The sequence below is a fragment of the Panicum hallii genome, chromosome 6 (assembly GCF_002211085.1).
Source record: "Panicum hallii strain FIL2 chromosome 6, PHallii_v3.1, whole genome shotgun sequence".
Taxonomy (NCBI): Eukaryota; Viridiplantae; Streptophyta; class Magnoliopsida; order Poales; family Poaceae; genus Panicum; species Panicum hallii.
This window is the reverse complement of record NC_038047.1, coordinates 12,959,857-13,031,945: the sequence shown is the minus strand read 5'-3', so window position 1 is coordinate 13,031,945 and position 72,089 is coordinate 12,959,857. Positions and strand designations below refer to the sequence as shown.

The 72,089-nt window shown below is 42.4% G+C and overlaps 1 protein-coding gene across 2 annotated transcripts; it reads left to right on the top strand.

The window, feature by feature from the left end:
* The first annotated feature begins 48,914 nt into the window (after positions 1 to 48,914).
* LOC112896701 (myosin-9-like) lies at positions 48,915 to 58,387 on the top strand. 2 transcript variants are annotated; one of them, XM_025964799.1, is made up of 38 exons: positions 48,915 to 48,932; positions 49,049 to 49,192; positions 49,323 to 49,468; positions 49,680 to 49,836; positions 49,918 to 49,976; positions 50,062 to 50,221; positions 50,367 to 50,516; positions 50,615 to 50,751; positions 50,839 to 50,985; positions 51,095 to 51,196; positions 51,277 to 51,334; positions 51,441 to 51,542; positions 51,947 to 51,984; positions 52,099 to 52,225; positions 52,315 to 52,485; positions 52,580 to 52,711; positions 52,794 to 52,903; positions 52,992 to 53,052; positions 53,323 to 53,500; positions 53,583 to 53,788; positions 53,884 to 54,003; positions 54,218 to 54,316; positions 54,480 to 54,698; positions 54,855 to 54,994; positions 55,294 to 55,405; positions 55,480 to 55,530; positions 55,620 to 55,697; positions 55,799 to 55,969; positions 56,053 to 56,208; positions 56,306 to 56,512; positions 56,653 to 56,796; positions 56,945 to 57,015; positions 57,123 to 57,222; positions 57,509 to 57,565; positions 57,776 to 57,832; positions 57,935 to 58,015; positions 58,094 to 58,176; positions 58,264 to 58,387. In XM_025964799.1, the coding sequence occupies exons 1-38, from the start codon at positions 48,930 to 48,932 to the stop codon at positions 58,385 to 58,387; spliced, it is 4,458 nt and encodes a 1,485-aa protein (XP_025820584.1). In that variant the 5' UTR covers positions 48,915 to 48,929. The 2 variants fall into 2 exon arrangements, with proteins under 2 accessions (XP_025820584.1, XP_025820583.1); XM_025964798.1 differs by having other exon boundaries at positions 55,617 to 55,697.
* The last annotated feature ends 13,702 nt before the right edge of the window (positions 58,388 to 72,089 follow it).

Below are 72,089 nucleotides of genomic sequence, written 5' to 3'. Positions count from 1 at the left end.
CCCGGGTAAGTCTTGCTGAGTATTAGAATACTCAGCCTTGCTAGTTTTATGTTTTTCAGGTATAGTCCTTGAAGACCCTACTCTTTCCCTGCCTTGGCCCTGTGCTTTTCCAGAAGATTGGTCCGAGGAATGGGATCTGTCCCCGGCCAATACCGATGATCTCGAGTGATGTCGTGCCTGGGCTTAACATGACATTCATTTTGACGATGTGCTGTAGATCATCGCGTATGTTTCCGCTGCCAAAAACCATAGTTTTAACAGTTTGTAATCATTTCTCTAAATTTGAATCTTCGTACTTCTTTTGGAAACTCTTGTAATGTAAATCCCTGTAATGTAAAAATGTGATGGTGATTGTATCTCTGGACTCACCTTCGTGTGAGGTAACCTTATTTGATCCTATGTATCGGTGGTTTATCGGGACGTTACCCGACAGGCCAAGGGATTATACCGTTTGAAGCACGTTGGAGCCTTTTGGAGTGGACTCGCGTACTTGAGCCGGTATAATTCAGGTTGGTTCTGCCACATCTCGTACCGAGATTTCAGGAATGATATGATGAGAGGTTAGATACCTAAGAATTTTTCCTATTTGCTTGCTCTATTTGACACCTAGGGTGTCACAACCTTCCCCCCTAAAAGGAATCTCGTCCTGAGATTACAGGAATGATATGATGAGAGGTTAGATACCTAAGAATTCTTGAGGAAGTCCGGGAAGTTCTTTTGAAGATAGTCTTCGGTTTCCCAGGTAGCCTCTTCTTCTGTATGATGATTCCAGTGGATCTTAAACATTTTGACTGTTGCTTTTCTAGTACTTCTTAGCTTGGTATCTAAGATTCTGATTGGAAGTTCCTTATAAGAAAGATCGGGTTCGATGTCGATACCTTGTGTATTCACGATTTCGGTAGGAACACTGATACATTTCTTCAGCTGAGATACATACAAAACATTGTGAATAGCTGCTAGCGGAGGAGGAAGTTGAAGTCGATAAGATACGGGTCCACAAATTTCAAGGATTTCAAAAGGACCAACGTAGCGAGGAGCAAGTTTGCCCTTGATACCAAATCGTTGAACACCTCGAGTAGGAGACACTCGCAGGTATACAAAATCACCTACTTCAAACTGTATTGGTTTCCTCCTTTTGTCTGCGTAGCTCTTTTGTCTTGATTGAGCTGCTTTAAGATTATTCCGAATGATCTTTACCTTTTCCTCTCCCTCGTTGACGAGATCAAGTCCAAAGATTTCGCGTTCACCAGTCTGAGACCAATTCAAAGGAGTTTGCATTGGTGACCATATAAGGCTTCAAAAGGAGCCATTTTGATACTTGACTGATAACTGTTATTGTAGGAAAATTCCGCTAAAGCTAAGCATTTGTCCCAATGCTTGTTATACTGGATCACGCAAGCTCGAAGCATATCTTCTAAGATTTGGTTTATCCTTTCTGTTTGCCCATCGGTCTGCGGATGATATGCGGAGCTTCGGATTAACTTGGTTCCAAGAGTTTGTTGAAATTGCTCCCAGAAACGAGCAACAAATTATGCTCCACGATCAGAGATGATCGTTTTAGGTATCCCATGGAGACGAATGAACTGGTCTAGATATATTTCCGCATAATTCCTAGTAGTGTAAGTGGTATGTACTGGAAGAAAATGAGCAGTTTTAGTTAATCTATCCATAATCACCCAAATAGAATCATGCCTCCGCGAAGTATTAGGTAAACCTACAATAAAATCCATACTGATATCTTCCCATTTCCAATAAGGAATAGGTAGAGGTTGTAGCGTACCAGAAGTCCTTAAGTGACTGGCTTTAACTCTCTGGCAAATATCACACTCGGAGACGTACTTTGCTATTTCTCTTCTCATACGAATCCACCAGAAATTCTGTTTCAAATCCTGGTACATCTTCGTACTGCCAGGATGCGTAGCAAACTTAGATAAATGTGCTTCATCCATCATTTGCTTGCGAAGCTGATGGTTATTGGGTACAACTATACGTCCCTTAAACCGTAGAATTCCCTTAGAATCCTCTTGGAAACATTTATACTTCTCTTCTCCTTGGGCTAATTGTTGCTTGATAATTTTAACTCCTTTATCATGTTGTTGTGCCATAACGATACTATCTTGAAGTATAGGCTCAACTCTTATATGATTCAGACTGCCTTGAGGAATGATTTCCAAATTAAGTTTCCTCATTTCCTAGCAAAGAGTGTCGTTAAAGACTTCAACTGATAAACAGTGACAATGTGACTTGCGGCTAAGTGCATCCGCAACCACATTGGCTTTGCCGGGATGGTAGTGTACTTCAAGATCATAATCTTTTATAAGTTCTAACCAACGTCTCTGCCTCATGTTCAATCTGCTTGTGTAAAGATGTACTTTAGACTCTTATGATCCATATAAATATTGCACTTGGTACCCATAAGATGGTGTCTCCAAAGTTTAAGTGCATGTATAACGGCTGCAAGCTCAAGGTCATGTGTAGGATAATTCTGCTCATGTATCCGAAGTGCTCTAGAGGCATATGCAATTATGCGGTTATCCTGCATTAGTACACATCCCAGTCCGGTGCCTGATGCATCACAATAGACATCAAAAGGTCTGGATGTGTTTGGCTGAGCCAAAACTGGAGCAGTGGTAAGATATGCTCTTAGAGTGTGAAAAGCTTCTTCACATTTCTCATTCCAGGAGAATTTCACTCCTTTCTTCAACAGCTCAGTCATGGGCTTAGCTATACGGGAGAAATCTGGAATGAAAAGACGGTAGTAACCAGCAAGACCAAGAAAACTGCGAATTTGATGGACCGAAGTAGGAGGTTTCCAATCCATTACTTCCTGAACTTTGCTTGGGTCAACGGATATACCATCCTTGGAAATGGTATGACCCAAAAATTTGATGGTATCGAGCTAAAATTCACATTTAGAGAATTTGGCATACAGATAGTGATCTTGCAAATGTTGAAGAGCAACATGAAGATGTTTAACGTGATCTTCAAGATTTTTGGAATAGATCAAAATATCATCGATAAAAACCACGATGAATTTATCGAGTTCCGGCATGAAGACAGAGTTCATGAGATACATGAAGTATGCCGGTGCATTGGTAAGATCAAAGGACATAATCAGATATTCATAGAGTCCATATCTGGTGGAGAAAGCTGTTTTTGGAATATCGCTTGGTCTAATTTTATCTGATGATACCCAGAGCGAAGGTCAATTTTGGAGAATACCTTGGCTCTGGCTAACTGATCAAACAGGATATCAATGCGTGGAAGAGGATACTTATTTTTCATAGTAACCGCATTGAGAGGACGCTAGTCAACACATAGTCTAAGACTATTATCCTTTTTCTTAACGAACAAGGCAGGGCATCCCCAAGGTGAAGCACTTGGGCGAATATAACCCTTATCTAGGAGTTCTTGAAGTTGAAGTTTTAACTCTGCTAGTTCATTGGGCGGCATACGATAAGCTCTCCTAGAAATGGGGTTGTGCCAGGTTGTAGCTCTATAACAAATTCAACATCCCTATCTGGGGGCATTCCAGGTAACTCGTCCGGAAAAACATCTGGATATTCACACACAACAGGGATGTCCTCTAACTTGATCCCTTTTATGGCATACACACAAGAGCTGATATACTCCTGTTGTGGAAGATGAAGGATGGTATGTCCATATTCTGGAGAATTTATCTCAACTATTCGAGAAAAGATGTCTAAAGATATCCGATGTCTGGTCATCCAATCCATACCTAGGAGAATATCCATTCCTTCTAGGTTTAATGAAATTAAGGCCGTTGTTATTAAAGTGCTACCCATCTGGATTGGTACATCTCTACAAATTTGATTTGATGCAATTCGACCTCCAGGGGTTGTTATCATATATGTTCCATTAGTGGGGTAGAAATCCAAACCTATTTTGGTCCAAATCTTGTACTGATAAAACTATGGGTTGCACCGGAATCAAAAAGTATAATAGCAGGGTGATGGTGTAGAGTGAATGTACCCGTCATCACTGGTGCACCTTCCGGAAGTTCCGATAGAGTAGTGAAATTTACTTTTCCTTGACGGACTTGCATAACCTGCCTCTTGCCCTTGTTCTTGGGGTTGGAGTTGGAAGCTTGTCCAGGGAATGTTTTCCTTGGTTGTGCGCAGTCTTTAACAAAATGTGCCGGACTGCCGCAGTTGAAACATCGATTGATGTTATTTCCTTGATTAAACTGCGGGGGGTTCGGCCTTGGACCGACTGGTCGTTGCTGCTGCTGAGGTTGAGGCACTGGTGGCCTGTTGAATCGGGTCTGCTGTGGAGGTCTAGCCACCCATCTGCCTGTTGGGACATTTCTGGGCGGAGCTCGGGGAGCTGGGTTCTGAATTACTCGATACCTCGAAGGTTGTGCATTCGAGGGTCCGGTCGACACTTTCTGCCTTTTCTCAGCACGATGGGCTGAGATACAATCCTCTTGCGTAATGGCCATGTTGACCAATTTGTTGAAGTTATCAGCCCTGACTAGATTCAAGCGCTCCTGCAGCTTGCTGTTTAGTCCACGACGGAACCTATCTCTTTTCGTGGCGTCCGTGTCAATATGATAGCTTGCGTACTGGCATAGGTGATTGAAAGCTTGTGCGTATTGAAGTACAGTGCGATTTCCTTGAGTAAGCGCTAAAAATTCATTGAGCTTCTGCTCAATGAGTCCTTCCGGGATATGGTGTGCTCTAAAGGCGGCCCTGAATTCTTCCCAAGTAACAACATGTCCATCCGGTTGCATTGCATAGTAGTTGTCCCACCAAATGCGAGCGTTACCACGGAGCTGTTGGGCTGCGAAGTGAGTTTTGTTGGCCTCGCAGCATGGGACAGAAAGTAGTGCAAATTTGGATTTGATGGTACAAAGCCATGCATCTGCGTCAAGGGGTTCTTAAGTCTTATGGAAGAGCGGGGGCTGCGTACTGAAGAAATCCTGATAACCAGCTGATGGATGATCTTCACGTCCACGTTGAGGAGAATGGAACTGATGCTGCTGTGCTTGCACTAACATGTCCAGGAGTTCGGTCTGATGGGCCATTACTTCCGCTAGATTTGGCAGTGGCGGAGGTGGTTGTTGTGAACCACTAGCCTGGTCTGGTCTGAATCCCTCTGTGGTTCCGCGTGTAGCGCCAACCATCTGAAATATAGAAGTTGTCCATTAGCATTCACCAATACTTGCTTCTATTTTCAGAAATCACATAGTACCAGCATAACATATACTAAAACAGTGCCAAGGAATAAATCCAATTCACAAAGTATTAACTTCACCATTCAAACCGCATTCAGATTTACATTACCAACTAAAACTTATTCCATATTACGTCACATTGTTCCTCAATACAAACCAATCCGTACATAGGTTTGCCACATATATTACAGCAAGTGGCTCGCAGGTCACGTGACTACTCACTCTCATGTCACACTATGTCACACTATCTACATCTAGGATGCCGTTAACTCAAATGAGACTAGAAGTCATCGAGGTTGCCCACGGATGACTGACTACCGGAAGAAGAATGATTGGGACTAAGAACAGGATCTCCATGTTCAGAGTCAATTTCGGAGATTCCTTCAACTTCTTCGGGGTCTTCTTCTTCATCCTCACTCTCAAACTCATCAACATCAGGCTGCACTGGTTGCTCATGAAGCATGTTGATATGGTCAATAGCTTGGCCAAGATTAAGGTTGAGCTCATGAACTTGTTCCTGGAGGAAGTCAATGACAGTGTCGCGCTGGACAATGAGAGCATCACTCTCAACAATCTGTTCCTCTCGATGCTGAATGGTTTCTTCCCGCTGAGTAATAACCTCTTCTTTGGCCGTGACAGTGGCTTGAAGTCCCTCAATCTGCGTATTCTGTCGGCCAACCTGATTATGATACCCTTGGGCTATGTTGGTCAAGCGATAGATACCGTGCTGCTGAAGTGTCTGGTAACGATACTGTGCATTCAAGAATCTAACCGCAGTGCGTAGGGTTTCTCCGGCCAGATTTCCGAATAAATGGTCACAGTATGTCACTCTAAAAGTCTATTCTGGGTCACGAGAATCCACTGCAGGAAATAAATCGATAGGATATCCTGCAACTTCCTCAGGATATTGATCACAGAAGATGTGAATAGCTTCCATAGCTGCTGCTTCAAAAGTATCGGCGAGGCGATGACCAATTACATTAACTTCAATAGGCTTCCACAGAGATAAGGTAGGATGGGGAGGAACAGTCATCTTCACCCGACAACGGGGAACACCTTCTTCTTCATACTCTACTCCATCATAAGGTGGAGGCTCGGTGTAGCCAAACACTTGGAGAGATTCCCACAAAAGACGAGAAAAATCCTCCCAATGCAAAGCATTGGTATGAGCGTGTCCTGCGGAATCCCAAAAGAACCTTGGAAGCTCTGCCATCTGAAATAAGGATTCAAATGGTGAGATTATAAGTTTTCATCCATACACCTCGAGAAGATTGTGGAAAATTGTGAGTTAGACTTTATGAATTGACTGGATTGCAACTATCTGGCTAAAAACTCACAAGATAAAAGAAACAAGATAACCTATTCTGATAACAGCAGAATCTGAAAATCAGACGATTATTCTAGATATTGAGAATGAAATGATAAAGGATGGATCTCTTTAACCCAAGACTATTGGTAAGACTGTTGGTATGACTATAACAAGGCGGCTCTATTGATTAACAACACTCTTAGTCATCCATAACGCAACAAACCATGCCACTCATTCAATCAAATCAAGGAATATGTATGCACGCGCTACGCGTCCTTACAACTCAGAATAATTGCCAAATATATTTGGACTTTACGTGATTAGTTTCGGTGGCACAATATAGTCGTCTCTCCCTATAATAACTAGTCGGATATCCTTATTCATCTTAACCTATTTAACCGTGGTTAGCGTACCTGCAGAAAACCACAATATATATGAACCTTTCATGCCAGCACTCATGAAAGTGTCCTCAAACATTACTGTTCACTATAGAAACAGCATCTGCACAATTACCGCCGTACAGACAACGTTAGCATATGTTATCGAAACAACGTGTTCACGGGGATACGGCAAAATGTGAGGATATGAACAGCAATCACCATACCCTGCGCCGAACCATATACTCCCAATATAATCAACCGAAGTTGATATATTGGCAGCATCTCAAGTAGGCCACTGCTTGAGAAACAATGTTCGGTTCGCATCACCGACGGGAAGGCTAACTCGCCAGTTAGCTGAGGATCCTTATCTTCTTACCTCATCGTCGAAGGCATCGTTTCAAAATGTAAAGTTAACTGTGCATAAATTTAAGGTTTAACAGAAAGTAGTGCTGGAAGTTAGAGTTATGTACATATACTATTGCCACCTATAATTCCCATATTAACATTACCCTTGGGCTTTACGTACTAAGCACAATCCTTAACGAAATCAACGTAGTTTTGCAAAATACTTTGTTGGTTTAATTTTATACTAAAAACATTTTTAAGGTCAGCCATATCTCCAGGGTACACTTGTTAGCTCTGATACCAGCTGTGGCAGAACCAACCTGAATTACACCAGCTCAAGTACGCAAGTCCTCTCTCTCAAGGGCTCCAACGTGCTTCAAATGGTGTAATCCCTTGGCCTGTCGGGTAACGTCCCGATAAACCACCAAAAGCAGGATCCAACAAGGTACCTCGCATGAAGGCGAGTTTAGAGATACAATTGCCATCATATTTTACATCACAAGCACTTATATTACAAGAGTTTATAGAATAGCATAAGTTTTAGACTGATAAAAGTTATTACAAACCAGATTAAACTTTAAGTTCACAACAGCGGAATTCAAAGTACGATAACTGTACACGTCGCCAGTATGGACATCATGCTAAGCCATGGCATGACCTCACTCGTTACGGTCGGTGTTGGCCGGGGACGGGTCCCACTCCACAGACCAACCATCAGGCAAAGCATAGGGCCAAGGCATGGGAAGAGTAGGGTCTTCAGAGACATTACCTAAAATAAAATCATAAAGCAAGGCTGAGTACTCTATTACTCAGCAAGGCTTACCCGGTATTGGGTATACTTAGCCCATAACTGTGGCAGAACCGCTCGAATTATTCCGGCTCAAGTGCGCTATTGATCGCCGTACAACTGCAATCAACCCAACGCACTTCAAACGGAACAATCCTTTGGTCTGTCGGGTCTCCGCCTGATGCAACCACGGTTTAGCAGGATCGAAGCAGGTTTACCTCGCACGAAGGCGAGTTCACATCACAGAATAGCTCATCAACTTTTAATTTACAGTCATACATACATTATTACAAACCGAGTTCAAAGATAAGTAAACTTATACAAACCATGTTCAACTGACAAGCATAACAGCTTGTCCAAACTCACAGCGGAAGAAAAAGTTTTTACGTGACTACACACGTCGCGAAGGCGAACACCAAGCTTAGCCCAGGGCCTGGTGTCACTCCGGAGGGTCAGTGCCGGCCGGGGACGGATCCCACTCCACGGACCAGCCATAAGGAACGGACGTTGGCCACACAAGGTTGTCCGTTGGAGTTTCGTAGGTTACACCTGAAACAGATATTGGCAAGGCTGAGTATTCTAATACTCAGCAAGGCTTACCCGGGATTGGGTATACTTTAGCCCGTAACTAGACTCATGAAGGAATTGTAAAGGCTCTGGGTTTATTTTCAGCTGAAAAGCAACAAAGAGTATAACTACTTTCAAGTTTTAGCTTTCAGATTCTAGTTGAGTATTTATTCTAGATTAGCACCTACACTAAGCAAGTAAGGTAGTGATTATCATCCATCAGGATTATCCATCATTTGTTACACTTTTTACTCAATGTGGTAAAAGGGATAAGTAGTCTCAATCCTCGTGAGAGGCGGACGATTCGAATCGAATTTAACCTTGCAAGGTAAACCTAACACACACGCTTGGAATACCAACAAGGCGTTCCAAAGCAACCGTTTGCCTTTCATTCCGGGTCGTGGATCAGGTCCACCACAAGCGACTGTAGGACCGTACGCACACCCAATGTGTGCAGGACATACGTCTGTAGCACGACTACAAAACCCGTATTCCTGTCTGCCTTGCAGAACGTACTCCCACACGTCGGTGCGTGTGAACATAACATAAAATCGAGTGGTGGGAGGTATGTCCACTTGCCAGGCCGATTGGTTACTAGGCTTACCGCTTACCATATTTCGCGGCATGTGGCTAGTACTTTCAAAAACTTAGCCACCACTACCACACATTTCGACCTTAAAGCTTTTATCAAAACAGACAGGGTAAACTTCCAGGTCATGATACAACACATGACCCTATCCATCATCCTTATAGTGGTTGCAGGAATGTAAACATGCAACTCCTATATCGCGCGAGTGACAGGAAATCACTCGACTTCTAATGGTCCTATTAGCGGAGCAACTATCCGATAAGGACTCGGGAGCATCACATTGGATTCCTAGGATTCATGCATCTAGGGTTGCACCTCAATTCCTAGACTTAGTGCAAGATATAATATAGGTAGACATAGATTGCAGTGTAAATAAAGTAGTGGGATATGTCCGGGGCTTGCCTTCTAGAGTGGGGTTGAGGGTAGGAGTGTCAGAGGTTTCCGATCTCGGGTTCGGAGCTTCAGTTAGTCCCTCGACGACTTGCGCTGGGTCTTCTGAAAAACCTTGGTCTTGTCCTAAGACCAATTCGTAGTCCCCGTCGTCGAGCATTGTTGATTCTATATGAGATGCAACAAATTAAATAAGGTGAAATTTAAATTTAAGATTTCACATTTCAAATGTTATAACTCATCCAATTAACACACAAGAATTCATAAAAACATTGCTGATTTTGTTGCAAACAAGTACTAAACATTTAAATTTGAATTTGAGATGAACCAAAACAAATTCAAAACTTTAAATAAAGGATCATAGGTTATGGAAACTTGATTATACATTAACATCAAATAATATCACATTGGAGAGTGACACTAGATTTTAATTAGAAAAGGTTATACAATAAGTTTAGTTAATATTTCAAATTTGAAAGTTCAAACTAAGAGAAGTTAAGTTTAAATCAAATTTGGGTTTGAAACTTGCACAAAGCTACCTAGAGTTTATAAAATATTTATGTCAAATATCATAATTAACCAAGCATGAAATATTAAAGTTAAGCATAAACTACCCCTTAATCTTAAGTCTAAGATAAAGGCAAAAGTATTTTGTTTCAAACTAAACTCTATTAACAAAAGTCATAGACTTTGAAATCTAGTTTCTAACAAAACTAGTTTTGCTATTTTTGGATTTTTCTGTGAATTGTTATGAATTTTACAAGGCAGAAATCACACACACATGAAATAACAGATTCACTAGGGGGGGGGGGTTTGGATATTTTGCACTTGGGTCCCTAAAAGAAGTTTTCTTCTCATGAACAGGCCCCTGCCCGTCTGGATATCACCGGCTGCTCAACCTCCGGCGCGTTCTCGCCGGCGGGGAGGTCGCCGGCGGGGAAGAGCCGGTCGAGCAGGATCTATGTGACTCGAGGGAAGCTGTGAGGGTGCACACGCACAGTGGACAACAGGGGAAACGAGAGACCGACAGAGAGATGCGGCGGCCGTGGCAACACGCCGTCGTTCCCGGCGAAGGGCCGGCGAACGCGGGGAAATAGCGCGCGCACGAGCACCAACAAGGTGTAGGGAGTCGATTTCCGTACGTGGCTCGGCCGGAGAGGTGGCGATACGGGCTGACGACGGTGAAGCTGAGCTTGGCGGCACCAATGGAGGGGCGGCTCGGGGTGAAGCAAATCCGGCGAGGGGGATGGCCGGGGCTGGACTGGATCGGGTTGCGGGGCAAGGGGAGGTGGTGGGGAGGCTCTAGGCCAGTGGAATCGGAGTGGGATTGTGTGGGCGGGGAGAATTCCTGGCGGCAACAGAGCGGCGGCACTTCGGTGCTATGGATCGGCGGGAGGAGGAAAGGGAAAATCAACAGAGGGAGGAGCACGGCTGGGTCTTGAAGGGCAAGCACGGCTCCACTGGAAGGAGGATAAGGAAGAGCGCACGGCCGGGCACGGAATGGGGAGGCGGCACCGGCGGGTCGGCCAGAGCGGCGTGGCGGCCGTTCGGGGCCTCTGCCCGACATGGAGGGAGGGGAGATGGCCAGCGCGGGTACTGCAAGCGGTGGGAGGAAGCACAGCGTGACGCGTGGAGCGGGGCGCAGAAGGGCGCAGTGCGGCGGCCGGGGGAGCTGCACCAGCGGCGGAGCAGAGGGGAAACAGAGCAGAGGAGGCAGTGGCGCCAGGAGGAAGAAAGGGGAAGGAACTGAACTGAGGACTGATTTGCAATATCAGGGAAAAGCAGGGACTTGATTGTAAAGAGCTTGCAACTTTTAAACCAGTGCTCAAATGGAGATGGTCCAAAAAGCAAAAGTGCATGGTTTTTCAAACTCTACAACTTCTCTTTAAGGTTCATCTGCATTTGAGCAATAGTTTTGGAGATATTATAAACTTAGTAATAATTTCACATTTTATGTAAGTCCTATGGATAAAAATACTTTTACATATATACCCAAGGGTAATTTCACATATTTTGCAAAGTTAACCACAGTTACCCTTTTTTGCAAAATAATCCTCATGCTTTTAAACTTTTCCCGCTATCTCCACCCATTTTGCATAAAAGGACCTCTAGTAAAAATTAATTACACAAACATCACTTTTTCCATAACATTGCATACATAAAACACACATTGCCATACTTTGGACATAAAAGCATACCAAAACTCTAAGGTGTGACCAAGCTAATTACCTGAGTGTCACAGCCTTCCCCCCTAAAAAGAATCTCGTCCCGAGATTCCGAAGCAGGATGGAATAGAAAGATCAAGCTCGGAGATTGGTTTGGAAGAAATTGGGAAAGTTACGTTGAAGATAAGATTCAGTTTCCCATGTTGCTTCTTCTTCCGTATGATGGTTCCACTGAATCTTGTACATTCTGATGGTTTCTCTTCTGGTGCTTCTCTCTTTATTGTCTAGGATTCTGATCGGATACTCTACGTAGGTCAGATCTGGTTCGATTTCGATAGTTTGGGAATCGATGATTTTGGTGGGGATCTTAACACACTTTCTGAGTTGGGATATATGAAAGATGTTATGGATGGCCGCTAATTGAGGAGGAAGTTGGAGACGGTAAGCTACAGGTCCACAGATTTCAAGGATTTCAAAGGGTCCGATGTATCGAGGAGCAAGTTTCCCTTTTACACCGAATCTTTGAACACCTCGGGTGGGAGATACTCGAAGATATACGAAGTCTCCGACTTGAAACTGTAATGGTCTTCTTCATATATCAGCGTAGCTTTTCTGTCGAGATTGGGCGACCTTTAGATTGTTCTGAATAAGCCTGACTTTATCCTCTGCTTCCATAACTAGATCGGGTCCAAAAATTTTACGCTCGCCGGTTTGTGAACAACTCAAAGGAGTTCGGCATCGGCAACCGTATAATGCTTCAAATGGGGCCATCTTAATACTTGTCTGATAGCTGTTATTGTAAGAGAATTCTGCTAGTGACAAGTATTTATCCCAGTTTTTGTCAAATTGAAGTACACAAGCTCTGAGCATATCTTCCAGAATCTGGTTTACTCGCTCAGTTTGCCCATCTGTCTGAGGATGATAGGCAGAGCTTCGAATTAATTTAGTTCCAAGAGCATCATGAAGCTGCTCCCAGAACCTAGCAACAAATTGTGCTCCACGATCAGAAATGATCGTTTTAGGTACTCCATGAAGATGAACAATTTGATCTAAATAGATCTCGGCATACTTCTTGGCAATATACGTAGTATGCACGGGAAGGAAATGTGCAGCCTTGGTTAATCGATCAACGATTACCCAAATAGAGTCATGCCTCCGAGAAGTGTTGGGCAGGCCAACAATAAAGTCCATACTGATATCCTCCCACTTCCACGAGGGAATGGGTAGAGGTTGAAGGATACCAGCAGTCTTCAAATGACTGGCTTTGACTCTTTGGCAAATATCACATTCCGACACATATTTGGTGATCTCTCGTCTCATACGGGTCCACCAAAAGTTCTGTTTCAGATCCTGATACTTCTTTGTACTACCAGGATGTATAGAGAATTTGGACAAGTGGGCCTCATCCATTATTTGTTTACGGAGTTTATGGTCCTTCGGTACAACAATACGCTCATTGAACCATAATACTCCTTCAGGATCTATTCGGAAGCATTTATACTTCCCTTCTCCTTGCATTAACTTCTGTTTAATGATCCTGACTCCTTTATTACACTGTTGCGCTAGAACAATGTTATCTCTGAGTGTGGCTTTAACCAAAAGATGGTTTAAGTCACCTTGGGAAATGATCTCTAGGTTGAGCTTATTCATTTCCCAACAGAGAGTTTTGTCGAATGCTTCAATGGATAGGCAAGAACAATGCGCTTTGCGACTAAGGGCATCTGCAACGACATTGGCCTTGCCTGGATGATAATGCACTTCCAAATCATAATCCTTGATAAGTTCTAGCCAGCGCCTTTGCCTCATATTCAGATCTGCCTGGGTAAAGATATACTTGAGGCTTTTATGATCAGTGTAAATATGACATTTTGTACCCATCAGATGGTGTCTCCAGATCTTTAGGGCATGAATAACAGCTGCAAGTTCAAGATCATGAGTAGGGTAGTTCTATTCATGAACCCTAAGTGCTCGTGATGCATATGCAATTACTCGGTTGTCTTGCATAAGTACACAACCAAGTCCAGTTCCCGATGCATCACAGTAGATGTCAAAAGGTTTTAAGACATCTGGTTGGGCTAAGACTGGTGCAGTTGTAAGACGGTCTCTGAGAATATAAAATGCATCTTCGCATTTTTGATCCTAGAAAAATTTCACATCTTTCTTTAGTAGTTCGGTCATAGGTTTGGCTATTCTGGAAAAGTCAGGAATGAAACGGCGATAATAGCCAGCTAGACCAAGAAAACTACGAATTTGATGGACAGAGGTCGGAGGTTTCCAATCCATCACTTCTTGTACTTTATTGGGATCGACGGATATTCCGTCACCAGAAATGGTATGGCCCAGGAATTTGACTGTATCTAGCCAAAACTCACATTTAGAGAATTTGGCATACAGGTGGTGGTTTCTTAATCGTTGAAGGATGACATGAAGATGCTTGGCATGATCTTCTGGAGTTTTAGAATAGATCAAAATGTCATCAATGAAGACCACAACAAACTTGTCGAGTTCTTGCATGAACACGGAATTCATGAGGTACATGAAATAGGCTGGAGCATTAGTGAGACCAAACGACATGACAAGATACTCGTATAGACCATACCGAGTGGAGAAAGCTGTTTTTGGAATATCACTGGGCCGAATCTTAATTTGGTGGTAGCCGGAACGAAGATCAATCTTGGAGAATACCTTGGCTCCGGCGAGTTGATCAAACAGAATATCAATGCGGGGTAAAGGATACTTATTTTTGATGGTCACCGCATTGAGAGGACGGTAATCGACACACAGCCTTAAGCTATTGTCTTTCTTTTTCACAAATAAGGCTGGACAACCCCACGGTGATGCACTTGGACGAATGAAGCCTTTGTCTAAGAGGTCTTGGAGTTGGGTTTTTAATTCAGCTAACTCATTAGGAGGCATACGGTAAGGTCTCTTAGAAATAGGGGCTGTACCAGGTTGGAGTTCTATGATGAACTTGATATCCCTGTCTGGAGGCATTCCAGGTAAGTCATCCGGAAAAACATCTGGATATTCACAAACAACTGGAATATCCCCAAGCTTGACCTTAGATGCAGCATAGGTGCAAGAGTTAAAGGACTTTGGTTATGGAAGATAAAGGATGGTAGGTTCGTATTCAAGTGAATCTATCTCCACAGTGCAAGAAGAGATATCCAAAGACACATGGTGCTGCACCATCCAGTTCATTCCTAAAAGGACATCCATTCCCTTTAGGTCTAGCAGAAGTAAGTCTGCTTTTATCACCTGACTACCCAAGAGAAGTGGTACTTTCATACAGATTTGATTTGATAGAGTTTTCCCACCAGGAGTGATTATCTTATAATCTTCTTTAGTAGGGTAAATATCCAAACCTACTTTACTTCCACATTCTTTACTGATAAAACTATGGGTAGCACCGGAATCAAATAGAACAATAACGGGATGATGGTTGATAGAAAATGTACCCGTCATTATCGGTGCCCCTTCAGGGAGTTCGGAGAGTGTGGTGAGGTTCACCCTCCCTTGACGGACCTGCACCACTTGCCTCTTACCCTTGCCCTCGTAGTTTGGATTAGATGTTTGCCCTTGGAATGATTTCCTAGGTTGAGGGCAATCCTTAATGAAGTGGGATGGGCTTCCGCAATTGAAACAACGATAATTGTTATTTCCTGGAGCAGCTGGCGGAAAGCTCGGCCGCAGACCTTGTTGAGGTTGTTGCTGATTTTGTGGCAGTGGTGGTCGGTTGAATTGGGCTTGTTGGGGAGGTCGAGCTACCCATCTGCCAGGTAAATTGCCTCGAGGCGAAGCTCGAGGGGCGTTGCTCGGGACCAACCGATACCTTGGCGGCTGTGAAGTTGTAGGCCCTGTAGGTGCCTTCCGTTTCTTCTCTGCTCGATGGGCGGTAATGCAATCCTCCTGAGTAATGGCCATATTGACCAACTCATTAAAATTTTCAGCCTTCACCAAATTCAGCCATTCCTTAAGTTTGGTGTTTAGGCCTCGGCGAAAGCGATCACATTTGCGGGCATCAGTGTCCGCATGTGGTCCCGCATACTGGCACAGATGATTGAAAACCTGTGCATACTGCGTAACAGTGCGGGTACCTTGGGTCAAACTCAAAAATTCATTGAGCTTCCGCTCAATGAGTCCCGCTGGTATATGATGTGCTCGGAACGTAGTCCGGAACTCGTCCCAGGTAACAACGTGATCAGCAGGTTGCATAGCATAAAACTGGTCCCACCAAAGACGAGCAGAGCTTCGGAGTTGCTGAGCTACGAAAAGCACCTTGGTTTCCTCTGAACATGGGGCTAGTAGTAAGGCGAACTTAGACTCAATAGTTCGCAACCAGGCGTCTGCATCCAAAGGCTCATCGGCCTTATGGAATAATGGCGGTTGAGTGCTGAGGAAATCCTGGTAACTGGCTGACAGGGGTTCACCTCGGCCTCGAGGTTGCTGCTGATAGTGGCCCATTTGAGCTTGCACGAGTTGATTAAGAAGCTCAGTTTGCCGGGCCATAACCTCGGCCAGATTTGGAGGTGGCGGTGGTGGTTGCTGAAAACTACCAGGCTGATCTGCCCGGAATCCTTCCGGGGTTCCTCGGGTAGCTCCAACCATCTGAAATAAAGGAGACATCCATTATCAACCATAATCTTGCTCCAATTTTAGATAATATGTAATTATCAGACGGAAATGTAATGCATATGTTCCATTCAAACCACTTATAGCAGATACAAGGATATCGAACCGGGTAACCAAACACAGGATTTAGATTACTATACAGATACTGATATCCTTACATCACACATTAACACACTCAAGCTACCACAAACCTTTACCTATGCCACGCATACCACAAGTGGCTCTATAACTAGGTAAACTACACACCACCTAGGTTACATCCAGTTACAGCAAGGAGAGCGATGGGCTAAAAGTCGTCGAGGTTTCCCACTGACGATACTCTTCCGGAAGAAGGGTGGTTAGATTGGAGATTTTGGGGCAGGATCACCGTGTTCGGAGTCAAGACCCGATTCTCCTTCTATTTCTTCTGACTCTTCTTCTTCTTCTTCCTCACTCTCACTTTCTTCTGCGGCCTGCTCATGGAGGTCGTTGATATGGTTGACAGCATCATCAAGCTCAATGGTAAGATCTTGAACCTGATCCTGGAGGAACTCAATAATGATATTGCGCTGGGCAATAACTGTCTCCCTCTCGTGGATTTGGTTTTCTTGATTGTTGATGATCACATCGCGCTGGGCTAACAGGTCAACTTGGGCGTTTGTGATAGCGTGAAGCTCATTCAGCTCGTCAAGCTGCTGGGTGATAGTTCCATGGTGAGCTTGAGCTAAGTTAGACAACTGGTTCATGCTCCGACGTTGCAGCAGCTGATATTGATGCTGCACGTTCATGAACCGGATTAGAGCTTGCAGTGTCTCAAGAGACAGATCTCCCAATAGATGACTGCAGTAGGAGATCTTGAAGGTCCACTCGGAGTCACGAGGGTCTGTGGTTGGAAATAAACCAATCAGATAGGCAGCCACTTCTTCGGGGTGCTTGTCACAGAAAATGTGAATAGCTTCAAGTGCCGCAGATTCAAAGGTATCCACAAGGCGGTGGCCACTTATGCAAATTGTGATAGGTTGCCACAAGTAGCGAGAAGAATGCTGCGGAATGGTCATCTTCACCCTACACCGAGGGACACCTGCTTCAACAAACTCATGTCCGTCATAGAGTGGGGGTACATCATAGCCAAAAATCTGAAGTGACTCCCACAAGAGACGGGGAAAGCCCTCCCAATGCAAGGCATTGGTATGAGCGTGTCCTTGACGATCCCAACAAACATTTGGAGTCTCAGCCATCTGAAGCAAGATTTCAAATGGTGAGATACAGAAATACAGCATCACAGAACAGGAACCAAATGGATTGATGACACAATTGCATTGAATGGCTGAAATGCAATTATTTTACAGAGGACTCACAAGATAACTGTACTTGAGATAACCGATTCTGATAACAGCAAAGACTGGAAAACAGATGGAAAACTAAGATTTCACATAAGATACCCAACCCTAAGCTACCCTTAAAACTCCATTAGCCCATTCCTAAAGCAAACAACATATTCTTCATATATGAAAATCCTTTTGTTAGCAAATAATGCATGCACGCACTACTCGTCCTCACAACCAAAACAACTGCCGAATATGTTCGGACTTACGTAGTTAATTCCGGTGGCATAACCATACGTCTCTCACTATATATACTAATCGATAAATCCTACGCATCCTATTAGCGTAAGCGTGGTCAGTGTACCTGCAGAAAAATACACAGATATATATATATATTTCATGAACCTCTCATGGCAGCACGACATGGAAGTATCCCCAAACATTACTGTTCACTATAGAAACAGCATCTGTACAATTACCGCCGTACAGACAACGTTAACATACGTCATCAAAACAACGTATTCACGGGGGGTACCGCAAAATGCGAGGGTATGAACAGCGATCGCCATACCCTGCGCCGAACCATATACTCCCAATATAATCAACCTAAGTTGGTATATTGGCAGCATCTCAAGTAGGCCACTGCTTGAGAAACAGCGTTCGGTTCGCATCACCGACGGGAAGGCCAAGCTCCCTCAGTTGGCTGAGGATCCTTACCTTCTTACCTCACGATCGTAGATGTCGTTACAAAAAGTAAGGTTGAATTGTACAGGAATTTAAGTTTTAATGGAAAGTAGTGCTGCAAGTCAGATTTATATATATACTCTAATTGCCACCTGATATTTTCCCATATAAACCCCTAGGGCTTTACGTTCTAATCACCAACCTTAACGGATCCAACGTACTTTGCAAACTTTTATCCAGAAAACACTTTTTAAGAGCTTTTCCGGATGTAAAAGTAAACCTACAGCTCTGATACCAGCTGTGGCAGAACCGCTCGAATTATTCCGGCTCAAGTGCGCTATTGATCGCCGTACAACTGCAATCAGCCCAACGCACTTCAAACGGAACAATCCTTTGGTCTGTCGGGTCTCCGCCCGATGCAACCACGGTTCAGCAGGATCGAAGCAGGTTTACCTCGTACGAAGGCGAGTTCACATCACAGAATAGCTCATCAACTTTTAATTTACAGTCATACATACATTATTACAAACCGAGTTCAAAGATAAGTAAACTTATACAAACCATGTTCAACTGACAAGCATAACAGCTTGTCCAAACTCACAGCAGAAGAAAAAGTTTTTACGTGACTACACATGTCGCGAAGGCGAACACCAAGCTTAGCCCAGGGCCTGGTGTCACTCCGGAGGGTCAGTGCCGGCCGGGGACGGATCCCACTCCATGGACCAGCCATAAGGAACGGACGTTGGCCACACAAGGTTGTCCGTGGGAGTTTCGTAGGTTACACCTGAAACAGATATTGGCAAGGCTGAGTATTCTAATACTCAGCAAGGCTTACCCGGGATTGGGTATACTTTAGCCCGTAACTAGACTCATGAAGGAATTGTAAAGGCTCTGGGTTTATTTTCAGCTGAAAAGCAACAAAGAGTATAACTACTTTCAAGTTTTAGCTTTCAGATTCTAGTTGAGTATTTATTCTAGATTAGCACCTACACTAAGCAAGTAAGGTAGTGATTATCATCCATCAGGATTATCCATCATTTGTTACACTTTTTACTCAATGTGGTAAAAGGGATAAGTAGTCTCAATCCTCGTGAGAGGCGGACGATTCGAATCGAATTTAACCTTGCAAGGTAAACCTAACACACACGCTTGGAATACCAACAGGGCGTTCCAAAGCAACCGTTTGCCTTTCATTCCGGGTCGTGGATCAGGTCCACCACAAGCGACTGTAGGACCGTACACGCACCCCAATGTGTGCAGGACATACGTCTGTAGCGCGACTACAAAACCCGTATTCCTGTCTGCCTTGCAGAACGTACTCCCACACGTCGATGCGTGTGAACATAACATAAAATCGAGTGGTGGGAGGTATGTCCACTTGCCGGGCCGATTGGTTACTAAGCTTACCGCTTACCATATTTCGCGGCATGTGGCTAGTACTTTCAAAAACTTAGCCACCACTACCACACATTTCGACCTTAAAGCTTTTATCAAAACAGATAGGGTAAACTTCCAGGTCATGATACAACACATGACCCTGTCCGTCATCCTTATAGTGGTTGCAGGAATGTAAACATGCAACTCCTATATCGCGCGAGTGACAGGAAATCACTCGACTTCTACCGGTCCTATTAGCGGAGCAACTATCCGATAAGGACTCGGGAGCATCACATTGGATTTCTAGGATTCATGCATCTAGGGTTGCACCTCAATTCCTAGACTTAATGCAAGATATAATATAGGTAGACATAGATTGCAGTGTAAATAAAGTAGCGGGATATGTCCGGGGCTTGCCTTCTAGAGTGGGGTTGAGGGTAGGAGTGTCAGAGGTTTCCGAACTCGGGTTCGGAGCTTCAGTTAGTCCCTCGACGACTTGCGCTGGGTCTTCTGAAAAACCTTGGTCTTGTCCTAAGACCAATTCGTAGTCCCCGTCGTCGAGCGTTGTTGATTCTATATGAGATGCAACAAATTAAATAAGGTGAAATTTAAATTTAAGATTTCACATTTCAAATGTTATAACTCATCCAATTAACACACAAGAATTCATAAAAACATTGCTGATTTTGTTGCAAACAAGTACTAAACATTTAAATTTGAATTTGAGATGAACCAAAACAAATTCAAAACTTTAAATAAAGGATCATAGGTTATGGAAACTTGATTATACATTAACATCAAATAATATCACATTGGAGAGTGACACTAGATTTTAATTAGAAAAGGTTATACAATAAGTTTAGTTAATATTTCAAATTTGAAAGTTCAAACTAAGAGAAGTTAAGTTTAAATCAAATTTGGGTTTGAAACTTGCACAAAGCTACCTAGAGTTTATAAAATATTTATGTCAAATATCATAATTAACCAAGCATGAAATATTAAAGTTAAGCATAAACTACCCCTTAATCTTAAGTCTGAGATAAAGGCAAAAGTATTTTGTTTCAAACTAAACTCTATTAACAAAAGTCATAGACTTTGAAATCTAGTTTCTAACAAAACTAGTTTTGCTATTTTTGGATTTTTCTGTGAATTGTTACGAATTTTACAAGGCAGAAATCACACACACATGAAATAACAGATTCACTAAGGGGGGGGGTTTGGATATTTTGCACTTGGGTCCCTAAAAGAAGTTTTCTTCTCATGAACAGGCCCCTGCCCGTCTGGATATCACCGGCTGCTCAACCTCCGGCGCGTTCTCGCCGGTGGGGAGGTCGCCGGCGGGGAAGAGCCGGTCGAGCAGGATCTATGTGACTCGAGGGAAGCTATGAGGGTGCACACGCACAGTGGACAACAGGGGAAACGAGAGACCGACAGAGAGATGCGGCGGCCGTGGCAACACGCCGTCGTTCCCGGCGAAGGGCTGGCGAACGCGGGGAAATAGCGCGCGCACGAGCACCAACAAGGTGTAGGGAGTCGATTTCCGTACGTGGCTCGGCCGGAGAGGTGGCGATACGGGCTGACGACGGTGAAGCTGAGCTTGGCGGCACCAATGGAGGCGCGGCTCGGGGTGAAGAAAATCCGGCGAGGGGGATGGCCGGGGCTGGACTGGATCGGGTTGCGGGGCAAGGGGAGGTGGTGGGGAGGCTCTAGGCCAGTGGAATCGGAGTGGGGTTGTGTGGGCGGGGAGAATTCCTGGCGGCAACAGAGCGGCGGCACTTCGGTGCTATGGATCGGCGGGAGGAGGAAAGGGAAAATCAACAGAGGGAGGAGCACGGCTGGGTCTTGAAGGGCAAGCACGGCTCCACTGGAAGGAGGATAAGGAAGAGCGCACGGCCGGGCACAGAATGGGGAGGCGGCGCCGGCGGGTCGGCCAGAGCGGCGTGGCGGCCGTTCGGGGCCTCTGCCAGACGTGGAGGGAGGGGAGATGGCCAGCGCGGGTACTGCAAGCGGTGGGAGGAAGCACAGCGTGACGCGTGGAGCGGGGCGCAGAAGGGCGCAGTGCGGCGGCCGGGGGAGCTGCACCAGCGGCGGAGCAGAGGGGAAACAGAGCAGAGGAGGCAGTGGCGCCAGGAGGAAGAAAGGGGAAGGAACTGAACTGAGGACTGATTTGCAATATTAGGGAAAAGCAGGGACTTGATTGTAAAGAGCTTGCAACTTTTAAACCAGTGCTCAAATGGAGATGGTCCAAAAAGCAAAAGTGCATGGTTTTTCAAACTCTACAACTTCTCTTTAAGGTTCATCTGCATTTGAGCAATAGTTTTGGAGATATTATAAACTTAGTAATAATTTCACATTTTATGTAAGTCCTATGGATAAAAATACTTTTACATATATACCCAAGGGTAATTTCACATATTTTGCAAAGTTAACCACAGTTACCCTTTTTTGCAAAATAACCCTCATGCTTTTAAACTTTTCCCGCTATCTCCACCCATTTTGCATAAAAGGACCTCTAGTAAAAATTAATTACACAAACATCACTTTTTCCATAACATTGCATACATAAAACACACATTGCCATACTTTGGACATAAAAGCATACCAAAACTCTAAGGTGTGACCAAGCTAATTACCTGAGTGTCAGAATAACAAGACCATGAAGGCTTTAATAGGGTTTTGGATTTTATTTCAGCTGAAAAGCAACAAAGAGTAGGTCCTTACTTTCATATTTTAGCTTTCAGATTCTAGTTCCTTTAACCATTCTAAGTGAGCACCTGTAACTACTCAAGCATGGTAGAGTCTTTTAGACATACACCAGTATTACTCATCAACAACATTACTCTTGTTACTCTATGTGGCAAAAGAGTTAAGCAGTCTCAATCTTCGTGAGAAACGGATGATTCTGAATCAAATTTCAACCCTTGCAAGGTAAACCTAACTTACACGCTTGGAACACCAATAGGTCATTCCGAAGCAACCGTTTGCCTTTCATTCCGGGTCGTGGAACAAAGCCACCACAAGCGACTATTGGACCATATGCACATCCAATGTGCAGGACATACGTCTGTAGCGCGACTACATGACCGTATTCCCATCTGCTCTGCAGAACGTACTCCCACAGTCAGTGCGTGTAAACATAAAATAAAAGTCGAGTGGTGGGGGACGAGTCCACTTGCCGAGCCGATTGGTTACTAGGCTTACCGCTTACCATATTTCGCGGCATGTGGCTAGTACTTTCAAACGCTTAACTGCCACTACCACACACTGTGACCTTAACCAAATTCATCAACACAGACGGGGTATCCTTTCTTTCCAAGATACTACACATAACCCCGTCCGTCATCCTTATAGTGATTGCAGAATTGTAATCAATCAATTCCTATATCGCGCGAGTGATAGGAAATCACTCGACTTCTACCAGTCCTATTGGCATAGCACTAGTCGGACTCAGTTTCTAATATTCAGTACATTGGTTCCTAGGGAGATGCATCTACGGTTTCCAGACAACTCCTAAGAACTTAATGCACAAGTATATAAATATATAAAGGTAAATTGCAGTGTAAATAAGATACGGGATTTATGTCCAGGGCTTGCCTTCGCTGGTTTGGCTGGGGTCAGAGATGTTAATAAATTCTTCCGAACTCGGGTTTGGGGTCTTAGTTATGTCTCCGACAATGTTCCCGGCGTCTTCAGAGACTTCCACTTCGGGTTCCTGGTGAATCTTATAATCATTGTCGGCGAGAAACGTCGAGTCTACATGTGATGAAAATGATGCAGTTTAGAAAATAAATAGATTGTTACTCCACTTCACAATAAAGTTGCAATCCGTCGAACTTAACACTATATACTAGCAAGCAACACAGTTGCCATTTAGTGGGCAGTCATTTATCAGGTATTAACCCATATACTTAGTTGCATTAAGTGACAGGGGGTAACTCTAAACATTTAACTAACTACATGAAGTAGCATGGTTGACTATTAAACTAATTACATTTAACACCTTTATTTATTTAACTAGCTAATCACCTTGAATAACCCTAAGTTATTATTTAATATGGATTTACTAAGAAAGTTCTATTTATTTTAGTTATTTTACACCTGATCATGGGTTCAAAATTTGTGGGTATGCTACACTACTCTAGAGTAACATCTTAAAATATTTTCATAATTTTCCAGGAATAAAAGCTAGTATAATTGAATTATCTTTGGAAACAAACCAAAAATTCATAACTTGGGATATGGTCTACTATTAATCCTAACATTTTTACTATGGATTACACCTGTAAAAAGGAAGTTATGGTAAAAATTTCAAATACAAACACCAACATAAACACTCTTAATTAAAATTCAAGTGTTTCATCAATATATAATAAAAGTACTCGAATTTCTAAGTAAATGAGCAGTAAAGAACTCGAGATTTTTACACAGAGCTATATATGCACATACAATCTAAGTTCCAAATTTCAGCTACAACACATGCATATAACATGAGATACAAATAAAACACTCATTTCTTAGTATTTATTTTATATCAAACACTATACTCATACAGCTTAAACTTGCTATATAAAAGTAGTCGAATTTAACTTAAGGATTCCAACAAAATAGGTTTGGCATTTTTCTGAACATTCTACAATTTTCTACACTTTTTTGAAATTCACAGCTTTTGAATTGGGGGGGGGGCTCTGGAAATTTACAGGGACACCCTTAGAACTTTTGAAATCTTCGCACATATGTCCTTAGCTCATTGGGGAAGAATTGCAGGGAGGTTGCCAGCCAAATTCAGGTGAGGGAAACGGCGGGGGTTGGAGGAGAAGTGGTCAGCGAGCTTCAGGAGCTCAAGGCGCACCTGCTGGGGGCTTAGGGAAGGGGAGGGGATGGTCGGAGGGGGCGTTCCCACGGCGGCCGAGGCGTCGGCAGAGGGGCGCTCGTCGGCGAGGGGGTTCCCGACGATGAGAAGGGCTAAGCTTGGGCTTGATAGCTGCAGGAGGATGAGGGGAAGCTATTGGAGTAGTCGAATTGGATGGAGGAGGGTTGGAGGTAAGAGCTCGACGGTGGACAGGAACTCACTGGTGAAGCGGTAACGGCGGTGAGGTAGCTCCGGTGGAGGTCCGGCCACGGAGAGTGGTTTGGGAGCGTCAGGGGAGCGAGGGGAAACTTCCTAGCGGGTTGTGGTGGTGCGGGGAGGATTGGAGTGGGCTGCCCATGGCGAACAGGAGGGCGCCGTAGTTGGAGGAGATGGCGGCGGCGGTGCTAGGGGTTCCGGGCAAATAGAGAGCAAAAATGGGAATGGAATGGGGAGAGAGGGAGCTAGTGCTACTTTTGAACCAGAAAAGAGGGGGCGAGGGGGCATGTACGAGCAGTGCCACGGCGGCGGCGAGATAGCGGCGGCAGAGCCGCGGGACGGCGTGGCACGCGCACGAGAGAGCCACGGAGGAGGAGCTAGAGCGACGCTCGGGTTGGGGGCGACGCGTGGAGCGGCTAGGAGCTGGAGGTTGCGCCGGAGAGCGGCCGAGGCTTAGCACATGGCTGGGGAAGCGGCGCTGACACCGGCGACAGAGGAGCAGCGGGCGAAGCAGAGGAGGTGCCAGAGGAGGAAGAAGAGGAGAAGAGGTCCGGGGGACCTCGTTGGAGTTTACGAAAATCTCAAGGACTGCACTATAAACTAAATTTTCCCACTGATCCAAAGCTCTAATGAGGAAATGGTCAAAATAGAAGTTGTAGAACTTTTCAAATCCTACAACTTTGCTTTAGGACTCAAGTTCAGAAACCTAAAGCATAATGTTTTATTTTACCATTTTGCACTCAAATTAATCTTTACATAATTTTTGTCCTAGTAGTGTAAATTTTATGGACTCTTGGGCTTAGTTGCAATCATTTATGGCTGGTCATGATTGCTTTTCCACTTTTACATTTTGACCCTTGGTAACTTTTGGATATTGCTTTTATATTTCAACTAAGTTACATAAAAGGACTTATATTTTTGTGAAATTACATAATTGCCCTTATTTTCATAACTTCACTCAAATTTCACACAATTCAAACCATACACAACAATTTTTCCTATTTGCTTGCTCTATTTGACACCTAGGGTGTCACAACCTTCCCCTCTAAAAGGAATCTCGTCCTGAGATTACAGGAATGATATGATGAGAGGTTAGATACCTAAGAATTCTTGAGGAAGTCCGGGAAGTTCTTTTGAAGATAGTCTTCGGTTTCCCAGGTAGCCTCTTCTTCTGTATGATGATTCCAGTGGATCTTAAACATTTTGACTGTTGCTCTTCTAGTACTTCTTAGCTTGGTATCTAAGATTCTGATTGGAAGTTCCTTATAAGAAAGATCGGGTTCGATGTCGATACCTTGTGTATTCACGATTTCGGTAGGAACGCTGATACATTTCTTCAGCTGAGATACATGGAAAACATTGTGAATAGCTGCTAGCAGAGGAGGAAGTTGAAGTCGATAAGCTACGGGTCCACAAATTTCAAGGATTTCAAAAGGACTAACGTAGCGAGGAGCGAGTTTGCCCTTGATACCAAATCGTTGAACACCTCGAGTAGGAGACACTCGCAGGTATACAAAATCACCTACTTCAAACTGTATTGGTTTCCTCCTTTTGTCTGCGTAGCTCTTTTGTCTTGATTGAGCTGCTTTAAGATTATTCCGAATGATCTTTACCTTTTCCTCTGCCTCGTTGACGAGATCAGGTCCAAAGATTTCGCGTTCACCAGTCTGAGACCAATTCAAAGGAGTTCTGCATTGGTGACCATATAAGGCTTCAAAAGGAGCCATTTTGATACTTGACTGATAACTGTTATTGTAGGAAAATTCCGCTAAAGCTAAGCATTTGTCCCAATGCTTGTTATACTGGATCACGCAAGCTCGAAGCATATCTTCTAAGATTTGGTTTATCCTTTCTGTTTGCCCATCGGTCTGCGGATGATATGCGGAGCTTCGGATTAACTTGGTTCCAAGAGTTTGTTGAAATTGCTCCCAGAAACGAGCAACAAATTATACTCCACGATCAGAGATGATCGTTTTAGGTATCCCATGGAGATGAATGATCTGGTCTAGATATATTTCCGCATACTTCCTAGTAGTGTAAGTGGTATGTACTGGAAGAAAATGAGCAGTTTTAGTTAATCTATCCACAATCACCCAAATAGAATCATGCCTCCGCGAAGTATTAGGTAAACCTACAATAAAATCCATACTGATATCTTCCCATTTCCAATAAGGAATAGGTAGAGGCTGTAGCGTACCGGAAGTTCTTAAGTGACTGGCTTTAACTCTCTGGCAAATATCACACTCGGAGATGTACTTTGCTATTTCTCTTCTCATACGAATCCACCAGAAATTCTGTTTCAAATCCTGGTACATCTTCGTACTGCCAGGATGCGTAGCAAACTTAGATAAATGTGCTTCATCCATCATTTGCTTGCGAAGCTGATGGTTATTGGGTACAACTATACGTCCCTTAAACCGTAGAATTCCCTTAGAATCCTCTTGGAAACATTTATACTTCTCTTCTCCTTGGGCTAATTGTTGCTTGATAATTTTAACTCCTTTATCATGTTGTTGTGCCATAACGATACTATCTTGAAGTATAGGCTCAACTCTTATATGATTCAGACTGCCTTGAGGAATGATTTCCAAATTAAGTTTCCTCATTTCCTAGCAAAGAGTGTCGTTAAAGACTTCAACTGATAAACAGTGACAATGTGACTTGCGGCTAAGTGCATCCGCAACCACATTGGCTTTGCCGGGATGGTAGTGTACTTCAAGATCATAATCTTTTATAAGTTCTAACCAACGTCTCTGCCTCATGTTCAATCTGCTTGTGTAAAGATGTACTTTAGACTCTTATGATCCGTATAAATATTGCACTTGGTACCCATAAGATGGTGTCTCCAAAGTTTAAGTGCATGTATAACGGCTGCAAGCTCAAGGTCATGTGTAGGATAATTCTGCTCATGTGTCCGAAGTGCTCTAGAGGCATATGTGATATGAACGGGGGTGCCCGATCTTCCGTAAGGTGATGGAAAACTCGTTTTGGGTGGAATGCGACACATCGATCCGGCTTCAAGTCAGCAACTCGAACCCCGCAATCTTAGCACCACAACTCCTCTAGTTATCAACCGTAGTCACAATCCGGTTGACCTCACTGAGAAGGCTAATCCCTGCCTGTGAAACAAAGAACACAAGCAAGAACTCGAAAGAAACGCAGCACTCAAATTGAAGTGACAACTGCAGATGATTGATTAAGCTCGAAAGTTGGGGTTCTACAAACCGAAGAACGGCGACTGTTCAAAGACAGATTGATCTAAAACAAAACCCCAAACCCTAATGAGGGCGGCGGCTACTGAGATATAGGGAATAGGGCGTGGCTTCCCCCTGGACGCGCCCCTAATGGGCTCAACGAAGATACACGGCCCAAAGGCCAAAATACGATGTCGCAGCACCGGGATAGAATCTAGACGCTAACTTCCTTGGACAATTTCCGACGACTCAGAAGGAGATTGGACCTGAAACCAATGCCAATAGAAGCTCCATGAAATTCTCTTTGCGTCCATATGTGGATCGTCGAATTCGGACTTCGGATGTGGCCTGGGCGTCCAATTTACATCAGGCTGCTCCTGGACTCCGAGGTGGACTCGAAGTTAAATTGGATTGGGTCTCCATGTGGCTTGGCGGCCCTTGCTGTTCCTCCACACCTCCATGCTCCTCTCCATGTGCTCCCTGGATCTCTCCTTGGTTCCTAATCACATTGTGAAAATTAGGTAGCAAACCATTCTCACAATTATTAACAGAAACGCTTAGGAGCGAGCTCACCTGTAAATTTAACTGTCGCGCGCGAGCTCTTGTGATTGGAGCTTGAATGGTTTGAATGTCCAGCAAAGAAACCTCTTGTATATCCATAGGAGTGATGTCTTCATCATCCTCCCCCTCTTAAATCGGAGTCATCCTCGACTCAAGCACATCCTCTTCTCCCAAGTAAGGTTTCAAATTTGAAATGTTAAAGATGGGACTAACCGCGAACTCGGGAGGCAACTCAAGTTTGTATGCATTATTATTAATTTTCTCAAGTATTTTGAATGGACCATCAGCTCTTGGCATTAACTTAGACTTCCTCAAATCTGGAAAACGTTCTTTTCTCAAGTGCAACCACACAAGATCACCCGGTTCAAGCTTTAATTCTTTCTTACCTTTGCTACCAGCAACTCTATATTTTTCAGTCATCTTTTCAATATTTTGCTTTGTTGTTTCATGTATTTTCAATATAAATTCAGCACGTTCTTTAGCCTCACTATGAATTCGCTCACTAGTAGGCAAAGGTAAAATATCAATAGGAGCGCGGGGGTTAAAACCATACACTACCTGAAAAGGACTTACCTTGGTGGTAGAATGTGTTGCTCGATTGTATGCAAACTCCACATGAGGCAAACATTCTTCCCACATCTTCAAATTCTTCTTTAAAACAGCCCTCAACATGGTCCCCAAGGTACGATTCACCACCTCCGTTTGTCCATCAGTTTGCGGATGACAAGTGGTAGAAAATAACAATTTTGTACCCAACTTGTTCCACAAAGTACGCCAAAAGTGACTCAAAAACTTCGCATCACGATCTGAAACAATAGTAGAAGGCATACCATGCAAGCGTACAATCTCTTGGAAAAAGAGGTCAACAATATGAACAGCATCATCACTTTTATGACATGGTATAAAATGTGCCATTTTAGAAAACCGATCCACCACAACAAAAACGCTATCTCTCCCCCTCTTAGTCCTAGGCAATCCTAACACAAAATCCATAGAAATATCCGCCCAAGGAATAGAAGGAACAGGAAGAGGCATATACAAACCATGTGGATTCAAGTGTGACTTAGCCTTTTGACATGTAGTGCAGCGACTCACGAACCTTTGAACATCTCGTCTCATCTGTGGCCAAAAGAAATGGTTGGCCAACACATCCAACGTCTTTGTGGCCCCAAAGTGGCCCATCAAACCTCCACCATGTGCTTCCTGCAACAAGAGAAGACGAACGGATCCAACTGGAATGCATAGGCGGTTAGCTCTAAACAAATACCCATCATTCAGCACATATTTATTCCAAGCACGACCCTCTTTACAATTCAGGATGACATCTTTAAAAGCAGCATCAAGTTCATACTGTCCCTTAATCGACTCAAGTCCAAAAATGCGACAATCAAGTTGAGACAACATGGTGTAACGACGAGACAAGGCATCAGCAATAACATTATCTTTTCCTTTCTTGTGTTTAATGATGTATGGAAAAGATTCAATAAATTCAACCCACTTGGCATGTCTACGGTTCAGTTTATTTTGCATGCGAAGGTACTTAAGTGATTCATGATCAGAATGAATAATGAATTCCTTAGGCCATAAATAATGTTGCCACGTCTCTAGAGAACGAACAAGAGCATAAAATTCTTTATCATACGTGGAATAATTCAGAGTAGGCCCATTCAATTTCTCACTAAAATAAGCAACAGGTTTACCTCCTTGCATCAACAAGCCACCAATGCCAACGCCACTGGCATCACATTCAAGCTCAAAAGTCTTACCAAAGTCAGGAAGTTGCAGCAAGGGTGCCGAAGTAAGCCGCGCTTTCAAAGTATCAAAAGCTTGATCTTGTGCTGGGCCCCAATGGAAAGAAACACCTTTCTTTGTCAACTCATGTAGTGGGGCGGCAATGGTGCTGAAATCTCTCACAAAACGCTGATAAAACCCTGCAAGACCAAGAAAACTTCGCACCTGTGTAATAGTCTGAGGAGTAGGCCAGCTCCTAATGGCATCAATCTTTGCACCATCCACTTCAATGCCCTGAGGAGTCACAACATAGCCAAGAAAAGCAACTCGATCGGTGCAAAAAATACACTTCTCAAGGTTAGCATACAAGCTCGCCGCTCTCAAGGCGTCAAAAACAGCACGTAGATGATCCAAATGTTCCGCAAGTGACTTGCTATATATCAAGATATCATCAAAATAAACCACCACAAATGTACCAATGAAAGCACGTAAAACCTCATTCATCAAACGCATGAAAGTGCTAGGTGCATTAGTTAAACCAAAAGGCATCACTAACCACTCATATAAACCAAATTTTGTCTTAAAAGCAGTTTTCCATTCATCACCCAACTTCATGCGAATCTGGTGGTATCCACTACGCAAATCAATCTTTGTAAAAATTATAGCGCCACTTAACTCATCAAGCATATCATCTAACCGAGGTATAGGATGACGGTATCGAATAGTTATGTTGTTAATGGCTCTACAATCTACACACATGCGCCATGTACCATCTTTCTTAGGAACCAAAAGCACAGGTACAGAACAAGGACTAAGGCTCTCCACACGTACCCGCGGTCCAAAAGCTCTTGGACTTGTCGCTGAATCTCTTTAGTCTCCTCAGGATTGGTCCTGTATGCTGCTCGGTTGGGCAAAGACGCTCCTGGAATCAAATCAATTTGGTGCTCAATACCTCGCAAAGGTGGCAACCCCGGTGGGAGCTCATTTGGAAACACATCCTCATATGCCTGCAAAATGTCAGCGACCGCAGGAGGCAAAGTGCTAGCTATATCATGAATAGGACATAAAGTATCCTTACATATCAAAGCATAGCACACAGCAGAAACATCCATATCATATAGATCAGATTTGGTTACAAGCATATTATGATTTTTCAATTTAATAGCGGCCTGGGTTGCAAGTGGGGCAGCAACATCAGGTGAAGCAAGTCGTTCTTTATCAGCTTGTACAATTTCAGCAGGGATCATCGGGTGCAAAGTGATTTTCTAGCCCTTATACATAAGTGTGTATGTGTTACTTCTACCATGGTGGACAGCATCATTATCAAATTCCCATGGACGACCCAACAAAAGCGAACATGCGTCCATGGGTACCACATCACAATCTGCATAATCAGAATATGGACCAAGAGAAAAATGCACCCGTGCAGTTTGATTTACCTTAACCTTACCCGAGTCGTTTAGCCACTGAACATGGTAAGGATGTTTATGAGGACGTGTGGGTAAACCCAACTTTTGGACCAAATCAGCACTAACCAGGTTGTTGCAGCTGCCTCCATCAATGATTACATGTGCACGCCGATCGTGGATCACAAATAAAATTTGGAACAAATTATGGCGTTGCATCTTGTCGGCTTGTCCCAATTGTGTACTGAGGACAAGGTGGACAATACAAATCCGCTGAGAGCCTGCATCACCCGCACGCAATGAGAGACCCTCATTAGAAGGTGGGTCATCCGCAGTGTCGTCCTCAGCATCCGAAGTACTGACATAGCCACCATCATCAGTGGCAATGTATGTCCGCTTGCTTGGGCATTCTCAAATCACATGGCCAAAGCCCTGACAACGATGGCACTGAATGCCAAAGGAAGAGCGCGCTGCTGGTGAGGCACTCTTGGTCGGTTCCTGCACACGAGACTTACCATCGGCGGGCGTGGTTGCTGGAGCTGGTGACGCCGCCGTGGAAGCACCTTTGGGAGTAAAAGACTTGGGCATGTAGGATCTGTTGGAGGTGCTCCTGCTCTGAGGTGGTTGCTGTTGTTGTTGTCGTCCCTGCAATTCTTTTTCTGCAAGCATAGCAAGCTGGAACAACTGGTTGGTGGTAGTAAAAGATTTATAGTCAACAATGTCCTGAATTTCATGTTTCAAACCACCATAAAAACGACACACTTTATCCTCAGCATCCTCAACTACACCACATCGAACCATGCCCTTTTGAAGCTCTGCGTAATACTCCTGAACAAACATATCACCCTAATCTAAACATTGTAATTTCTTACGCATATCACGTTTATAAGATGCAGGAACAAAACGATCACGCATTGCTATCTTAAGCGCGTCCCATGAATCAGGTTGGATATTTAATTGAGCATATTCTTGTCACCAGATTATAGCAAAATCTTTAAATTCACTAGTGGCTTGTCTAACCCTATGTTGGTCAGGAACAAGATGGGAAGCAAATTTTTGTTCAATAGTCATCTCCCAATCTAAGTATTCCTCTGCATCATAACGACCATGGAAAGACGGTATGGTAAATTTGACTTTGGCATAAGGATCATCATTACCTGTAGTGCGCCGATGTTTGGGTCCTCCCATACCTGTTTTATTCTTGCGAAGACGTTAACGACGGACCTTCTCCGCACAAGTCTTAGCCATATCAGGCTCGCCATCAGACCCAAAAATGATGTCATCATCGTCCTCTAGCCAGTCATCATCGTCGTCTTTGCTCTTGGAAGGGTTGACTTCAAGACGTTGAACCCTGTCAGTCAGTGTAGAGAGGCGTTTGTTGACACCCTCAATCGTATGGCTGGCCCCTTGGACGTCTTGCACCACCTTATTTATCTCCTTAGCGAAAAACTCCTTGAGTTCATCCTTCATGGCCTGCAATTCACTAGACAAACAGGCCTGTCGTCCGGCATGGTTAGTGAAACAAAAGGACCCTATGAAAGAGGTGGGTTTGTTGGTGGAATCACACCCTCACACGCGTCTTACCAAGTTCTTACCAACACAAGCAGTGGGATGGTACAACCGGTGGATGGTGAAAAACCTGTGAGAAGAGGTACCAAGATTGCAAGGGTCCTTCGCTGCACTGAGATGAAGTGTATGTATATGGAGCTGTAGGACAAGCACAATATGTATGTGTATGTGGAACAAAATCGAGTGCAGATGAGCAAAGTTCAATAAATATCCAAAGTACAAGTCACAATTGCTGGCGAAGACGTGTCCTAGGCGTAGCACAACAAGTTGGAACAAAGAACAATGGAAGAAACTCACAGAACAACCAGAATGGCAGTACCGTAAATATTGTACTAACAATCCCAAAAAGGCACTAGTGCAAAGCCTAGTTGATTTCGATTTTCTTTTTTTCAATGATTTTTTTGATATTTTTCGCAGCACAAGCAACACCAGAATAGGAACCACACCAAGTTTCACCTGAAACAGAGAGCAGATGTGGTCTACAGAAAATCAAACAGGTATGCCGAAAAGCGTGCTCGACAGAAACTGAATTTTTTAATTATCTTCCTGATTTTTGTTGCCAAGCTCCTGTAAAATTTCAGCCAAAACGGAGAACCGAGCGAAAAGTTATGCCTGTTTTATGGAAGGTATCTCAAGTTATGTTTTTGTTCGAAGATACAACCCGGCAGATAGATCAGCAGCGGCTAGGGCACAAATTCTCCCTGGTATGCGCAATGGGTAATCGCCAGATGAATCCAAGGGGGGCTGCGGTGCAAGACGGAAGGCACAAGGCGGCTCGCAACTTATCTAGGGCTGGTGCGGCGAGAGTTCACACAAGGCGGCTAGCGAGGGCAAGTCGAGTAATGGGATGGATCGACTTGGGATCTGGGTAATGGTGGATGGGATAGCGGCGGAAACAAAAACACAGCGATGGTGCGGTTGAACCATGAAGAAGACAAACCCTAAACCAGCAACACGACTCGACCACGGACACAAATTGAACAAAGCGAGTCTGAAAACGAAATTGCAAAGGCTAACAAGGGTTCTAGGACAGTGGAATACTTTTTTTGTATGGCAATTTTCTGGAGTTATAGGACGATAGAACAAACGAAACTAGGGCAAGCCTGACGGTAATACCTGAGTCTCTGATTACCACTTGATATGAACGGGGGTGCCTGATCTTCCGTCAGGTGATGGAAAACTCGTTTTGGGCGGAATGCGACACACCGATCTGGCTTCAAGTCAGCAACTCGAACCCCGCAATCTTAGCACCACAACTCCTCTGGTTATCAACCGTAGTCACAATCCGGTTGACCTTGCCGAGAAGGCTAATCCCTGCCTGCGAAACGAAGAACACAAGCAAGAACTCGAAAGAAACGCAGCACTCAAATTGAAGTGACAACTGCAGATGATTGATTAAGCTCGAAAGTTGGGGTTCTACAAACCGAAGAACGGCGACTGTTCAAAGACAGATTGATCTAAAGCAAAGCCCCAAACCCTAATGAGGGCGGCGGCTACTAAGATATAGGGAATAGGGTGTAGCTTCCCCCTGGACGCGCCCCTAATGGGCTCAACGAAGATACACGGCCCAAAGGCCAAAATACGATGTTGCAGCACCGGGACAGAATCTGGACGCTAACTTCCTCGGACAATTTCTGACGACTCAGAAGGAGATTGGACCTGAAACCAATGCCAATAGAAGCTCCATGAAATTATCTTTGCGTCCATATGTGTATCGTCGAATTCGGACTTCAGATGTGGCCTGGGCGTCCAATTTACATCAGGCTGCTCCTGGACTCCGAGGTGGACTCGAAGTTAAATTGGATTGGGTCTCCATGTGGCTTGGCGGCCCTTGCTGTTCCTCCACACCTCCATGCTCCTCTCCATGTGCTCCCTGGACCTCTCCTTGGTTCCTAATCACATTGTAAAAATTAGATAGCAAACCATTCTCACAACTATTAACAGAAACGCTTAGGAGCGAGCTCACCTATAAATTTAACTGTCGCGCGCGAGCTCTTGTGATTGGAGCTTGAATGGTTTGAATGTCCAGCGAAGAAACCTCTTGTATATCCATAGGAGTGATGTCCTCATCAATATGCAATTACACGGTTATCCTGCATAAGTACACATCCCAGTCCGGTGCCTGATGCATCACAATAGACATCAAAAGGTTTGGATGTGTTTGGCTGAGCCAAAACTGGAGCAGTGGTAAGATATGTTCTTAGAGTGTGAAAAGCTTCTTCACATTTCTCATTCTAGGAGAATTTCACTCCTTTCTTCAACAGCTCAGTCATGGGCTTAGCTATTCGGGAGAAATCTGGAACGAAACGATGCTAGTAACCAGTAAGACCAAGAAAACTGCGAATTTGATGGACCGAAGTAGGAGGTTTCCAATCCATTACTTCCTGAACTTTGCTCGGGTCAACGGATATACCGTCCTTGGAAATGGTATGACCCAAAAATTTGAATGTCCGGAGAGCGGCCGAGGCTTAGCACATGGCCGGGGAAGCGGCGCTGCCACCAGCGACAGAGGAGCAGCGGGCGAAGCAGAGGAGGTGCCAGAGGAGGAAGAAGAGGAGAAGAGGTCCGGCGGACCTCGTTGGAATTTACGAAAATCTCAAGGACTGCACTATAAACGAATTTTTCCCACTAATCCAAAGCTCTAATGAGGAAATGGTCAAAATAGAAGTTGTAGAACTTTTCAAATCCTACAACTTTGCTTTAGGACTCAAGTTTAGAAACCTAAAGCACAATGTTTTATTTTACCATTTTGCACTCAAATTAATCTTTACATAAGTTTTGTCCTAGTAGTGTAAATTTTATGGACTCTTGGGCTTAGTTGCAATCATTTATGGCTGGTCATGATTGCTTTTCCACTTTTACATTTTGACCCTTGGTAACTTTTGGATATTGCTTTTATATTTCAACTAAGTTACATAAAAGGACTTATATTTTTGTGAAATTACATAATTGCCCTTATTTTCATAACTTCACTCAAATTTCACACAATTCAAACCATACACAACAATTTTTCCTATTGGCTTGCTCTATTTGACACCTAGGGTGTCACACAAATGTTGGCGTAAATATGCATGCAAGTGAATTTTGGAAGAAAAGAAGGAGAAAACACAACTCAAATCCAAGGAAACACACTCCCAACCAATCATAGGCAAGCATTGTTACTATTTGTTACGGTCATAGAAAAATCCACGAGCGCATGGAATACCATTGTAGCATTTTATCCGTGAGTAATCTTGGGTGTCGTATTTATATTTTCGTAGGGAAGGCGGCGGTTATAGAATAGGAGTATTTGTTAATGATTAATTCCTACCCCTATTTGTATATTGGTAAGTATAATATTGATAGGGAGGTAGTGTGACACACAAGTTAACTCAAGCTCCTGAATAGGCATAGGTAGGAAGAAAGGAAGAAGAGAACTACTAGGACTTATGTACTAACCTAAACATACAGCTTATATTGTACACACATACACATACCTAGCTCTGGGCGCCCAGGCACTACCGAGAGAACCGCACATGACTGGCAGAGGAACCGCCAGACAACTCGGTTACTTTATGGATCTCCTACCGCTCGACCCGAACGTGGAGGATTACGGAGGACGGATAGGGTTATCACCACCTGCCACCTACCTCTACAAATTGTGGGGTAAAGCCGCATCTAGAAACACTTGACCAACCTAGGCCTCATGCCTGTATTTATAATGTGTGTCCTACCCTACGGAACTGTGTGGTAGGCGGCAGGTGATGACAGTCTGTCCGTCCCCTGTAGTCCACCATGTTTGGGTAGTAGTAGCTGACTGTTTGGAGTCCCCTACTCCTCCCTATTTGGACACCTTGCCGAGGCCCCCGAAGTAAGTTCTGGTTCTCCTTTAGCTAGTTAGGAGCAAGCTCTAATCTAGATAGACTCATTCAATTAGTTTAGAAGTGTTTTAAGAGTCTAGTCTCACTTGTTGTCCTTCGAGCTACCTACCGCTCTAAGGTAAGAGTATCCGGGCGTCAGGTCATTGCCATACCCTTTTCTGTCATATCCTTCTTACCCCCATTAATTTAGTCGGTAGATAGAATTAGTAAAGTTTATAATTCGATACTTTGATACATTTTAACCATAGTGCTTCCCCGAGAAAATTTATGAAATCCTGAAATACTCCAAGGTGAAGTGCTACATCTGTAATTATGTGCATTGTAGAATAAGAATTCTTTTGAGGCATAAGAAACATCAACATTAATACATCGGTTAGTTAGTTAAGGGGTTGATCTACATCAATGGAAGCATAAGAGATGAAAGTCACACTTCTGCAATACGTAAGGACAAAAAACACACTCTGTCCTAATTTAAATGGGATAAACCAAAAATAAGGTATTGCGAGTTCATACTTCCAAAATTCTTCAATTTACATAAAAATTATGTTAATTAGAGTTACATCATTGAAGAGAACATCGATCCTTGATTAAGAGTTCCAACATGAACACAATAGTTCCAACATGAACATATGAAATGAAATAAGATTACATGACAAATATGAATGTCTATTAAAGAACTAAAAAAGAGAAGTATTCAGTCTTTACTCCATAGGTGGAAGCTTTCCATAGACTACAACTTAGTGAGTATGGCATGAGTTCACTTCTTTAAGAATATAGAATACATGCATATAGGGTCACTTAACCTTTAAGTACAATTTAGTGTAGGTGCACCCTTTCGACTATGTATGGGTTCGGTACTAGTAGCATTAGCAGATCGATCGAGATTCCATATGATCCACAATTTGTATTATTTCCAAGTCAGGGCAGGATATATATGATATATTTCAAGGAACCATGTAAACAGCGCGCCTTGGTATATATCGTAGTAGGCATGATTTTTCATTATTTTATCCTAGCGCTCCTGAGCTACTATCGGGTTTCTTAAAGACAGGTTACTCCTCCTCGCGCGAGAGCGTTTCACGGTACGGCACGTGTACGATGGCGAATTCCTAGCCCGTCACGTCGCTTCGAAACGGGCTGCTCTTCGCCCGCGAGCGCCTTCCATTCCTGCAATCCATTTTTTTAGAAAACCCCCCGCTGGACCAAACCTAGCTCTTCCTCATCCCCCCCCTCTCTCTCTCCTTCCCTTTCCTCTCCCTGCCGCCATCGCCACCCGCGCTGTATGCTCCTCCACTCCAGCGCGAGCTCCGCTGTCGCTCTTCACCCCTCCATCTCATCTCCCGTCAAGCACCGAGTGGCTCCAACACCAACTCCCTCTCCTCTCACGCGCACTTGGATCCATCAAGCAAGGTGGTGGTGGCATGGCAACCCCCCTAGATCTGCCGTGAGGTAAGGTGCGGGAAACGGATCGTCCTCCTACTTGTGTGCGTTGCCGCTGTGGTCTCCCTCTCCTCCTCCTCCCTCTCTCGATTCCAGTTCTCATCTTCACTTTTATCTTTCAGATCGGCAAGTATTCTCTAGGGCTAAATCGGCGCGGCAACTAGCCAACCTACCCATCCCTGGCGGCGGCGATGGCGAGGCATGAGGTGTCAGCATCGGTGGCGGGCATGGACTTCCACCTCCCAAACGAGATCCTAGCTGTGATCCCCACCGTCACGTAGGACTATAGGAGCTGCTGGACGTAATGCACAAGATCACCTCCATGGTCATCGCCTATGCGCCGCTGCCGTGACCTTGCTGACCGCGACCGCAACGAGGCTGACCTCCGCGCCCGCCTGGCCACGACCCTCGATTCGAACGTAAGCTCCCCAGTCACCGTAATTCTTCTAGTATCCGTAGTATTAGGACTTGTACTTAGCTTCTTGCCTTCGGATCCTTGGTGTGCAGCCAAAAACTGGTGAAGGAGAGGGACTCACTCATGCGGCGGCCAAGAAGCTGGCGAGGAACTTGGCAAGGGTGCGACCTTTACTAACTTTCTAGGTCTCTTATTTCTGTTTAGTACCTTTAATTTTTAGCACCGATTGTAACGAGAAGCCTCTGAATTTTGACGAGAGTTGTGTTTTGAGTGTACAGTTAGTAGAATTGCAGGTGACTTTGATTGAACTCCACTGCTAGGTGCAGCCTATTCTCCCGTTCCTCTTTTTTCAGCCTAAAACAGTTTGGCACAATGCGAGGACTTGTATCAAATGTTAGTTTCTTGGATAAAAGCACATAGGTATTTATTTTCTTTTATTTGAAACAAATGCACTGAGGAATACCACAAACAAATATTTGTACATGCCATACCTACTTGATTGAAAGTATAGGTGAAACTGGAATTATTTTGTGGCTTACTGCTAAGATGTGTGGTTTATCTTGATGGGTGTTCTAGTGTGATACAATCCTTAGTATGCACTTCAGATAAGTGATGCATCTTGTCCAGGAAATCATATTGTGTGAGCAGTTATAATATTCTTGTTCAAAAATTCAATTGGTCATGTGAATTGCTCTTGCTTGTAAAAGAGATTGTGTGTGCAGTTGCTTAGTAGCTGGAATTTTGTGATTTCCTAAATTATTTGCACTCTATATTTGTGTTCACCTCTGCGTGGGCATCTGAACAACGAATGATGTGTTCAGTTGTTAGTTATTCATGTCAAATTTGGATGTGCAGCTACTAATCTGTTTAGTTGCTTGAAATACTCAATTTTAGGTAGCACATAGGTTTAAACCTGCAGTTCCATTCTATAGAATTATTGATGTTCAACTGCTAATTCTAGGTTGATTAATGTTTGACGCAGGTTGGTGATCAGAAGGATATCTCACACAAGTTAGAACCGACTCAATGTTTGTGGGCTTGGATAGGAGGCTACATATGTCTGTGCAAAGGCTTCTCAGATATAGCTAAATGTAATTGTGCTCAGTTGAAATTGTTACTTCAGGATTCAGAGCAATTTTTTTCATACAGGACAAAAGTTTTTCCACATGGCAATCATATTCATGTGTTCCATGTAGCTTAATTTATACCTATGAGCATTTACAACAAATCTTCCCTCATGGCTTGTTAGTATGAACTTTAATATTGCTGGATTAATTTTTTGGTTTGCTTGATATGATTTTGCATGCCGTGGTCTAAAATGTAGCTTAGTGTATACCTCTTAGCAGTTACATCAAATAGTAATATTTTAAATTACTGCCTTGGAGCCTCCTATAATGCAAAATTATTATAAAGTAGGGCTGCTTTCTTGAATGATCTATTTTTTGGGGGACTTCAACTTGTCAAGTGATCCTGTTAGCATCTTTCTTGTCCCCATTGACCAGTACCATACACTAGGCAGTAGCAGTATTTTTTTGTTACCCATACATAGGGAAAGGAAGAACAGGTAGGCACCTCACTGAAAATGGATAACCAAACATTCATTTCAAATTAGGTGCCCATACATAGGGAAAGGAAAACTAAGTAGGCAACTTCTGAAAAATGCATAACCAAAATAATTAGGCAACTTAGTGAAAATGCATAATCAAATTGATGCTATCCAGCAGGTTTTTTTTAAGCGAGTTCCCTTCAGGACAATTATGAGTTGTGTATGATGATCTTATAATAATTGCAGCGGAATGTTTGCTCTCTAATTTTATGAACTGTGTGGTTTCACATGAAAAGAATTTTGGCTTCACATATCAAGCTGTCTGAAACATGTGTTTGTAAAGTTTGGCATTTCTGTTCCTACAGTTTGATACAATGTATAAAATAAAACTATAGACATCTATTTCTGAAATTTAGCTTACTGAGATATGCAGTTGGGATCCATATTGAACAATCAGGCATGATATATTCTCGTGACTTCTGCTTCTCAAGTTTTGCATGCCATGTTCTGTTACAACTGCACAAATGGTACTTTGATTCTATCTATGAATGTTTGGTGTCAACCGAAGTTCTGTTGCTTCTGTATCTATAGACATCTGCCTCTAATATCATAAAAAAATACCTACCACTAAATTTTTTTCAGCCATCACACTAAAATGGCAAATTGTAATTGGCCTACAATCAGATTATCAACATGGCTGGTATGGTTGGTGCTTTTTGTGCATTTAATCGATATTATTTTATCTTTGTTCTATTAATAATGTAGAGGTCTCTTGAATAAAAAATGATAACCGACAAGATTGAATTGATGTCATTTAGGCTAGGTTTTCCATGAATTTAAAAGAGAAGAATTGTAGCCTTAGTCTTCTAGGCTTGCCATTTTCTTCTTGTGAATAGAATACACCATGTTCATTGCAGTAATATCATGTTTATAGAGATTTCACTGTATTATCCGGTTCAGTAGAAAAATATGAAAAGTTCATTTTCTTACTTAGTCTGACAATGGTAGAATTATTATGTACGTAATATTTATTGTCATTGCAGTGAAAGCAAGGATGGTTAGCACAATAAGAGGATGCAGTCCTTTTTGTCTACTGGTTGCTCGATACTTGGGCTGTTCAGAGCTTGTGTCAAACAGCTAGATATATTTTTGAAAATTTAACATTTATGTACTGTGCAACTTTTTTTCCTAAACCTTATTTAGTATGTTGTATGTTTATTTGGAATTTTGGACCAGTATTCCATGCTAACGGTGAAGATGTTCAAATGTAACTGCCCTATGAAATAGAATCCGTCATTTTAAGACAACTGACGTGCATTCCTTTCTATATATCTTCCACATACTTTATATATCAATCGATGTGTTCAGCTCTGCTGCTTTGGTTATGATAGGGCACGCAACGCGCTCACGATGTTCTAGTGAGTATTTTGTAGCTGCATGTGTATCCAGAGCCGGCAATATCTTTCTCTCAACATGAATCATTACTAAGTGATATTGAAGGATTAATAGGACCCGAGAGCCTGTCTGCCTCCCTCCCTCCCGTCGCCAACCCCCCCCCCCCCCCCCCGACCTGGGCACCGCCACTCCCTTCCTCTCCTCCCTCCCGTCTCGCCTGTCACAACCCAAAGTTTAAAAACCATGTCAACATGTAACTTGCAGCATCATGAGCATCATCCAGTCATAATTGAGCATCATTTGTGCATGAAGTTATATGTTTGTATTAAATTCTTGCTTTGTTTTAGTGGATGTTGTGAAGCAAACCTAAATTTTTTCTAAGTAGCTATGCCCTCAAAAATTTGATTCAAATACTAGATTTCAAATGGTGAATTTAAAATATTTTTTCTCAATTTTGTGATGTTTATCTCGAGCCATAAAATTCTTGGAAGCTTTGAAAACTGCTGCTTTGTTCGAATTTCTATGAGTAATCCTTAATAGCTTTTTGAGTTCTTGTTATGGCATTGTGTTCTTGGTAGTTTGATCTTCCTCCAGTAAATTTTTGGCAATTTTTGGAGCCAGGGAAGTACTAGTTTTTGAATTTGGAAGTTGATCCACCGTTTTCTTTTTTTACACTCGCCCCAGGCCCACCCGTCAGCCTCAACCTCCGCCTTCCCCGCGCCTTCGGCCTCGCCCGTCGGCCAGCCCGAGCGGTGGTGCTGTGCCGTCGGCTGCTGGCTGGGCCAGCATGGCCATGGAAGGAAAACTGCCCCCGCGCCTTCCTCTCCCCATTCAAACGCCGTTCCTCTCCCCGAAAACCTAGCTCCTCCTCCCTCGCAGCCGGCTCCTCCTTCCTCCGCTCCGCCGGCCGCCACGATTCGCCACCTCCAGTGAGCCCCCTTCTGATTCCCCATGCACATGGCACCACCTCAACCCCCTCGTCCAATTCAAACCCTCACCGGTCGTCTTCCTTCTCCGTAGGTGCTCCTTGACGCTGGCCTCCGCCTGCCGCTGCCGCTCCTCCCCATGCCAACGCTCACCACACCGCTCCACCCGTTGGTGCTACGGGTGAGCATCCCCGCCTTGCCTAGCTCCCCATGTGCACGCTGCCCTAGCCCTGCTCGCATTCCCAACCGCGTTCCCCCGCCGGCCGCCGTGACGCCGCGTCGCACGCGCGCATTCGCGCGCGGGCCGTGTTATGGGCACGCTCTGGCCATGTCCCCGCAGCGAGTCAAGGCCAGCGGCCGGCCTTGACTTACCCCGGGCCTGCCTGCCCTCCTGGGCCCACTTGTCGGCGCCTGGGAGTGCCAGATCCAGGTGTCCTTAGTGTTTTTGGCGAGTTTTTATGCTTTTATTGGAGCTGTCAAATTTTAAATTCCATAAAAATTTGTGTAGGTCTGCAAAAATTATGAAACTTCTTTTTTTGGTTCCTATGTTCTAGCTCTACATGGAAAAAATGTTGTTTTACATGTTAATGCTTTGTAAATTTAGTTATGCTTTATCTTAATCAATGTAAGTTAATTGCTTAATAAATGGTAGGATGCTCTAAAAATGCTAAGCTAAATCTTGTTAGAATCCTTGTGAAATGTGCTATCTAATGGTGCTACTTGTTCTAATGAATCTATGCAGTTGGATAGGGTTTTAGTGTGTTTAATTGGTCTCTGCCTGCAACCTTGTTTAATTCATAACTTTTGTTTGAAAGCAATAAAATGGCAAAACTACTTCTGTTACCTTTATTTTCATCTGTTTATTCTCTGGTAATTTTCAGAGAATTTGTGGAAATGATTTGCATATCTTTTAAGATTTAACTTGAAAATTGTGTTATGCATATGTAATTCTACAAAAATGTTTTTGCTGCAAATCCAACTCCCATAAGTTTCTTATGATGTTCCCTATGTGCTAGAATTAAATCTTGATTTATGCTTGCTATATGATTTATTTTGAGCAATCATCGCTTTAGGTCTTTACGTTAAGAGCATAGTAAGCGAGATCTTATTGCTAGCATTTGTGATGCTTGTCTTGCTTAAGTGCGCTATTCATTCCACATTTCATATCATATCATTTTCATATCATCAGCATCATGCTAATGCATGCATCTCATTCATGCCTTATAGTGACCGAAATGCTGGAGAACGAGCTCGCCGAGATCGTCGAACCCGAGCCCGGAGTTGAGTTTGTTTTCGAGCCGAAAAAACCAAGGCAAGTAGCTAAGCATGTTCCTTGACCCGCTTAACTTGATTTAATTTAGTTATCTCACTTGGATATATGTGGTTATGTTATATATTTATCTATTGCATCGTTGATCCTACTTTCATGCATTTACCTTCCTTGTTTTTATGTATCCATGTCCTTGACACTTGTTGACACTTTTAGTTAGTAACTAATTAATTGAATAAATGCTTAGCCATACTTAGAGTTGGTCTATAACTTGTATGGAAATTTTTGGGAATAGGATCACTATGCTCACTTCACAACTTGATACCTTGATCGCACTTGTCCAGTTTTGGATGCTGGAAGTTCGGAACAGTCTAGTTGGAAAAGTGGTTTCGTGGTTTGGGTGGAATGTAGGGCCTAGAGAAAGGAGTCTTGGAGCTATAGTCCGCTTGAATCAGTTAAGGACCGTCCGTGGATGACTTCGGTTTTGAGCAACTTATCGTACTGTCACATATTCAATCATGGTATGGATGAGCCGAATACCTTCTAAGTTTTAATCTTTGACGCACAGGCCTAGATGTGTGGCCATAGGGCTTTGTAGAAAGGCTTAGGGATGTCCCTAGTAGACCTAAATGACTCTCCGCGCAAGTTAGGCATGATTTTCAACGGTTGAGATTTGTTGGAAAAGGTTGATGCGAGTACCCCCTTACCCAACGTGATCAGTTGGGTGTGTCGCATGGTCCTTGTATCATGTGGATAAAGAAGTACACCCTTGCAAGGTTAATTAATCAATTTGAATTGCCGCACTCTCGGTTATGAGCAAGCTCAATATCCAATGAATTCTTCGTAGAAGTATCGTTTATGCTTGGTTATGTATCATGTTACCTTATGCTTCTTTACTTGATTAGTAGTTCAAGCAACTAAAATTATGAGGTGGGTTGGGCAAGATAATTAAATAGCTAGAAAGCTAGGTGTTGGATTAGAGAGCTCATGCCTATACAAATTTACTTAATCCTAAAGCCTTATCTTATGAGCCCTCATTTGCATACTTCTTGGTTATTAAATTGCGTAAGTCTTGAGAGTACCTTTGTACTCATGTTGCTTTTTAAACTAAATTGCAGGTGAGCCGGAAGTTATGTTTGGCCACTTCTACCCCGGCGATCCTAGTGCGGGTGAGGAGTAGGTCGATATGGCCTTGATGGTGTCCTTGAGCAAGACTCCATTATTTTATCATATTTATCAAGTTATCCGCTGCGCAATCATTATTTTGGGGATGTCACGTTAAACACTAAACTTTATGATTCATGCCTCTTTTAAATGTTAAATTGTGAGTCCGAGGCTTGTATTTTGTTGTTGAATCTTAAATTTCAGATTTGAACCCTCCTAGTAATGTTTATTTGTCAAACCTTGGAAATACTTAAAATTGCTCTTTGTGGTTCATCGGCAATATATATGATTATAAACATTATGTGTGTATGTATGATCTTGGGCATATGGTGGAGCACATACCAGGACTACCAGATTTGATATTATTTTTGGCGAATGACGTGTCAGTTGTTCATGATTTAGATGTGGGTTAACACGTGGCACGCTCTCAGGTGAGCACGTGTTATCTCTCATCTTAATGGTATGACCGACGGTTTTTAAAATAGTATCAAATTGGGCGGTTCTTACATCGCCGCCGTCGGAGCTGTCTGCCGGAAGTCGGTGCGGTAGTGAGTAGGACGACGGCGGGACCAAATCACCATCTCGCGGCTGAATCAACCGGATCTAAGCAGCTTCCTTCTTCTAGTTCTAGATCGAGATCTCGTGGGTGGCGGCCCAATCCTCCCTCCGCTCGCGCTCGCTGCCGGCTGTGCGGGCCGTCGAGCATATGAGGCCGCGAGAACGGCAGTGGCGGGGCATCTTCGGCCAGGGGCCTGCTGGTGGAGCGCCCCCACTCCCCCCTGGGCGCTACCGACGTGGGGGGCGCGTGGCATCGCTGTGAGTCTCACCATGCTGCGCGGCGCCTGACGGCTGCGCGACCGCTAGGCGGAGGCGACGTGCCTGTGCCCTTCGGATCAAGGCGTCCCCGGCCTGAGGAGGCAGTGCAGGATGCGCCCTCGCGCGAGGAGCTGGCGTGACAGCAGGATGGGGGCGACAAGCTTGCTGGTGGAGGCATCGCTGAGGCTCAGCCCTTGGGAGACGGACCGCTGACATGGGCGCGCCACTCAAAGGGCTGGTCCGGCCATCTAGCGCAGGCGTGCGTGGATGTGGCTTCAGGAAGCGCAGGGAGAAATCCCGGCCTAAGCTGGCCGGCAATAGTGATGCTTCCTGCGCCGCTTTTCTTATGTGCGTGTCGATGCCGGATGCTATAAGAAGTGCCGCTTTCCTTAAGTCCGTGTCGATGCTGGATGCTACAAGAACTGTTTGAGGAAATTCTATCCGGCATTACGCTAGTGGCGACATTGGTGACACCTCTTGATGCCACTACCCCTGGAGGTGATGTCGATATACCCTCGTTCCCATGTGCTAAGTGGAGATTTATATGAAAGATTTGACAACCAACGGATAATCCGGACATCAATTTTCTAAGCAGACGAGAGATGTGATGGATTGATGCCGCATGAATACATTGCAAGGTTGAAGCGGGAACTAGAAGAAGATTGAAGCTTAGTCTTCTAACTTTTTTTTGTTTTATAGCTTCTTTTTTGTATTTGTAAAATTTCTCATTTGAGGTTTAGAGTCTAAGAACTCTTGTAACGCTTTTGGCTATAGTCATTTGCATGTGAATGACCAAGGTCGGAACTTTTTCCATAATCTAAAAAAGTGATATTGAAATTTGTTCACCTAGCTACCGTTTGTTTAATGAACCCCCGTGCTCATGACATAGTGTTTATTAATGAACCCACGTGCTGAGCATAGGTGAAGTATTTGTCCAAATTAATTTGGGAATATGGTGTAACTGTTCATGCACATACTGAAACATAGAGTATCTCCTTTAATTTGGTTCAACTAAGTATGTATCAATGCACATGACATGGTATTCAACAGGAAGGAGGCAATGTTGGAAGCGTGTAAAAACATGACTTGATCGTTTTATGGTTTACTAGGATTCCAAGTATGCAAAATAACAGTATTACTGATAGATGAGTCATGCAACAAGGAGTACCACGTAGTGAACATAGTTAGCCAACATGAGTACAGGAGATGATTCATTTGATTCATTTATTTGTTTCATCCCTGATTGATGAGGACAAAATGCAGACGCTCATGCGTGTGGGCCGTGTGGCGCAATATGACAGGGCTTATTTTAGCTAGCTATGTCTAAATTTAGTGCTCGTGGCATTCGGCTAAGCATAGTATTTGAAGTATATTTTTGCCATTGTATGTCTGGACGTGGTTTATCATTTCTGATGCATGCTAATCACTTTAGCATGGAGCTCCTTGAGTATACAGCCATGGAATAAGTATAGCTTGAATAAACTATATGCTAAGGCACCGTACTAACCCTTTGACGAAAATCAAATTTTTGAGATCGATCAAACACTTATATATGACGTGTAGTCTGAACAACAAACCTTCATCAGTTAGCAGGTGTTTATTAGTACCGTGGCCATGCAACAAGGTGTACAGAATTTTGCCAGTTTTACCATTTAAGCAGATGCTAGCTAGTGCCCCTGGTGAGCTACAATTTAAGTAGACTAATAGATTGAAATGCAATATGCAGGACATGACTACTGTTTCCTTTACGAAGGTACACCAACACATGTGTCTTTGAGCCTACCCCTGATTGTATTTGTATCAAAAGATCAAAATATCAGGAGGAAGCGCTGAGAGAAAAGAGAGGTTTTTACGGAACATATGTTCCAAGTTCACAAAAAAATTCTAGCTTGATTAAAAACTTCAAAAAATATCATCCAAACATTGTCGAGTGTGGTCTCATTATAAAGATATTCATTCCAAACACACAATGGTGCAACTGAAATTTAATTTGGATATTCCATTTAAAATTTATAGTGTTTTCTCAAACTTCCTTTGCATGTGGCTCAGCAATACATCTCTCTTGCATGCAACCCCGTCCTCTCTCTCTCTTCTCTGGAGACAACACCAAGAAACTTTGTCGCTTACAAATGACATGCAAGACAACACCAAGAAACTTTGTCGCTCACAAATGACATGCAATCGTCCATGATGCACGGATGCACATCCTCTAGGGTAGATGGAAACCAGCGAGCGAACCGGGGCAGATTGCATGGCGCCCCGTAGAGATCGAGACGGGGGCCGGTCATGGCTGCTCCACGTACTCCACCGCACCTCCACCCCCTCCTCCCTCTCCACACAGCCTTCTACACATCGCCATCTCCCTCTCCACTCCCCCGCTTTTGCGCCGCGCCACCACCCCTGCCCCCAAGACGACGACGACGACGGTGGTGGAGGAAGAGAGAGAGAGATATGAGTCCGGTTGCTCCCTCGCTCATAGTATTGTTATTCAACTAATCATCCTCCACACCGGGAGCCGGCGAAAATGGTGAGTTCCTTCTTCTCGTTGCGTAATGTGGTGTGCACGAATTAATGGTGATGTTCACCGGTTCGGGTCGTAGCTGATGCTTTTGCATATGGCGGATTTGGTGGAATGCAAATGTTTTATGAATGACTTGTCGAATTAATTCAGAAACTCTGATATCTGAGATTATTGAGGCACCCAAATTTTCGGTTGCAGGGGACTAAAGTTAATATAATTGTGGGCTCTCATGTGTGGGCTGAGGACCCTGCTATATGCTGGGTCGATGGAGAGGTGGTTAAAATCAATGGCGAAGAAGCTGAGATCCAAGCAACCAATGGGAAAATGGTAATATGAATTAGAATTTTGTCAACTTTCATTGACCGATAAGTTGGGTCTTTCAATCTGCTTCGGGATTTAAATTTGCTGTATCGCTGCTAATCAGTGTGCTACCACATTTGTAGATCGTTGCAAATTTATCAAAACTATATCCCAAAGATATGGAAGCAGCTGCTGGTGGAGTTGACGACATGACAAAACTTTCCTATCTCCATGAACCAGGAGTGCTGCAGAATTTGGCGATCAGATATGAGCTTAATGAAATCTATGTATGTTTATTCTTGTGTTACATAGCGCTTCATGATCACCTAGTAGACGCATTATTGTGCCTGTTTGTATCTGTGAGTTTTAGACTTTGAGTCTATGTTTTTTATGGCTGTCATTTTCTTGTGTTTGCAGACATACACCGGCAATATTCTCATTGCTGTCAATCCTTTCCAAAGATTGCCCCATTTATATGATCCCCATATGATGCAACAGTATAAGGGAGCACCATTTGGAGAGTTAAGTCCACATGTTTTTGCTGTGGCAGATGTTGCATACAGGTATGTCTGTTACCTAGAGGAGGTTGGAGCGTTGTTTCTTACATGTCAACTGTTAAGCTTTTTCTCGTTTTTATACTAGTTCGCTTTTTTTCTAAAAAAAACTTATATAGTTTTGTATACTAAAACCTTTAGTGAACTAAAATAGGCTAATAGCCAGAAACATTTAGGTACTTCATAGAGTACAAGATGTCTCATTCTTGTAATTTATTAGGGCTATGATTAATGAAAATAAGAGCAACGCCATTCTTGTGAGTGGTGAGAGTGGTGCTGGAAAAACAGAAACAACAAAAATGCTTATGAGGTATCTTGCCTATTTGGGTGGCCGAGCTGCAACTGAAGGAAGAACTGTGGAGCAACAAGTTCTTGAAGTAAGACATTCAGTGCTTACCCTTACAAGATAATTGTACTGTTAGGTTTTTTATGCTTATTGTTTATGCTCTTATCTGCAGTCAAATCCAGTTCTCGAAGCTTTTGGCAATGCAAAAACTGTCAGAAATAATAATTCTAGGTAAACGAACTCTATAAGTATCCCAAACCCTAGAGCTGCATATTTGTTCGAGTCTCATTGTTTTTCATTCATAATGCTTGGGCAGTCGATTTGGTAAGTTCGTCGAGATTCAGTTTGATAAGCATGGGAGAATCTCAGGTGCTGCGATCAGAACTTACCTTCTTGAGAGGTCACGTGTATGCCAAATATCTGACCCAGAGCGCAATTACCACTGCTTTTATCTCCTTTGCGCAGCACCTCAGGAGGTAATGATTTATATTCTCGTGTATTTATTATGGCCTTAATGCACTTGTGGGTGGTGTCCTTTTCACCAATTTCAAATTTTGATTACATTATTTAGTATATATTTGGTTATTAATACAATCCATATCCTTTGAAATGAACTTTCAGGAGGTTGAAAAGTACAAATTAGGAAGTCCCAAGACTTTTCACTATCTCAATCAATCAAATTGTTATGAGTTGGTTGGAGTAAGCGATGCTCATGAATATTTGGCGACCCGAAGAGCAATGGATATTGTTGGCATCAGTACTCAAGAACAGGTAGCTCAATTATTTCCCTATGTTTTTGTGGTATGATTGATGGTTAATTTAACTACATGTTTTTTTCTCACTCGTCTACAATTTTAATTTGTATCCAGGATGCTATTTTTAGGGTTGTTGCTGCTATCCTTCACATTGGCAACATTGAATTTTCCAAGGGGAAAGAAGTTGATTCCTCAGTCTTGAAAGATGAAAAATCAAAGTTTCATCTTGAAACAACTGCTGAGCTTCTTATGTAACTACCTATCTTTGGTTTTGTTTCATAGTTCATGATATTACTATGTGCATCCTGTAGGGAGTGTTGAGGTGTACCCTATGTCAGGTGTAATCCTGGAGCCCTGGAAGATGCACTTTGTAAGCGTGTCATGGTAACACCAGAAGAGGTTATAAAAAGGAGTCTTGATCCTTACAATGCTACTGTTAGCAGGGATGGTCTGGCAAAGACAATATATTCTCGCTTGTTTGACTGGTAACACAATAATGCCATTTTGTTCTTTGTTATGAGTTTCATAGCATAACGAATGCAACGCATAAAAAAGAATACTGCATTTACCAGTGTGACTCGTCGTTTTCTATAGGCTTGTTGATAAAATCAATAGTTCCATTGGGCAAGATGCTAGCTCTAAATGTCTTATTGGTGTCTTGGACATCTATGGTTTTGAGAGCTTCAAGTCAAACAGGTAAGCTTTACTGTAGTTTAATCATGTATCTACAATCCGCTGTACTCTTTCTAAAAAATAACGAATCATAATTTCTGCAGTTTTGAGCAATTCTGTATTAATTATACAAATGAGAAGTTGCAACAACATTTCAATCAGGTAACATTTATTAACAAGGAATGTTTCATGTGCATCAGATCCACTAGCAATTTATCAACCAAAAGAAAACACATTAATGTGAAAATTATTTATGTGTCCTTTTCAGCATGTTTTCAAGATGGAACAAGAGGAGTACACTAAAGAACAAATTGATTGGAGCTACATTGAGTTTGTTGATAATCAAGATGTTCTTGACCTTATTGAGAAGGTATGCATAGTTGCATAGCTATATACATGAAACAACTCTAAATTTTATTAGCAGTTTAATCTAAAGCTCAGAAAGGGGGGGGGATAACTTATATATACTCTTGGTTAGAAGTCAACACCGTTTTGCTAAAGACTCCAACAAAATTGAATACACCAGAATGGGCATCTGATACTCATAAACTGATGCCACATTAAGGTGATTCATTGGAAAAGCCCAAGCAAGGAAAAGGATCCTTGTTTTTGCTAGGGAAAGATGTCACACTCCCTTTTGTTGTACTTGTTTTAGATCTCAGAAATCTTTAACACCAAGTTTTCCAATGGATCCTCACTTGTTTCTTTACATATATTACTAGGTTAACAATAAATGAGACTAATAGCTTTTATTTTTATATTGTCCATTTGCAGAAACCTGGGGGTGTGATTGCACTTCTTGATGAGGCATGGTATGCTTGCCAATCATATTTCTTGTCTTTCCTGTGAGATGTAGTTGAGTTTATGATCACTAAGTAGATGACAACATGATTTCTCTCTCTTTATTTTTTTTCAATTTCATTCAGTATGTTTCCCAAGTCAACACACGAGACGTTTGCCCAGAAGCTTTACCAGACTTTTCAAAGGCACAAACGCTTTGTCAAACCAAAGTTATCTCGCACTGACTTTACAATTTGTCACTATGCTGGAGAGGTAGCTTTTGTTGATCAAATTTAATGACATCAGCACATTATTCTCTATTCTGGTGTTAGCCAATGCTTACGGAATTGTGGTATGTTCAGGTGTTGTACCAGTCCGATCAATTCCTTGACAAAAATAAAGACTATGTTGTGGCAGAGCACCAGGAACTACTAAGTGCTTCTAAATGCTCATTCATCTCTGGATTATTCCCACCTCTGCCAGAAGAGACATCTAAATCTTCCAAGTTCTCTTCTATTGGAGCACGCTTTAAGGTCAAATCTCCATCTACATATCCCATTTCTTTTCCCCTCTAATATGCTATTATGCATTACTGACTTTTCGTTATCTATGCTTTCTATCTGGCAGCAACAACTTCAAGCCCTTATGGACACATTGAATTCTACTGAACCTCATTATATTAGATGCGTGAAGCCAAATAATGTGCTAAAACCGGCAATTTTTGAGAATGTCAATGTCATGCAACAGTTGCGTTGTGGTGTAAGTGATTTTGAACTTTGATTTATGGTATCTAAGTCGGAGCCTTTCTATATACTCTGACTAAATCACATGCCACTATCAGGGTGTACTTGAGGCAATCAGAATCAGTTGTGCCGGGTATCCTACACGTCGCACGTTTTATGAGTTTTTGCATCGATTTGGAATACTTGCACCAGAGGCCCTTGAAGGAAAGTAAGTTCTTTTGTTGAAATTTTGTGGATTTGTAGTTTCATTGTGGTTCTAAGTTCTAATAGAGCTACTGTACTTTAAATGTCAGTAGTAGCGATGAAAAGGCTGCATGCAAGAAGATTTTGGAGAAGAAGGGGCTTGCGGGCTTTCAGGTTACATGAACTCAAATCCACTCATCTTATCGCAATGTTTTGTTTTCCGAAGCAAATTTAAAGTCTAACCTACATTTTATAGCTATTAATGATCTAGCAAAGGAACATTTTCTGCTTAAAACTCGTTGACTTATTTTGTAGTGCTTGCTTGGATGTTTACATACAGGGCAACATCTTTCTGCAATCATAAAAGTAGAAACAAGATTAATACAAGATCTTGATATTTGTTGCTAATTTTCATCACATTAACATATAATTTATATTTCTCAGATAGGGAAAACAAAAGTTTTCCTGAGAGCCGGTCAGATGGCTGAATTAGATGCTAGGAGGACTGAAGTACTCAGTGCTGCGGCAAAAACAATTCAGGGGAAGATGCGGACACATATCATGCGAAAGAAGTTCCTTTCTTTGAGGAAGGCTTCTGTATGTGTTCAGGCAATATGGAGAGGTATGTTTGGCATATAATTAATTCTATCCCTAACCATATTCACTTTACTAACCAATTAACAACATCATGCTTTGTGTTTTAGGAAGACTGGCTTGTAAACTATATGATAACATGCGAAGGGAGGCAGCTGCCATCAAAGTTCAGAAAAATCAACGTAGGCATCAGGCAAGAAGGTCCTACAAACTCCAATATGCTTCTGTTCTTGTTGTGCAAACTGCATTGCGAGCAATGGCAGCAAGAAATGAGTTCAGATTTAAGAAGCAATCTAAGGCAGCAGTTACGATTCAGGTGATTTTTAGTTACTATAAACAATAATGCAACTCATATTGGCTATTGTCTCTAATATATAGTACGTACCTGAATGCCGTGGCTCTCCATGGCAGGCTCGTTATAGGTGCCACAGGGCTCATTCCTACCATAGGAAGTTGAAATGTGCCGCCATTGTTGCACAATGCAGATGGAGGGGAAGAATTGCAAGGAAAGAACTTAAGAAACTCAAAATGGTATGCATTGTATGCTAGTAAATGTACTACTATTCATATGATCCTTTTCACAAAACTTTATGCTTTGAAAAATTTAGCTGCATGGCAGAGGAGAGTACATGAGAAGCATTCTTTATGGCGTAGGTCATTAAGTTGGGAATGAGGCAGCGCCATCGAAGAATGTAAATGGTTGTCATATCTAATGCATTGTAATTTGCTACCATCTTTACTCCAGGAAGCAAGAGAGACAGGTGCCCTCAAAGAAGCAAAGGACAAACTTGAAAAGAAAGTAGAAGAACTTACGTGGCGCGTACAGTTAGAGAAACGGCTAAGGGTATTATTGTGAACTTATTTGTTTCTTTTTATATCTTCCACCTTGTAAACGCTTCTAAGCAGTAAAATATATTGCATCATATAGTTTTAGTATATGAACTGATATATTAACATATTATCTATTATATCAATTATTTAACATAAATCATTGTATGTGCATACAGACAGACTTGGAAGAAGCAAAAGCTCAGGAGGTATCAAAACTGCAGAGCTCTATGGAAGCATTGCAAGCTAAACTGGAGGAGGCAAATACAATGCTTGTCAAGGAACGGGAAGCTGCTAAGACTATTGTAGAAGCACCTCCTGTAGTGCAGGAAACTCAGGTTGTCGTCCAAGATACCGAAAAGGTTGATTCCTTGACAACAGAGGTGCAAGAACTTAAGGTTTGTAGTCTGCAACCATTATTTTCCTAAATATCCTAATCATTGCTTGTTCTATCATTTTCTCAAAACATAATACCAGATAAACCCAATCACTTTATATTCAAATGATTTAACACTTGTACCCGTTTTATGACATATGATTCCATTTTGTTGTAGACCTCATTACAATCAGAAAAACAGAGAGCTGATGATTTAGAAAAGAAACGCTCTGAAAAAGAACAAGCAAATGAAGAAAAGCAAAAGAGACTAGAAGAGACTGAAATAAAAATGCGCCAATTTCAGGACTACCTGAGAAGGTTATGCTATTCACATGCTCCTTTTTTTTCTTTTATGCTATTTTTTTCACTTACACTTCTTTCTTTTGTCCTGATGTGCATGAACAATGTCCAGATCTCCTTGTGTTTAATCATTAGAATAGTCCTATGTAGCCGAAGACATGCTAATCGTTGTATTTGTTTACTCTTCTGCGGTTCTACCTAGGGCAGGTTTAACTTGGTTCGATTATTTTTTGAGTTTGAAAAATATGTATTGTTGTTGTGTTATCCAACATCAAATCCTCACCCTTTGTGTATGTGGTTTGCATATTCTCATTCAGGCTAGAGGAGAAACTCGCTAATGTGGAATCTGAAAATAAAGTGCTCCGTCAGCAAGCTGTCTCAATGGCTCCAAGCAAAATTCTATCTGGCCGCTCCAAGTCCAATTTACAAGTGAGTGTTGTGTGTTTTTCCCTTCCATTTTCGGGTATGCAATCAATTATTTGAACCTCTTGCTTGTTTTACAGAGGAGTTCTGAAAATGTTCAAGTATCAAGCAATGATCCAAAACTAATTCTAGTGAGCTCATTTCTATACATTAAGAACAAATACTAAATTAGTGAAAATTCATCAAATTAACCATTGTTTCTTTGTTGGTGCTGTAGGAGTCCAATAATACATCCTCTCCGAAAAAGGAATATGACATTGATGATAAGCCACAAAAGTCTCTTAATGAGAAGCAACAGGTGTGACCTGCCATCTATTCATCCTTTATGATTACGGCATAGATCCTTTAGGTTCATTTTGCTCTTTTATGTTTCAACTGATATGTTCAGAACCTTCGCAGGAAAATCAAGATCTATTAATTAGGTGCATCACACAGCATTTAGGCTATGCTGGGAACCGACCAGTTGCTGCTTGTATTATATACAAATGCCTTCTTCATTGGAGATCATTTGAAGTAGAGCGGACAAGTGTTTTTGATCGCATCATTCAAACCATAGGACATGCAATTGAGGTTACAATCATATGATGCAACTTTCTTACAATTATCTGCGCTGATGCTCAAGTATCATAATATCTTTTTTCTGCGTTATCCAGACACAAGACAACAACGAAGTTTTAGCATATTGGCTTTCAAATGCTTCAACACTATTGCTATTGCTTCAAAGGACATTAAAGGCTAGTGGATCAACCGGTATGGCTCCACAGCGTCGACGATCGTCATCTGCTACACTTTTTGGACGAATGACACAGGTATATGTTCAGATTTCTGCCATCCTTTTATTTTGTTTTTCTTTAACTAAAGCTTCATAGCTAAGGAATGGACCTGTTATTCCCTTTCTAATTTCAGAGCTTTAGAGGAACTCCACAAGGTGTAAATCTTTCTCTCATAAATGGAAGCATGGTTAGTGGAGTTGAGACACTAAGACAAGTTGAAGCCAAGTATCCCGCTCTACTGTTTAAACAACAGCTTACGGCATATGTGGAGAAGATATATGGAATGATCCGGGATAATTTGAAGAAAGAGATTTCTCCCTTGCTTGGTTTATGTATTCAGGTATTCGTGATTTCTGGGTCCAGAGAACAATAGCCATCATTTTTACACTTTTTGTGTGTTGTGGGATAACCAATATGAGTACCTTATTTTGTCTAAGTGATGGATTAATGTAATTCTCCATTCCAACACAAACACTACAGGCCCCGAGGACATCAAGGGCAAGCTTAATGAAAGGATCTTCACGTTCAAACACCAATACTGCTGCCCAACAAGCTTTAATTGCTCACTGGCAAGGGATTGTGAAGAGCCTAGGAAATTTCTTGAACATACTGAAAGTGAACAATGTTAGTATAAAGTTTCCTTACCTTCATTTATTAGGATAAATCTATTAAACAGCTTCGAGAGCACTGCTCATATAATTTTTTTGCGTGATTATTAGAAACTTAACTAAGGTGTATCACCATGCCTTGCTTATGTATATCGCTACTGCAGGTTCCTCCTTTCTTGGTCCGAAAAGTATTCACTCAAATATTCTCATTTATCAACGTACAACTATTTAACAGGTAAAACATACGAAACAGAGCACCTACTTAACATTGGCTTGCAAAACCTGAGAAATATCTTATTGAGTTTTATTTGATGATATGTCTGTCTGTCTGTCTGTCTTCAGTTTGCTATTGAGAAGGGAGTGTTGTTCATTCAGTAATGGTGAGTATGTAAAAGCGGGATTAGCTGAACTTGAACATTGGTGCTATAGAGCTACTGATGAGGTATCATTAGCTATTCTTTCGTTACATGTCTCGATTGACGCTAGACAATATAAACATATTCATGAAGGAAGATTGCACAAAAATTTGTTGTAGAATCTAGACCATATGTCCACATGTCAGTATTTATATTTATGCTTTTTTTCCAATGGAAAAATGAAATAAAGATAAGATACTTTTTATTTCAATACAGAATAAAGATAAAATAGAATGTAGGGTTACATAATGTTTGAACGCTTGCAACTTAGCATCAACATTGATTTCTCATCTAGTGCTTTCCTACTTATAGTATGCAGGTTCAGCTTGGGATGAGCTTAAACATATTAGACAAGCTATCGGTTTCCTGGTAATTTGTTAACCTATTTCCTCTAATAATGCCTGGCTCTGGTACAAAAATTTTTTGTTAGAAGGACAAAGTAGTTAGGTTATTGCTGGCTGGAGAAGTTGTACCATAAAATATGAGTCGAGACCATACAAGATGTGATATAGTATATTGCAGCACGAAAAATAGACAAATCAAGCAAATAAACAGTTTTCATGCATATATTTATTACAGGTAATTCATCAAAAGCCAAAGAAAACACTGGATGAAATAAGTCACGACCTTTGTCCGGTAAGGGAGAAGTAGCTATTGTCTAATTTTCTTTTATCCACTATGGTAACAAAAGATGGATTTCCATGGACTTTGTTAACAACCTCTTGACTTCTTTTTCAGGTGCTTAGCATACAACAACTATACAGGATTAGTACTATGTACTGGGATGACAAGTATGGAACACATAGTGTCTCGCCAGAGGTAAGCTTCACACTATATTGCATTGTGTATTTCATTTCACCTGGATAAGAACTGAGCACATATGATTTATTGTATTAGGTTATATCAAACATGAGAGTGTTAATGACAGAAGATTCCAACAATCCTGTGAGCAATTCATTTCTGCTGGATGATGACTCAAGGTTACTATCTCTTTGCTCCTATCAATCGTTTGCCCTATCCTACCTAGTTGAAGTGCTCTTCTTATGTGACTTTCCTCTGTAATGCAGCATACCATTCTCCGTCGATGACATATCCAAATCCATGCAACAGATTGACATATCTGACATTGAGCCGCCTCCATTGATACGAGAGAACTCAGGCTTTGTATTCTTGTTGCCACCACCTGAATAGATGCGTGGCAAGAAGGCCAACTTGATCAATGATTGCAGGAACCCAGAACGATGGTTGGGCCACAATCTACACAAAGCAAGGTTCCTCAAGTTAAATGCCCAAAGGAATGAGGTGCATGGCTTCCACGTTAGCACCTTCGTGGCTTTACAAATAGGTTGATCATCTAAACCATAGCAAATGTAGCAAATTAAATACACTAGTTCTTTGTGGCACGCCTGGCCTCACCTAGTGTTGATCCAACTCTAGTCTGCATAGTTGTACCAGTGTTATTATTTGGCTTTTTGTTGCTATTCATCTTTGGGTTTTGATCAATTTTCAAAGTTCAGAGCTGTCATACCCTAGTTCGAGTCTAGTTTAGAAGGTCCTAGTGAAGTTAGTAGAAATTCACCTTTTCCTTAGGTTATTTTTAGTTTCTAGAGCACTCTAAGGTGATTTGCAAGAGCTGGGCAATAGGATTTTATTTTCCTCTTGAGTCAATGGTTCGGTGACTTTGTTGTACTACAACAGATCTTGTGCATATGGCAACATTGAACACTGTAATGATGTTGATGACTACTTTGAATGGATTTAACATGTGAGTGCCACCGAGATTTTTTTTAATGGAGAAAGAAATCTAGATTTATTTTGTTGTATACCGTTTCAATTCTGGGAACAAGAGTGACTCACTGGCAATTTGGTGATTTCTTGTTTTCTTTCATTCTTTTCTGTTCAACTAAGTTAAGGTATCGTTGCACGGAACACAAACTGGTTGATGAAATACCGAAAATCAATCGCTTCATCATATAGGCAACAGAAAAAAAAATTGAGTGGAAACTAACAATGTTTCAACCAAAAAATGGCAGAAAACCATTGGATTTCCTTGTGGACATGGTAGAAAAAAGCAGTAGGAGAAACATGCACTTGGTTTTACTTGTTTGATTCCCTTTATGTTTTTGCAGAACTTCTACAATTGATACTGCAAAATGGGAAATTTATGGGTGATGCTCCTTCAATTGAAGTCATTTGAATACATCGTGTTGCTCCTCTATATATAATATATCACAAGGTTCCAGAAACAAAAATTAGATTAGCTCCCTCCCAATATTTATGATATCCTTCTTTGAGATACCACAAGGTGTTCTTAAAAGATTAGATCATTTTCATTCTAGGTTTTTTGGCAAGGGGACAATCATAAGAAGTATAGACTCACCAAATGGAACATAGTCTGCCAACCAAAGGATCAAGGCGGACTAGGTATTACCAATCTTGCAGTTAAGAATATATATCTTCTCAGCAAATGGCTTTATAGGCTACTTAATGAGGATAGGTTTTGGCAACAATTACTTCAAAACAAATATTTGGGTGGTAAATCTTGACACAAGTACAAGGCAAACCAGGAGATTCTCACTTCTAGTCTGGTCTTGTGAAAGTCAAGAATGAATTCTTTAAATGAGGTCGTTTTGGTTAAAGGATGGCTGTCAACTCAGATTTTGGAAAGACACTTGGCTTAATAATAGATCATTACGTGAACAATATCCTTCATTATATAATATTGTTAGGAGGAAACAAGATATGGTGACTGAAGTCATGAGATCACTACCACTTAATTTGTCTTTCCGTAGGCCAAGTGTTGGGATAAACTAATTGCCTGTCAATACATGATAACTCATTTGCTTAATGTTCAACTTTGTTAGAAAACAGATGCTTTCATATGGGTCCTATGGAGGGATGGATAATTCTCGGTCCAGTTTATATACAAACAATTAATGATTGTACCTATCCCGGTCTTAGGAAATTAACTATGGAAATTAAAACTTCCTCTTAAGATAAAAAATATTCCTTTGGTATCTTGGAAGAGGGGTTACCTTAAATGAAGACAACTTAATAAAAAGAAACTGGAATGGTAGTCCAAAATATGCCTTTTGCAATCATAATAAAACAATACAACACCTTTTCTTTGACTGTCACTTTGCTAGATCAATTTGGCAAATTATAAATATTGCTCTACAGATCAAAACCTAATAGCATTGGTCATATTATGCAGCAATAGTAAAGTGACAAAGATACTAACACTAAGCACAAAATCTTAGTGGGAGTAGCAGCCATATGTTGGTCTATCTAGCTATGTCACAATGATATTATTTTTGATAAGAAACCTATAACATCTTTTATGCAGGTAATATTATGTGGAACGTATTGGTTAAGATTCTCGAAACTATTACAAAAGGAGGTGGAAAAGGACAATATCCAGAGAACTTGCCATGCTGTTGAAGTGGTGGTGATGGAGTTCTACGCGAAGAATGGTTGGCGATTTCTCTTTAGATTATGTGAATGATATCAGTTATCATATAATCTAGAGCAATTTACCTTCATAATTTTTCAAATTTGTCATTGGCATGATGATGTAATAATCGACAATGGTTGTATGCATTGGATGATGCAAAAGGTCGGATCTTTATCCATTTTCTAAAAAAATTATTACTAGTAATTGTGTTGCATAAATGATATAAATAAATACAGAGAAAATTGGTATGTATGTAATTCGAAAACCAAAGGTTCTGAAAAATCTACAACTTCATAATCAAGAGCTATTTTAGTATTGAAATCTAACTTATCTAAAATTCTTATATGTAATGTATATAAAAAAGAGAAGAAAATTATAGATTCCGCGTGAAATAAGAAAAAAATTGATAACTACTCCCTCCATCCCAAAATACAAGTCATTCTAGGAATTTTATGACAGATTAACAAGCAGGTAAAATGACTGTGTTTGCCCCTATTTATCATCTATATTTGGTACTAATTAATTCTTACATGCACATGCATCTTATAAATAGGGTAAAATAACTTGTTTTCTGGGGATAAAATTTGAATCCTAGAATGATTTTCTTTGGGTCGGAGGGAGTACAATAATAACAAAGCAACAGAAAAGAAAAAAAGAAAGGAAAACTCTATAGTCCAAATCAGGCAGTCAACCACTTGCATGAAAGTCATGACAAGGCAAAAAGTAAAAACAACAATAAAGGATGCATAAAAGGCCTGGCACAGGAAAAGATATGACAAAACAAAGCCAAAGGAGTTGCCAGCCCACAACGCATGGATGGAAAAACAAAAATTCAACTGAGATGGGAAACAAATAATTAGCCGAATGTTAGTATAGAAATTCCGTCCTAGGAATTTTGTGCCATCACCTATCCTCCTGCCCCCATGTATCTTTCCTGAGTTTTTACACTAGGCCACAATAGCCAATCAGCCCAGCTCCTCATTGTCTAATGCTCATGGCTAATTCCAGTTTCCATGTGTAGCTTATGGAGTGTATGGCGTTGATTTTCGTTCAACCATGCTAGTAATAGGTCTATTTGAAATAGAAAAATAATACTTTTATTTATATAACTTCTAGAGTATTTATTTTGGCTTGTCCTTATACAAATTTGATATCTTCTTGTAAGAAAAGATATAAGTTTGTGTAATGTGGGTTTACCATGATCTGTCAATGCTAAGAGCATAGATCAACATCCCATCTTCATGGAAGCTTGCTTGGTTGCCTTGCTAGATCATTTTCTACTCCCTCTGATTCACGAATGTTTACTCACCGCTACCTCTCTTAAAGCAGGCTAAGGCTAGTCTCAGTGCATAGTTTTATTGCACCATTACCAAGACAGATAAGTGTCATAAGGATGAAATGTGACACCCTAGATGTCTGAATGTAGCAAATAGAGGGAGTAGTTGTAATGTATGTGTTGAATTATGTGAAATTGAGTGAAATGTGTGAGAATAAGGGTTTATGTGTAATTTCTCAAAAATACAAGTCCTTTTGTGCAAAGGTTTTGAATTACAAATATAACTTTCATTTCTATTAGGGGTCATAGTGTAAGAATGTTAGTCATCATTACTTGGCATAAAAACTTGTATTTAGGTCCAAAATCTAATGAAATTTGCCTTCAATAGGACAAAAACTTGATAATTTTGAATTTAGCGCAAGAGTTCAAAAATAAAACCTTATTATTTGAGTTTTTGAACTTGAACCTTAAAGCAAAGTTGTAGTTTTTAAAAAGTTCTACAACTTTGATTTTGACCATTTTCTCATTTGAGCTTTAGAATAGTGGGACATTTTGTTTTATAGTGAAGTCCCTGTAGTTCCTGTAATTGCAGATAGGACCCTAGGATCTCCCCTCATCTTTGTTCCTCCTCTGTTTGCTCTGCCGCCACAGCAGCGCCGCCGCCGGCTGCCGTTGCCACCCCACCCGAGGCTAGCTCCTGCTTCAACGCCGCTCCACGCGTCGCCAGGAAGCTCAGCCACCGCCTCAGCGCCTCCCCGCTGTCCGTTCCCACGCGCGCCACGCCGCTCCGCCGTCGCCCAAAGCCACCACGTTGCGCCGCCGGTCGACAGCAGCTGCTCCGACCCGCCGTGCCTCTTCTTAGCCCCGCCGCACGTCCAGGAGTCCTTTTTGACTTCTTTTATCCATTCTTGCGATCGCATTTCACTTCTTCGGCTTCTCCTCCGCTCGGTACCCTGCCGGACCACCGCTACGCTCTTTGCTCGCCGTCGTCAGCCGCCTCCACCGCACCACGCCCACAATTCCGTGCTCTATTGGCACCATTACACCCCTCTGAAGCTTCATAGCCAATTCTTCTCCATGCCCTCACATTCGTGCCACTAGAACACCACCGCCGCCGAGCTCCATTGCCGCCGCTCCGGGCCGCCGTGGACAGCTCGCCCCGCCCCTTCTCGAGCCACCCCAACACCTCTAACAGCTTCACCTTGTTCCAGTGAAGCTCACCAGCCCCTCCATCGCCGCCCTTGAGCCCTGCATCCACCTCGCCGTCGAGCTCCATTTCGCCGCCGTCTCGGGTCGTCGTGGGGACCCGCCCTTCCGGCAGTCCTAGCCCCCACCAAGTAGCTCGGGTGAACCGCTTCGACCCCCTGAAGCTTCTCCCCCACCTCCGATCCACAGCCGGTGAGCCACCCCATCGGAACACCACCGTTCCCCTCCCTACCCCCTGCTCTACTCCAGCCAAGGACCCAATTGCTATGATTTCAATCTTATTAGGGTCTTCTTTGTAAAAAAAAATAGGGGTATCTCGAGAATAACATTTATGCTAGATCCTATCCATAAAAAATTATAAAAATATTTTTGAATGATGTTGCTGAGTTGCTTGACATGTCCATAAAATTTAACACCTAAAATTATCTAGAACTCTAGATATAAATAGATCTTGAAATAATAGTGCTGATTTTGTTTATTTTTGTAGCACTGTTCCTGTGGAGATAAAATTCTGATAAACTTGCAAGAGCTTTATTTATGCTTCACCAGTACTCAATTAAATTTATAGCTCCAGTACTGGAGTGGTTTTCTCTGTAGAAATAAAACATGTTCTAGGTGCTAATTAATGGAGATGTTTCTTCTAATTTATTTACTGCAGAAAATATTCTGAAAATTTTAGGATAAGATTATCTCAATGAGGTCTGTTTAAAATAATTTTTTTAATATTAGTAACCACTCCTGACTTGGGGTTTAATTATTTTATTAAAAACAATGGTTTTTAATAATAATGACCCCATTTCTTTAAAATAATAATCAGTCTAGTTTCTAAAATCCACTAATGGTGTTTAATGGAGTTAGTTTGGTAAATTAGTATCACCCCCATGCTATCTAATGTAATTAGTTTGGTTGCTTAGAGTAACTAAACATGTTACTTAATGCAATCAAGTAGTTTAGTTTCTACTCGATAAATGATTCCCAATAGGGAAGTAGATAATAGGTTTGCTAAATAAAATATTTATTTATTGGATTGCAACTTTATCGTGAAATAAAATGAAAGTGTATGCATTCCCTAAATTATAATATTTGCATATCATATAGACTCGACAACTCTCGCTGACAGTGATTATCAGCTAATCCCAGAACCAGAAGAAGGAATTTCTGAAGACCCCGGGAACGTCACCGAAGATTTAATTGAAGCCCCGAACCCCGGTTCAGAAAATTTTAGTGTTGACATCTCTAACCTCAGCCCCACCAGCGAAGGCAAGCCCCGGACATACACCCTATTTTCATACACTGCAATTTAAATATTAATTTATTTTATTGATGCATCTAAGTTCTTAGAAGTTGTATTGAAACCCTAATTGCACATTCCTAGAATCCTATGTACTGTACATTGGAACTTGAGTCCAAATAGCTGCTATGCTAATAAGACTGGAAGAAGTCGAGTGATTGCCTGTCACTTGTGAGCATCATAGGAGTTGCAATGTTTATATTCATGCAATCACTATAAGGATAACGGACGGGGTTGTAATTATGATTCATGACCTTGGTAGAGACCCCGTCTGTATTGATAAAAGTTTGATAAGGTTGCAGTGTGTGGTAGTGGTGGTTAAGCATTTGAAAGTACTAGCCACATGCCGTGAATTATGGGAAAACGGTAAGCCTAGTAACCAATCGGCCCGAGGCGTGGACATACCCCCCACCACTCGTAATTTGGTTTTTCGCACACGCACTGACATGCGGGAGTACGTTCCGCACAGCGGACAGGAGTACGGTCATGTAGTCGCGCTACAGGCGTACGTCCTGCACATTGGATGTGCGTATGGTCCTACAGTCGCTTGTGGTGGTACTGATCCCCGAGTCGGAATGAAAGGCAAACGGTTGCTTTGGAACAATCGTTGGATGTTCCAAGCGTATGAGTTAGGTTTACCCTTACAAGGTTTGAAAATGCGATTCTGAATCGTCCGTTTCTCATGGAGATCGAGACTGCTTGATCCCTTTGCCATATAGAGTAATAAGAGCAACCTTATGATTATCAAAAATGATGTTTGTTTAAAAGTTTCCACCATGCTTGAGTAGTTATAATTGCTTACCTAGAATTTATAATCAACTAGAATCTGAAAGCTAAAATTAAAAAATTAAGGACCTACTCTTTGGTGCTTTTCAGCAAAAGACAAACCCAGAACTGTTCACAAAGCCTTCATAGTCTAGCTACATGGCTACGTATACCATAAAATCGGTAAGCCTTGCTGAGTATTAGAATACTCACTCTTGCAAATTTAACTATATTTCAGGTAATCCCCCTGAGGACTCTGCTCTGCCTGTGCCCTGGCCCTATACTCTTCCCGATGGTTGGTCCGTGGAATGGGATCCGTCCCCGGCCAACACAGATTACTCCGAGTGATGTTGGGCTTGGGCTTAGCTCGATATTCGTTCCGCGACGTCTGATAGTGTTATATTTTACTTTCCGCTGCAAACACTCACTCGTTAAATGGTTTTGTATAAATTCTTACTAGCTAGGTCTTACTACTATATATATCCGAACCTCATGTAATATTATACCTGTGATGTAAAATTTTCGGTGTTTGTATCTCTGGACTCGCCTTCGTGCGAGGTACCTTGTTTTGATCCTGAGTTAGGTGGTTTTATCAAGACTTTACCCGACAGACCATGGGGTTACACTGTTTGAAGTGTGGTTGAGTCCTTACTACCTTCCGAGGAAGGATCAGCGCACTTGAGCCAGTGTAATTCAGGTTGGTTCTGCCACATGAAACCCCTCTCTTATCTCATAAAACTCCCCCTCTTCTCTCCTCATAATGATCTTGCCATGTTAGCAAATTTTCTGATGTGGTATAAAATTTTCTATTTAATGCTCATGAAACTCTTTATGAAACTCCCACTGAGATTGGTCTATAAAGTTTGGAAAGTATATTTGCAGATGCAAACATTACAAAAGGTTTGCCTGATTGAAAGAAAGCTTCTACTAGTTGTTCTTACTGATTTAACAAGGTTTTGTTGCCACAAACTTGTCTTGCCTATGCTTGTCACTTTCACTTGTTCATAATCTGAAGGCTATATGCTTTTCTACTAGCACCATTTTCAGTTGATTCATCACATGGTCGGAAAATGTTCTCGTATGATTATTCATGGAATAAGGCCACTCTTTGTTGACTCTGTAGTTGAGGAAACTTGGCTGGTGTGTGAGTTACATATTCCACCATTTAACTATACAAGAAAACCTAGCATATGAGAATAGAATGACCAAGACATCGGCAGTGCTACTGATTCAAATAAAGGACACAATAGCCTAATGACTCCATCTTCAGGATCCCAAAGGGTATTTAAAAGTCCGGACTTCTATAGGTCCAGGTTCTTCTGCTAAGGTAATAATGATAAACAAAAGAATTTCCTAGCTAAGAGGGACATCATGTGTCATTATAAAGACTAAGGAGGTTTGGGAACAAAAATTCTCTAGATTCAAAACAAATATCTTCTCAGCAAATGGTTGTTAAGATCACAAAATATGAGGACTTGGCAAATTTTACTTTGGAATAAATATTTGAGATCAAAATTTTGTCTCAGGTCCAAATTACATCTGGCGATTCACATTTTTGGAAAGGTCTGATGGGATACACGAGAGTGCCTGATCTTCCGTCACGAGAATAACTATCGATTGGTCGATTACACGACATAAGCGATCCGGCTTCTGATCAACAAGACCCGAGCCTGCAATAGAAGCACTACGTTGTCTTTCGGCTAATTATCGAGCGTGCGCTGCCCGGTTGACCTCACCACGAAGGCTAACCCTTGCCTGCAAATTGAAGAACACAAGCAAGAACAAAGAAGAACGCAACAAAGATTGCAAGTGAATGATTAAGCTCACGAATTGGGGCCTTACAAACCAATGACGGTGAAATTGTTCTTAAAAGATTAATCTTAGCAAAACCCAAGTTCTCTTGGGTGGAGGTTACTGAATGTAAAGGTTTTAGGGCTGACCAAGAAACCCTATACGCATCACTATTGGACTCCACTACAATACATGGGCCGACGGCCCAAAACACGGTGGCGAAGCACCATGACAGATTCTGGATATCCACTTATTTCGACGATTCCTGTTAACTCGGACTAGATAATGATGTAGGGTCGGTGACATTGGAAATCATATCTCCTTAATTTTCTGTACATATGTAGAACATCAAATTTGGACTTTTGTATGCGACCTAGGCAATATTTTTAAGGCGGCCTGATCCAGAACTCCGATTTGGACTCGAATTTGATATGTTGTGGGCCTCTCGCTTGGCTTGGACGCCTAGGATGGTATTCTCCTCCTCCATGCCTCTCTCCAAATATTTCTTGGGCTTCTTTATTATTCCTAATGATAATAATTTTATTAGGTAGCAATCTATCTTTAAAATTATTGAGCTATGTAGCCTCCCCTTAGCAACCCCAAGGTCACTAAGGTCACTTACTAGAATATCGAGGTAGTACAAACGTTCCGAGGCACACCACAAGCTTGAGTGCTCGACGGGCGACGCCTAGCTGGCTAGGAGCTTCATGCTCCAAGAGTAACAAACACGAAATCTACCGGTTTGATGAAGAACAAGGTGCTCAAGAGATGGGAAATCAGCTTAGTAGCACTCTCACTTTCTCTCCCTTCAATTTCCCTTCAAATCCCTCACCAAATCACACTTGGAATCAAGGAGGGGAGTAAAGTGGGGCTCTTGAATGCTCAATGGGAGAGTGCAGGCGAGTTCGGTTAGATAGGTAAATGAGAGGGGTCCCTTCCCTCAAAAGTAGCCTTTGTGCAGTTAAGTTCTGTAGACTCCACACATGTCCGGAGACATGTCAACACTCTGTAGAAACTCAATTGTCCGGAGACTCAGAAAATTTTTTCGGACATTTCGAAGATTCTACAGTTAGCACTCCTAAGGTATCCCATTCCCATATGATGTGTAAGTGCAAAGGTCTCTCTCATGGGTTTGTTAGATCATCTTGAGCACCTTATTCTACGCAAAGCGAGTATATTTCATGTCCTTCTTGATAGTACGACATTCCTATACTCAATTTCAAAAGATGAAATAATTAAATCCTCGTGATTCTTCACTTTGCACCTTTTATTCCCTTTTTGGTAGTCATCTCCTTATATTAATTCATCTATCACCTGTAGTATCTGCTCATCATGCTCACAGATAACATTAGTTCCACAAGCGTATGTCATTAATGAACAAAAAACCCACTAAGCGGGCCTAGATGTTCTTTCAATCTCCCCTTTTTTGGTGATTGATGACAACCCATTTGTGGCTTACAACTTATATACCATTTAAGAAATGAGCAAATGAAATGAATCTTCCCCCTTACTGTGTGCATCTTGCTTTGAATACAGTCTTGTGACTTTGACAAAAGTCAAATATTGCACACATAACAAGGAATTCATCTCAAACCTGTAGTGGGGTGCCTATGTGTGTGCAACAAAGCAAGTTGATGCAATATGATAGGTTATGCACTCAAAAAGATCAAAGAAGAGTGGAGCGGCACATTCTCCGGAGTTTTTGAGGAAATCTTCAGAGTCTCTGCAACCTGTGGAGTTTCCGGATATTTCTCTGGATTCTCCAAGAATCTCCCATTTCACAGAAAAAATAAGTCATCGAACAACAAAATCATCACACTAACAAATGTCCTTGATAACTTAAGGTTCAAACGAGTTCCTAACACACAAAGCACACATTACAAGTCCTCAAGCCACATAGTCTTACACAAATGAGTCTAGGAAATGAAATGAAGTTTTAAGATACAAGAAATTTTAAGATAGAAGGCGGCGATACCAAAAAGATCTCTTTCACTCCCCCTTTGGCAACAAGCACCAAAAAGGGAATAAAATGCAGCAGTCGAATCCTCCTCCTCGTCATCATCATTGTGCTCAAAGTACTGCTAGGGAACATCCTCCTCAGTGTCTTCTTCCTCATCATGGGCACGGCTGGTCCGACGGGGTGCGGTCCTAGAAGGCCGAGTAGATGGAGCAGGAGCGGGCTTTTCCTCTTCTCTAGCAGCTTGTGCATCTTGAGCATCCCATTCTGCAAAAAGAGCATCAAACCCTGGGAGCTCATGGTGCAGGTCACAAGGTAGTCCCATCTCGCTCTTCATCTTAGTAATGTCATGACGATTCTCATTGATTTCATAGACCATGGTCTTGCACATGCAAAAGATAGAACGAAGCACTCTCTTGACCATGGAGCCGTTACCACAGCAGTGTGAAGGGCTAGGAGCATATGATGGAGTAGACCGTCGAGGGTGCTCCACATAAGAAGGAGCGGAGCTAGAAGGACCACCATGTCTAGGAGGAGGAGGTGCATCCTCACCCCTAGAATGAAGATGAAGAGGTTCATGATTAGTATCCTTGGGAAAAGTGGTCTTGGTGACTCTCTCTATCATATACATGATGTAAGGTGCATACGGGAGGTGCTTCCTTGAGTCATCCATCATCCTTCTAAGGTCATTCCAAATGTAGTCGAAGATGTTGAAGGGTCTTCCACCGGGAGCAAACCGATTCAAGAGATTGACCGTGAAGACATGGAGGGCTGATGAATCACCCTTGTTTGGGTGAATGGTCCACCTAAGCATGAAGTATGCATAGTAGTAGTAAGGCAGCAAATTCTTGGACTTCCCTTCCCAAGCCACAATGGGATTGTAGAACATGAACCGGCAACGATCGGGCTTGAGCTTCTTCTCCGCAGGAATGAAGTTACGAGATCCATCCTTTGACCCAAGATCAAGAAGGCGAGAGATGGTCATGTAGTTAATGAAGTGGTGCTGCCCCTCGGTAGTCCAATGAATAGTGTTGTCACTAGCCTTGAAGAAGTAGGAACAATAGAATTGAGAAATAATTTTGGTGTTTCATTTGTATTTAAAAGCCATGATCTCTCTAAGGACAAACTCTCTACACTTGGCAACCACATCATTGACACTTGGGTCATTCATGTCCTCAAAGTATTTCCAATCAATGTACTTCATGATCACAATAGGAGCTTCCAGCTTCCTTAGGATAACAGAGGTATAAAAGTCTCTGTGAAAGTCACACCAAAACCGGTACTTAAGACCCTCACTCTTCCTGTCAGACCTGGGGCTACGGGACTATGTACATAACGTAGTTTAAACAGGATTAGGAGATAAACTATCTTATCTCTTATTTATGTTGTTTTATACTCATATGAGTAGGAGATAAAGCTAGTCGGTACAGAAGGAAACTACTCGAGTTATACTCAGGTACGATTCCTTGGCTAGTATTGGACTAGGATTCATGTAACCCTGTCCTCCCAGATATATAAGGGGGGTAGGGATCCCCTCAAAACACAACATCTACACCCAAGGCAATATAAACCACCATATAGGACGTAGGGCATTACGCACATCGCGGCCTGAACCTGTCTAAATCTTGTGTTCCTTGCACCTTCGAGTTCCTGATCTCGGCGTCTCCTCACCTAAACTTACCACCTCGGGTATACCCCTCGGTGGGCAGCCGGTAAAACACCGACAGCTAGCGCGCCAGGTAGGGGAGCGCATTGAAGATCCACCGGCGAACTCGATGGCATCTTTCCAGTTCACCAGGTCAGTACCCTCTTAGGGCACGACGTTTTTTTTTGGCTCGTGGGTCTGCATTGCAGATGGTGCAGGCAGTTTTCGTTGATTCCTCGTTGACATGAAGCCAAAAACTCCCGCGGCGGGTTCTCATAGCCACCTCGACAAGTTCGTTGATGATCTCGACAACTTGTCAATCCATGGATCCGCTACGAGGACCGAGGAGGAGTCTGCTTCCGGCATGACTTCATCCAGCGCTGCAACAACCTTCCTTGGGTTGGACTCGTTCCAATATGAGGATTCGCGTAGCCGATCATGACTCGGTCTACGCAATTTGGCCACTAATCTTCAGGAGGCCAACATCTCTGAGTCCCTCTCCACATTGGAGAAGGACTTGGACTCTTTACTCCAACTCGGAAAGCCCGAAGCCACCGCACGTCGGGGGCCTTCGGGTTGTTTTGGTGCCAACGGTCTGATGATTACCTCCACTCCAAAGGGGCATTTCGTGCATTTACAGGTAACAAGCAATGCACGATTAAAGTATGGAAGAGCTGATGCTACTCTATAAACGTTAAGGTAACTAGTGCTACTCGCTGTCAACAACGCTTTAGAATGAGAAACACGAAAGGTAAATAAGCAAGGACGATGCTGCCCCAATCACGCAGGGTATGATTGGGGCCGCACGGCACTTACCCGAGAAACCCTAGAACAGGGGTGGCGATATGCCGAGAGTTGTTGATGAATGATTGATTGTTTTTACTGATAATTCAGGGTACATATTTGTAGTCCGTAGACTTGCCTTCCCTAACCAATCCTAACTAAACACGACATGAATCTTGACTATCTCTATCTAAACTATTTAAACACACATGCCTATCTAGATACATTGCCAACCTTGGCCTCAAAACACCTACATAAGGTCCGATTCGCAAGCCCACTATCACTATCCTTCGTGCCCATCTTGCTCCTCGGCCCACCTTTCTGGCCCGCCTGAATTATGGCAATAACACATGCCCCCTTGGTTTCGGCAATAGTTATTCCGAAACCATTTTTCTTTTAATCGCCCCACCTCTTCGACTTCCAGTGGATGTGACTGCTCTGCATCAGGCTCCTTGGAAACCGCTATGGTGCCAATTGATCTTCCACTTCGCCTTTATAAACCTGTCCCCGGTTACTTTCTTTTAATCATCTTCTCCCTTCAGCCATTAGCAACCATACCTGATTCAATTTTCCTCTTCTCGTAATGGCTTCTTCCTCTTCCTCTTCTTCTTCCGCCATCTCCTTCGAGTCTGAATCCACTCGAGAGCCTACTCCAGAATATGACCCTATAGCCGCCTACGAAGTCCTTGCCCCCCTGTATTGGGATGTAGAGGAATGGGACTTCC

What these genes read in the sequence shown, in the direction of transcription:
- LOC112896701 (XM_025964798.1), top strand. An exon ending in AGGGGCTTGCGGGCTTTCAG is followed by an intron (nt 53,053 to 53,322) that starts GTTACATGAACT and finishes TATATTTCTCAG; the next exon opens with ATAGGGAAAACAAAAGTTTT. An exon ending in ACATACTGAAAGTGAACAAT is followed by an intron (nt 56,797 to 56,944) that starts GTTAGTATAAAG and finishes TCGCTACTGCAG; the next exon opens with GTTCCTCCTTTCTTGGTCCG.